This window comes from Hemiscyllium ocellatum, chromosome 2 (genome assembly GCF_020745735.1).
Source record: "Hemiscyllium ocellatum isolate sHemOce1 chromosome 2, sHemOce1.pat.X.cur, whole genome shotgun sequence".
NCBI classification, from domain to species: Eukaryota; Metazoa; Chordata; class Chondrichthyes; order Orectolobiformes; family Hemiscylliidae; genus Hemiscyllium; species Hemiscyllium ocellatum.
This window is the reverse complement of record NC_083402.1, coordinates 14,838,077-14,910,165: the sequence shown is the minus strand read 5'-3', so window position 1 is coordinate 14,910,165 and position 72,089 is coordinate 14,838,077. Positions and strand designations below refer to the sequence as shown.

Here is a 72,089-nt window from a genome sequence, read left to right as displayed (position 1 = left end):
GGGCTCTCTGAGAGGGCTTCCCAGATTGTTCCCAAGCACTCCCTCTGCTCCATTTCCACATTTCTCCTTAAAGTTTCTATTTTTCAAGTATCCACATCTGATGAAAGTTATGAACCCCGAAAAGTAATCTATTCTGTTTCCCTGGCTTATCCTAAGGCTTAGAGGGAGTGGGAATTCAAGGGTTAAAGGTCCCCTATTGGAATGATTCTCTATGTATTCGACTGTATGCCTGTCAGAGACCAGAGATCACAGCAGGGGTCTAGCTGCCCCTGAACCACCAAAGCCATCTGGAGCCATATGTGTGTATTTCACTCCCAGTCCTGAGAGAAGGTACTTGCTTTTTGAACAGGACTGTCAGCACTGATCAGACATCCCATTGACTACATCCTGTTTCCATTCATATACTTCCTTGCCAGTTAACAAGAGCATATGAAGATGAACCACACTACTGATACAAAAACCTATTATCTACCCTTTATCAATGAGCATGAGATTGAGGACAGTACAGTCACAGGTATCTGTGAATGGTTCAATATTATCACAGGAAGGCAGTGTTCTCCAGCTACTGTGAGAGTAAAAAACACATACTGTTTTCAGGATTTGTATTCCATCCTGTAAAATCAGAATCTTTTGTATCAATTACACTCGAACAAGATATAAGAAATGATATTTACTTGTAATGTTCAGAGATTCATCAGGGAATGCCTCCACAAGACGGCTGCCAGATTCCTTTGGTGGCACCTGAGATCTCTCCCGCCGTTTTCAGAAATAAAGTGTCCAGGATCTGAAGCTGGTGTCATCTAAAATTTACTTTAACATATCCACTTCCCATTTGCAAATGATTATTAATTCTGACCCGAGGGTAAAAAATGAGGTCTGCAGATGCTGGAGATCACAGTTGAAAATGTGTTGCTGGTTAAAGCACAGCAGGTCAGGCAGCATCCAAGGAATAGGAAATTCGACGTTTCAGGCATAAGCCCTTCATCAGGAATGAGGAGAGGGTGCCAGGCAGGCTAAGATAAAAGGTAGGGAGGAGGGACTTGGGGGAGGGGCGATGGAGATGTGATAGGTGGAAGGAGGTCAAGGTGAGGGTGATAGGCCAGAGTGGGGTGGGGGCGGAGAGGTTAGGAAGAGGATTGCAGGTTAGGAGGGCGGTGCTGAGTTGAGGGAACCGACTGAGACAAGGTGGGGGGAGGGGAAATGAGGAAACTGGAGAAATCTAAGTTCACAGCCTTAAAGGGAACAGAGATAAGGAGAAACTTCTTCAGCCAGAGAGTGGTGAGTCTATGGAATTCATTGCCACAGAAGGCTGTGGAGGCCAGGTCATTGAGGATATTTAAGACTGAGATAGATAGGTGCTTGATTATCAAGGGGATCAAAGGTTACTGGGAGAATGGGTTGAGAAAATTATCAGCCATGTTTGAATAGCGGAGCAGATTTGATGGGCTGAATGGCCTAATTTGTGCTCCTATGTCTTATGGTGTTATGGTGGGCCCTGTGGAGTTGTGGTCTGCTTTAGCAGCTTCAGCAATGAGATGGTCCCTGCCTGGGATTCCAACACCCCAGAATCCTGCAGCTTCAATGGATGGAGAATGTGGCTCTTGTTTTTCCTTTGACCTGAACCATGAATTGAACAAAGATGGACTTTGACTTAATTGTTTTTTGTACTGATCCCTGTTACTAATATAGATGGCTGAGTTACTAATATAGACGACTTAAACACCTTTCACTGTGTTTTTGTAAAAGCATAAGTGACAATAAATTACTATTTTATTCTAATCTGTTATCAGGGGACAATCTCCCAGTCCTTAGATGTACATGTACCTGGGTGTGTGCAAATGTGTGGGTGGAGTCTTTTCTCTGCCCACCATCTAATCTTCCTGGTGGGGCAGAAACAGCTTGTTCCTGACTGTTACCTGATGGTAGGGAAGATTCCCACCTCTCTGGGCAGTTCCAACAAGCCATAGGAAGGGGGCTTAATGTCAGAACAGGAGAGTTATCATCAGCTTTCAACCAACTGAACCGCGAAAAACTTCTGTGGAAGGTATCAATATGCCATCCACTCACCTGCATGGGAGCTGGATACATGCCGAGAAAGGGAACAGATACCTTTGATAGCAGATGTCTCTGAGGCATTCTAGGTACACACTGAGATTATATGTGTCATGTGAGTATTCCTCATCACAGGCCTCTTTGTTGTGTGTGGATGTATACATGAGTGCTCATCCCTGGAATAGGTTTGCTATGCCATTCCTCTTTTAGTGTTGGGATTCATAGAGCACACTTGGAGTGGAATGGGGGCAAGTCACCAACTAATTCAACAAGAAAAAGCTCTGGTCTGAAACTGCTCTTAGATTCATAGAATTCCTGCAGTGTCAAAGCAGGCAATTGAGCTCACACAGACCCTCCAAAGAGCATCCCATGCAGACCCCTATGCTGTCTATGTAACCCTGCATTTCCCACAGCTAATCCACTAGCCTGCACATTGTGGACAATTTATAGATTTGATTCCCTACAGTGTGGAAACAGGCCCTTTGGCCCAACAAGTCCACACCGACCCTCTGAAGAGTAACCCAGACTCATTTCCCTCTGACTAACGCACCTAACACTATGGGCAATTTAGCATGGCCAATTCACATGACCTGCACATCTTTGGACTGCGGGAGGAAACCGGAGCACCCGGAGGAAACCCACGCAGACACGGGAGAATGTGCAAGCTCCACACAGACAGTCACCCGAGGCTGGAATCGAACTTGGGACCCTGGTGCTGTGAGGCAGCAGGGCTAGCCACCAAGCCACCCTTGTCCTTGCTAAAAATGTACAAGTCACATGGATGTGACATAAATTGAAAATAAGCAGTAAGGTTTAGAGAAGATTGTGAGGAAAAATGTTTTCACCTAAGGTTAATGGAAATTTGGAGCTCACTGTCTGTCAGGGTACTAGAGGCAGAAACCCTCATAACATTGGCATGATTTCCTTACTTGGTCAGAGTATTAGTACAAGAGTTGGGAGGTCATGTTGTGGCTGTACAAGACATTGGTTAGGCCACTGTTAGAATATTGCGTGCAATTATTGGTCTCCTTCCTATCGGAGAGATGTTGTGAAACTTGAAAGTGTTCAGAAAATATTTACAAGGATGTAGCCAGGGTTGGAGGATTTGAGCTATTGGGAGAGGCTGAACAGGCTAGGGCTGTTTTCCCTGGAGTGTTGGAGGCTGAGAGGTAACCTTATAGAGGTTTATAAAATCATAAGGGGCATGGATAGAATAAATAGGCAAAGTCTTTTCCTGGGGGTGGGGGAATCCAGAACTAGAGGGCATAGGTTTAGGGTGAGAGGGGAAAGATATAAAAGAGACCTAAGGGACAAACTTTTTCACGCAGAGGGTGGTGCGTGTATGGAATGAGCTGCCAGAGGAAGTGGCAGAGGCTGGTACAATTGCAACATTTAAAAAGGATCTGGATGGGTATATGAATAGAAAGGGTTTGGAGGGATATGGGCCGGGTGCTAACAGGTGGGACTAGATTCGGTTGGGATATCTGGTCAGCATGGATGAGTTGGACCGAAGGGTCTGTTTCCATGCTGTACCTCTATGACTCTATGATTCTAAGTATTTAGAAGTATATTTGCAACGGTAAGACACATAAGGCTATGTACCTAGTGCTAGAAATTTGTTTTTATTCATTGACAGGATGAGGACATTGCTAGCCAGCATTTATTGCCCAATCTAATTGCCCAGAGGGCAATAAAGAGTTAACCTCATTGCTGTGGTTCTGAAGTCACATTTAGACCAAACCAGGTAAGGATGGCATTAGTGGGCTAGATGGCTTTTTCACACAATTGATAATGGTTGCATGGTCATCATTAGATTGCTAATTCTAGATTTTTATTGAATTCACATTCCACTATCTGCCATGATGGGATTCAAATCCCAGTCCCCAGAACATTACCTGTGTCCCTGGATTAACAGTCATAGAATCGCTACAGTGTTGAGGCAGGCTATTTGGCCCATTGAGTCCACCCCAACCCTCCGAAAAGCATCCCACTCAGACACAACCCCCTACCTCTCTCTGTAACCCCGTATTTCCTTGTGGAATGAAAGCTGCATACCCGAAAGAAACTAAGGGAGATTGTGTAATTCCACAAGAACAGTTGCCCTAGGGTAGAATCGAACCCGGGTCCCTGGCGCTGTGAGGCAGCAGCGCTAACCACTGAGACACCATGCTGCCCCGCGAGTCTTTTGAGGCCACCATCTAAGTGTGATTGGAGTAGTTTAGGGGTTGTTTTGACTGGTACAGATCTGATGGGCTGAAGGGCCTTTTACTGTGCTGTAGATCCCTACGATTATGGCTCTATGGACAATGACCATAGGCAGTTATTCAAGATGCCAGGATGACCATTGTCCCCTTGCCCACCTCCATTTCGAGACTAGTTTTCATTCCTTCCATGAAGATAACTTCTTAATTTCCATTACAATAGGGTAGTGTGGCACGCGATGAATTCTTTGCTGTTTTGCGTGTAGAAGGCTCACTATCAGAGTAACACAGTTAGATGAGATTTTGTGCCACACAGGAAATACAAATGTGGAGTCCTAAAAGGACATAGTTTTAAAAAGGACTCCAAATTGCAACATATTCCTCGAGAAACTTAACTGTCTTCTTCATAGCAGTCCATTAAAATCGAAGATGAATTGCCTCCACTTCGATCCAATAGCTTCTGAGATGGTTGATAAGTCCAGTAGACAATATGTGTGGGCAGATGACATCTCTAGGGTTAGGTCATCGGGTTGTTTAGAAGTTAGCTCTTGCGTCAGTCAGGACAGTGTGTGAAATGTTGCAGAAAGGAGATGTGGTCAAAACAGAAACTTTTCTCTGTTCAATAGGCTTTCAGATCAATATATATAAGCAGGATTCAGAGACCTTGTGATTTGAAGGGTCAAATTCTTCTATGGCTGTTTAAGAGGTGAGAAATCAATGGCCTAGCCTCTGGTCAAGGTTTGGTAGTGACTGTACCCATTAAAACTAGTTGCAGCTTACTCTGTATCAGACTTGGTCTGGGTTCCAATCCCACTTAGTGTCAAGGGTCCAATGTGTCAATCATTCAGTTGGGAAGTTATAAAAATACTGTAGCTTCCCTCCAAACTAAGTTTACTGCATCAGGTGCTCCCGATGTGGTTTTCTCTGCATCAAGGAAACCAAACGGAAACTTCAGGAATGTTTCACTGAGCATCTCAGCCGAGCCCACAAGGGCCGACCTGATCTCCTAGACACCGCCCATTTTAATTCCCCTTCACACTCCCTTTCCAACATGACCAAACCTGACCCCATCATTGCCACAGCGAATCAGATCACAAATTGGTGAAACAACACTTCATCTTCCATCTGGGCAGCCTACAGCCTGGAGGACTCAACATTCGGTTCTCCAATTTCAAATAGCCTCCCTTCCCTTCCCTTGATTCCCTTCCCGGGCTTTCCCCCCTCCGTTCCATTCCTCATTCCTCCCATTGACCGACCGGGTTGTACCCTCCACCTGTGTTCACCCATTGCTACCTCACACCCCAGCCGCCCTCCCCACCCAAAATCCTCCCTCCACCCTCTTTATCTGCAGCTCCCCTTACACCCACCCCCAGTCCTGAAGAAGGGTTTCGCCTGAAACATTGACGTCTCCACCTCCCGTTGCTGCCTGGCTTGCTGTATTCTTCCTACATTGCAGCATACATCCATACAGCACAGAAACAGACCCTTCGGTCCAACCAGTCCATGCCAGCCACAGTCCCAAACTAAACTAGATCCATCTGCCTGCACTTGTACCATATCCCTCCAAACTTTACCTATTCATGTCCTTATCCAAATGTTTTTTAAATGTTATAAATGTGCCCATATCCACCACTCCCTCTGCAAGTTCATTGCACACTTGAAATACATTCTGTGTATAAAAAAATGCCCCTCAGGTTTTTTTGAAATCTTTCTCTTCTCACCTTAAAAGTATGCCCCCTCATCTTGAAATCTCCCATCCTAGGGAAAAGACAGTCGCCATTCACCTTATCTATGACATGGAGGTGCCGGTATTGGGGCATGGGGTGGGCAAAGTCAGAAGTCACAAGACACCAGGTTATGGTCCAACAGGTTTATTTAAAATCACGAGCGTTCAGAGCTTCTTCAGAGTGAAGTGATTTTAAGTAAACCTGTTGGACTATAACCTAGTGTCATGTGACTTCTGTCTGTGCCAAGACAGTTATGACATACGTGATATGCAATCGGAGCTTTTTTTAAATTGTCACATAGGGATCCAGGATTGAGGAACTGTTTCAATTGTAGTCTTCAGGAAGGAATGGATAAATACTGAAGGCAGAAGGAAGATTGCAGTGATATAGGGAATGAATAGAACTGGTGGGTAGCACTGTTGCCTTACAGCACTGGGGACCTGGGTTCAATTCCAGCCTTGGGTGACTATCTGTGTGGAGTTTGCATTCTCCCTGTGTCTGTGTGAGTGTTAGTGAGTTTTGAGTCTGCCTGGGTTTCCTTCCACAATCTAATAATGTGCAGGTTAGGTGAATTGGCCAAGCTAAATTGTCCATAGTGTTCAGGGATGTGTAGGATGGGTGTATTGGTTATGGGTAAATGTAGGGTAATAGGGGTGGGATACTCTTCGGAGGGTTGGAATGGGCTTGTTGGGTTTAAGGGCCTGTTTCCACACTGTAGTAATTCCACTTCTAACTAGGCTGCTGATCAGAACACACCAGTATAGAACTGATGGGTTTAAAGTCTGCACCCTGTGTTTCACTAATCTATGATGCTGCGATTTTTGGCAATGCTTTGTTCATTCTGTCCATTTCTCTGTGTAAACAGAACAGCAGAGGATTTATCTCCAAGACTTTAAAAACAGCTGCTCTTTCTTATGAGCAAAGCCAATAATTCACGGTGTCGGAATACATCACATCATCAAATGGCTTTCTATTCAATTCCATGTATTTATTAGTCTTTTGGGAATCACATCCCACAATACTCTCTGTCTTTCAGTGCAAGCTAAATAGACCTGTAGTGTTGAATGATGCCCATTAGTTGCTGCGGAGTTGTGACTCATAACACAAATAAACCTGTTCAATTATTTATGAGCAAGACCAGCAAAGTAATTGGAAGAGGAAAGATCTCAAGTTTTAACTTATTTTTACATGCATTGCTGTGCCCATCCCTAACCACCTTTGAACTAATCGGCTCTCTGCAACATTCCAGAGGGCAGTTAAGAGTCAACCCCAATGCTGTGGGTTTGCAAGCCAGGCTGGAGAAGGACAGCAGACTTTGTGCCCTGAAGTACTTCAGGGAAGAGATAAAACCAAAAGAACTGCAGATGCTGCAAATCAGAAACAAAAACAGAAATTGCTGGAAAAGCTCGGCAGGTCTGGCAGCATCGTGAAGAGAAATCAGAGTTAACGTTTGGGGGTCAGACCTGCTGAACTTTTCCACCAATAAATATGTGGTCATTATGACATTGAGTGACAATCCAACATTCCATTTAGGATTAATAAATAGATCTAATTAAAAGCCATCTTAACAAAACAAAAAATCTCTTCACCAGCTAAAACAGAAATTGCTGGAAAAGCTCAGCAGATCTGGCAGCACCTGTGAAGAGAAATCAGAGTTAACATTTCAGGTCAGACCTGCTGAGCTTTTTCCAGAAATTTCCATTTTTGCTGGTGAAGCTTTTTTTGTTAAGATGGCTGTAATTGGATCTACTTCTTAATTCTAAATGGAATGTTGCAATATAAGCCACACGATAGCACATTTCCACACAGCAAGATCTCATGAACTGCGATGTCATAATGATCACATATGATTTGTGTGGCTTGGGGGATAAATATGGGCAGGGAACTGGGGATGGTTAGAACCATTCTTCAAAATACCAGTCGCGTCTATGTTAGAGAGCAGTTGTGACATGTTATAATGTCTCACCCAGGAAACAGTTTCTCTGACATAAGAGCATTGACTCTCAGATCTGCAATGGGACTGTGTCAGCCTTTATCATTGAGCCCTGGAGTGGGGCTCGAACCCATAACCTTAACATACCGTTCGAACACAGAACCTTTCATATTGAGCTACTACCTGCTGAATGTCTACATGAAGAGAATAATTTTGTTTTTAACTCACTTCATGAAATGTTCTTCTGGCCAAAACCCTCCTTGAAGAATGTGCCAACCAGATCAGCCAAGGGGAGGCACCAACCTGAAAGAACGTTAATGCTGTTCTAGAGTTAAACCTCACACTGATCCACACATAAGGCAATGTTCACTGGTTGAAGGGGTAAATTTAAGGAATGGCATTAAAGAGGAGTGAGGCAGAGACACTTAGTAAGGGAAATGCAGAGCTTTGAGCTGATGAAGGCCCAATTGCTATTGCACACCTACAGTGTGGAAACAGGCCATTCAGCCCATCGAGTCCACACTGACTCCCACCATTCCATCCCCATAACCTTACATTTCCCTTTGCCAATCCACCTGACCTGCGGACTGTGGGAAGAAACATAGAGCAAATCCACGCAGACACGGGGGGAATGTGCAAAATCCACACAGACAGAGGGTGGGATCCAATCCAGGTCCCTAGCGCTGTGAGGCAGCAGTGTTAACCACTGAAACACATTGCCACCCTATTGGTAGATGGAAGAAAGGAAATGTATAAAGGCAAGAGCGACCAGAATTCTCAGAGGGCTGCTGAGATTGCAGAGATGGGAATGGATTTGAGGAGCAGAATGAGAATTAAGTTGAACTTAAAACAGAGACAAGGAGAAATTGCTCACTGCAAATTCTAGCCACTCAACACCTGGAGGAAGAACGCCTCACCTTCCGCCTTGGGACCCTCCAACTACATGGGATTGATGTTGAATTCACCAGTTTCCTCATTTCCCCTCCTCCCACCTCATCCCAGATCCAACCCTCCAACTCAACACCGCCCTCTTGAACTGTCCTACCTGTTCATCTTCCTTCCCACCTAACTGTTCCACCCTCCGCTCCAACCTATCACCATCACCCCTCCCCCCCACTGCATCAACCAATTGCCTTCCCAGCTACCTTCCCCCAGCCCCACCCCCACCCTCCGATTCATCTCTCAGCCCCCTTTTGCCTCTCTACATTTCTGATGAAGGGCTTATGCCCGAAACATCGACTCTCCTGCTCCTTGGCTGCTGCCTGACCTGCTGTGCTTTTCCAGTGCCACACTTTTCGACTTAGATCAAAGACATTATTTCCAGTGAAAGGAGAGTTAATGTAACAGTAAGATGAACTTTGACAGATTGAGTGGCCACAATCAACCCAATTTCAGTCACTAAATGGTCCCCATTAGTAGCTATTGATTCTCCAAGGCTGGCCATTTCTATCCCTTTCTTTTCCATCATCAACAATTTCCGCCAAATTGGAAATAAAAACCAAAAGCACTGGAGAAACTCAGCTAAAGTTAAGTTGAAGAGGTTCTGAAAAAAAAAATCATCTTGGGTTTGGGATGTTAACTCTGTTTCTCTCTGCACAGTCCTGCTGTCTCTTCAGCAACTTCAGTTGTTATTTCGGATTTCCAGCATCTGCAGTATTTTGCTTTAATGCAGCTAATTGGAATATGAAACGACTGTTGTGTGCGGTTAATAAATAATTCAAGTTAGGAATAAAAACAAGTCAAAGAGGCCACCTTCTGTCCCGGCAGCTCTTTGGGAACTCATTCATCGTGCATTCTTTCAATTTCATAATTGCCTGCATTTAGTGAGCAGCACCATGCTGTTTAATTAAATGATCCAGCAGTCAGATTGTGTACGGATGGAAATGGGGCCACTTATTCCAAATGTGAGGTCATGTCGTTATCAAATTATTCATTCATGGTATGCAAGTGTTGCTGTACTTATTGGATATCCCTAATTGCCTTGTTAAACTGCTGCAGTCCTCGGGGTATCAGAATGCCCACGGTGCTGTTAAGGAGTAAGAGTCCCAGTGAGAGTTTAGTGTGGGACCTGAAATTTTCAAGTAGTGGTGTTTTCACGCATCGTTTTTTACTATTCATTTGCAGGATGTGGGTATTGCTAGCTGGCTAGCATTTATTGACCTCATCCCACAATTTCAGTATTTATTGCCTGTCCCTAGTTGCCCCTTGTGAAGGTGATGGTGAGCTGCTTTCTTGAGCCACTACAATCCACCTGCTGTAGGTAAACCCACCCCTTACGAGGGAATTCCAGGACTTGGACCCAGCGACTGTGAGGGAAAGGCAATATGTTTCCGATGGTGAGTGGCTTGGAGTGGGACTTGAAGGTGGTGGTGTTCCCATGTATCTGCTGCCTTCGTCCTTCAAATGGAAGTTCTCATAGAAAGTGCTGTCTGAGGATCTTTGGTGAATTTCTGCAGTGCATCTTGTAGATGGTCCACACTCTGCTATTGAGTGCCAGTGGTGGAGGGAGTGGATGTTTGTGGACAATGTGCCAATCAAGCGGGCTGCTTTGTCCTGGACGGTGTCAAGCTCTTTGAATATGGTTGGAGGTGCACCCATCCAAGCAAGTGGGGAATATTCCATCACACTCCTGTCTTGTGCCTTGTAGATGGTGGAAAGGTTTTGCAGCATCAGGAGCTGAGTTACTTCTACGTCACCTTTTCTTTTATGTGGGAAAGGTCGCATGTTTCAAAAGTGCTGTTGCAAATTACTGCAGGGCATCTTGTGACAGTGCTCACTGCAGCTAGTGTATGTTGGTGGTGAGGGGAGTGAAGATTGAAGGCGGTGGATGTGGTACTATTCAGGAAACTGCAGCAGGAATTGAACCCACTCAGTTGGCATTACTCTGTATTGCAAGACACGCCATCCGGCTATCTGACCTCCAAAGATTCAGACTCCTTTAAGCCAGAATAAAACCAGCAACCTAACAATGTCAATTTTGTGACACACTGTAATCCTCTGTTCTCCCAACTGGAGGTTATCATCATATTTCCACCTTCTCAACCTCTCCCCTTGCCTGAGGCATGGTGTCCCTAAAGAAAAGCTCACCAACATAAGGTATGGGAGCAGAATTAGGCCATTCAGCCCATTAAGTCTGCTCCACCATTTGACCATTTACATCCTCTCTCCTCACCATCCAAGGCCCAAAACACACCTTCCAGGTTAAGCAGTGATTTACCTGCACTTCCCTCAGTCTAGATTAGAGAGGTGCTGGAAAAGCACAGCAGGTCAGGCAGCATCCGAGGAGCAGGAAAGTCAACGTCTCGGACAAAAGCCCTTCATTCCTTATGAAGGGCTTTTGCCCGAAACGTCGATTTTCCTGCTCCTCAGATGCTGCCTGACCTGCTGTGCTTTTCCAGCACCACTCTGATCTAAACTCTGGCTTCCAGCATCTGCAGTCCTCACTTGTGCCTTCTCTCAATCTATCTACTTTATTCACTGACCACAATGTGGTCCATTCTACATTGGGAGAGACGAAATGCAAACTGGGCAACCGCTTTGCAGAACACCCATGTTCTGTTTGCAAAGATGACCCTGAACATTCAGTTGCCTGCCACTTCAACCCGCCACCATGTTCTCTGGACAACATCTCTGTCTCAGATTTACTGCAGTGCTCCTGTAAAATTTACAGAATACTAGATACAGGGGATATGGAGAAGATGTTTCCACTAGTAGGAGAGACTAGGGCCCAAGACACAGCCTCAGAGTGAAGCAACAGTCCTTTAGAATGGAGATGAGGAATTTCTTCAGTAAGAGGGTGATGAATCTGTAGAACTCATAGGGCAGACGGTTGTGTAGGCCAAATCATTGAATGTTTTAACACAGAGATAGATAGGTTCTTGATTAGTAAGGGGATCAAGGGTTACAGGGAGAAGGCAGGAGAATGGGGTTGAGAAACATATTGACATGATCAAATGGCAAAGCAGACTCAAGGAGCTAAATGGCCAAATGGCTTATATTCCATGACGTTATGGTGTTATGGAAATATTCAATATAGTTTGACAGGGTAGACATGCAGAGGATGTTTCCCCTTCTCAGTCTAGGACCAAAGGGCACCATCTCAGAGTAAGGGGTCACCCATTTAAGACAGAGATGAGGAGGAATTTCTTCTCTCAGATGAGTGCGAATCTGTGGAATTTTTTACCACAGAAGGCAGTAGAATCTGGGTCATAATGTATATTCCAGGCTTGCAGAGACAGATTTTTAATGAATAAGGGGATCGAGGGTTATGGAAAAGGCAGAAAAGTGGAATTGAGGATTAACAGCTATGATTATGTTGAATGACGGAGCAGACTCGAAGGGCTGAATGGCCTAAATCTGTTCCTATGTCTTGTTATTTATTGTTGACTAATACCTTCGCCCTCTGTCCTAATGCCTCCCTATGTGGCAGTGCATCAGGATACGTCTAATAGCATTCTTGTGGAGTGCCTCAGGGTAGGGGTGTGGGGTTACCATTATTGGGTGCTATATAAATGGAGATTGTTACTGCTATAAGATTATTCTGTACAGATGATATGCACAATTCAATCTTGCCATCTGCCATATGAATTAATAACCTGTTGTGCTCAGTCCTCCTATATTCATTACTGTACAACCTGTATGAACCAAGTACGTAGAAGTATCTTAAGACAGTTGTGATTTTGCATTCATGTCAAGGTTTCCTACATTACTACGAAAATTCCTCTTTCATATTTGAATGGATACATTTGATACAGTTAGCACACACTCTGGCCATTTCACTGAAATTACTAATAAATTACTGATAAATAATATCACTTGTGTTCATAAAGCTTTTTCACTTGGAAATTTCTCCAAATGGTGAACTCTAGAGGATGGGTGTTGTCTACATGACTCTGTGGGTGACATTTACATTGCTCAGATGGTGAGTTTAAAATTACTCCAGAGATTCGAATGTAAAATTTGAGGTGACACTTAGATTGAGGGTACATTTCCCTGTCTTTCAGCTGAGGTGTTAAACCACGACTACCCTCTTTGTTAAAAATTACAGATCACATACTTGAACAACAATATGGGAGTTCTTTCTGGTGTCCTGGACATTACTTATCCATCAATGGGAATTTGTGGGAGCTTGCTGTGTACAATTTAGCTGCTGACCTTCCTGTTGTTACAACACCACTTGGGTTAACTCCAGGAAGAGTAAGAGAGATAGGCACCTAGGGCAGGAGTCTTTTGTGGATATACCCATTTCAAACAGATATGCTGTTCTGGAAAATGTAGGGGGTGATGGATTTTCAGGGGAATGTAGCACGAACAGCCAAGTTTCTGGTATTGAGACTGGCTCTAATTCAATGAGGGGTACGTCGGCTTCCAAGAGATAAACTGTGTTAGGGGTTTCTGTATTCCGAGGTACAGACAGACGTTTCTGTGGCCAGCAGAGAAAAAGCAGAATGGTGTGTTGTTTTCCTGGTGCTAGGATCAAGGATGTCTCAGAGAGGGTGCAGAATGTTCTCACAGGGGAGAGGGACCAGCAGGAGGTCATTGTCCACATTGGAACCAACGACATTGGAAGGGAAAAGGTTGAGATTCTGAAGGGAGATTACAGAGAAGAGAGTTAGGCAGAAATTTAAAAAGGAGCTCCTCACGGGGAGCAATATCTGAAATACTCCCAGTGCTATGAGCTAGTGAGGGCAGGAATAGGAGGATAGAGCAGATGAATGCATGGCTGAGGAGCTGGTGATGGGAGAAGGATTCACATTTTTGGATCATTGGAAGCTCTTTTGGGCAAGAAGTGACCTCTACATGAAGGATGGATTGCACCTAAATTCGAAGGGGACTAATACACTGGCAGGGAAATTTGCGAGAACTGCTTGGGAGGATTTAAACTAGTAAGGTAGGGGAATGGGACCCAGGGAGAGAGTGAGGAAAGAGATCGATCTGAGATGGGTACAATTGAGAACAGAAGTGAGTCAAACAGTCATTTGCAGCTGTGATCTCCAGCATCTGCAGACCTCATTTTTTACTCAAACAGTCAGGGCAGGCAGGGACAAGGTAGGACTAATGAATTAAACTGCATTTATTTCAATGCAAGGGGCCTAACAGAGAAGGCAGATGAACTCATGGCATGGTTACGAACATGGGATTGGGATATCATAGCAATTACAGAAACGTGGCTCAGGGATGGGCAGGACTGGCAGTTTAATGTTCCAGGACACAAATGCTACAGGAAGGATAGAAAGGGAGGCAAGAGAGGAGGGGGAGTGGCATTTTTGATAAGGGATAGCATTACAGCCGTGCTGAGGGAGGATATTCCTGGAAACACATCCAGGGCAGTTATTTGGGTGGAACTGAGAAATAAGAAATCACCTTATTGGGATTGTATTATAGACCCCACCAATAGTCAGAGGGAAATTGAGAAACAAACTTGTAAGGAGATCTCAGCTATCTGTAAGAATAATAGGGTAGCAATGATAGGGGATTTTAACTTTCCAAACATCGACTGGGACTGCCATAGTGTTAAAGGTTTAGATGGAAAGGAATTTCTTAAGTGCATATGAGACAATTTTCTGATTCAGTATGTGGATGTACCTACTAGAGAAGGTGCAAAACTTGACCTACTCTTGGGAAATAAGGCAGGGCAAGTGACTGAGGTGTCAGTTGGAGACCACTTTGGGGCCAGCAACCATAATTCCATTTGTTTTAAAATAGTGATGGAAAAGGATAGACCAGATCTAAAAGTTGAAGGTCTAAATTGGAGAAAGGCCAATTTTGACAGTATTAGGCAAGAACTTTCAAAAGCTGATTGGAGGCAGATGTTCGCAGGTAAAGGGATGGCTGGAAAATGGGAAGCCTTCAGAAATGAGATAGCAAGAATCCAAAGAAAGTATATTCCTGTCAGGGTGAAAGGGAAGGCTGGTAGGTATAGGGAACGCTGGATGACTAAAGAAATTGAGAGTTTGGTTAAGAAAAAGAAGGAAGCATATGTCAGGTATAGACAAGATAGATCGAGTGAATCCTTAGAAGAGCATAAAGAAAGTAGGAGTATACTTAAAAGGGAAATCAGGAGGGCAAAACGGGGACATGAGATAGCTTTGGCAAATAGAATTAAGAAGAATCAAAGGGTTTTTACAAATATATTAAGGACAAAAGGGTAACCTGGGAGAGAATAGGACCCCTCAAAGATCAGCAATGCGACCTTTGTGTGGAGCCACAGAAAATGGGGGAGATACTAAATGAATATTTTGCATCAGTATTTACTGTGGAAAAGGATTTGAAAGATGTAGACTGTAGGGAAATAGATGGTGACACCTTGCAAAATATCCAGATTACAGAGAAGGAAGTGCTGGATGTCTTGAAACACATAAAAGTAGATAAATTCCCAGGACCTGATCAAGTATACCCAAGAACTCTGTGGGAATCTAGAGAAGTGATTGCTGGGCCTCTTGCTGAGATATTTGTATCATCGATAGTCACAGGTGAGGTGCCGGAAGACTGGAGGTTGGCCAACGTGGTGCCACTGTTTAAGAAGGGTGGTAAAGACAAGCCAGGGAACTGTAGACTGGTGAGCCTGACCACAGTGGTGGACAAGTTGTTGGAGGGAATCCTGAGGGACAGGATGTACGTGTATTTGGAAAGGCAAGGACTGATTAGAGATAGTCAACATGGCTTTGTGTGTGGGAAATCATCTCACAAACTTGATTGAGTTTTTTGAAGAAGTAACAAAGAAGATTGATGAAGGCAGATCATTGGATGTGATCTATAGGGACTTCAGTAAGGTGTTCGACCAGGTTCCCCATGGGAGACTGATTAGCAAGGTTAGATCTCATGGAATACAGGGAGAACTAGCCATTTGGATACAGAACTGGCTCAAAGGTAGAAGACAGAGGGTGGTGGTGGTGGAGGGTTGTTTTTCAGACTGGAGGCCTGTGACCAGTGGAGTGCCACAAGGATCAGTGCTGGGCCCTCTACTTTTTGACATTTACATAAATGATTTGGATGTGAGCATAAGAGGTACAGTTAGTAAGTTTGCTGATGACACCAAAATTGGAGGTATAGTGGACAGCGAAGAGGGTTACCTCAGATTACAACAGGATCTGGACCAGATGGGCCAATGGGCTGAGAAGTGGCAGACGGAGTTTAGATTAGATTAGATTAGATAACTTTTAGATTACTTACACTGTGGAAACAGGCCCTTCAGCCCAACAAGTCCACACCAACCCACCAATTCAGATAAATGCAAGGTGCTGCATTTTGGGAAAGCAAATCTTAGCAGTCCTAGGGAATGTTGCTGAACAAAGACGCCTTGGAGTGCAGGTTTATAGCTCCTTGAAAGTGGAGTCGCAGGTAGATAGGATAGTGAAGAAGGCGTTTGGTATGCTTTCCTTTATTGGTCAGAGTATTGAGTATAGGAGTTGGGAGGTCATGTTGCGGCTGTACATGACATTGGTTAGGCCACTGTTGGAATGTTGTGTGCAATTCTGGTCTCTTTCCTATCGGAAAGATGTTGTGAAAATTGAAAGAGTTCAGAAAAGATTTACAAGGATATTGCCAAGGTTGGAGGATTTGAGCTACAGGGAGAGGCTGGGGCAGTTTTCCCTGGAGCGTCGGAGGCTGAGTGGTGACCATATAGAGGTTTACAAAATTATGAGGGGCATGGATATGATAAATAGACAAAGTATTTTCCCTGGGATAGAACTAGAGGGCATAGATTTAGGGTGAGAGGGGAAAGATATAAAAGAGACCTCAGGGGCAACTTTTTCACGCAGAGGGTGGTACGTATATGGAATGAGCTGCCAGAGGATGTGGTGGAGGCTGGTACAATTGCAACATTTAAAAGGCATTTGGATGGGTATATGAATAGGAAGGGTTTAGAGGGATACGGTCCGGGTTCTGGCAGGTGGGACTAGATTGGATTGGGATATCTGGTCGGTGTGGACAGGTTGGACCGAAGGGTCTGTTTCCATGCTGTACATCTCTATGACTCTAAGAACAAGGTGCAAATTTAAGACTGAGATTAGCAGCTTTGTGGCTCAGTGGCTAGCACTGCTACCTGACAGCGCCAGGGACCTTGGTTTGATTCCAGCCTTGGGCGACTGTCTGTGTGAAATTTGCACATTCTCCCTTTGTTTGTTCCAGTTTCTTCCCACAGTCCAAAGATGTGCAGGTTTGATAGAGTGTCCAGGATGTGAAAGCTAGGTGGAGTAGCCAGGAGGAATATGGAGATAGGGTAGGGGATGTGGGTCTGGTTGGGATGATCTTCAGAGGGTCAGTTTGATCTTGATCTCCAAATGGCCTGCTTCCACACTATAGGGATTCTACGAGGAGGATTTATTTTCTCTCAGAGAGTAATTACAGACAAACCATAAACACTAGTCTTTCCAGCGACGATCACATCCCATGAATAAACAAAACCGACTGGGCTGGTGCAGCCTCGGTACAGAATCATACCTAAAGGAGAAGATGAGCAGCAATCCCTTACTACTGAGCTAGCATGTTCACCAAGGCCCAATTGTCTACAATGTTCTGCCCAATAGACATGACATCTACCAAGTAAGTCAAGCTGAGACAATAGCAATTTGACTTGATTCATGGGATGTGAACCTTGCTGACTGGGCCAGTAATTATTGTCCATCATTCATTGCCTGGCAGAAGATGGTGGTGAGCTGTCTCCTTGGAAAGCTGAAGTCCTTGATGTGTGGGAACATCTCCAATGCCATTGAGGAGTTCCAACTACACTGAAGGAACAGTTCCAAGATCAGATAACGTGTAGCTTCGAGGTGAATATGCAGTTAGTGCAGGTGCCTGCTGCCTTTGCTCTTCTATGTGACAGAATTTGCAAGGTGCTATCAAAGTAATCTTAACCAGACGCTACAGTGCATCTTTTGAATGGTACACATTGTGCATCAATGGTGAAGGGAGTTAATGTTTAAGATAGTGGATATGGTGCCAATCAACCGCATCCTGGATGGGATCAAGCTTCTTGAGCGTTGTTGGAGCTGCACCCATCCAGGTAATTAGTGGTACACTCTGTCACACTCCTGACTTGTCTCTCCCAGACAGGCTTTGGAGAGTCAGGAGGTGAAATATGTGCCTCATAATTCCTAGTTTCAGACCTGTTCTTGTACTGACAGGAATTATATAACTGGTTTAGTTTATTCAAACTTATGAATAAACATAGAAAACAGGACCAGAAGTAGGCCATTCGAACCTGCTCCACCATTATGTTCCTGCATTTCCCCCATATCCTTTGATCCCTTTAGCCCCAAGAGCTATATCCAACTCCTTCTTGGAATCATGCAAACAGACAACAGTAGGCCACTCGGCCCTTCAGGTCTGCTTCTCCATTCAATAAGATTTAATAAGGGGCATTGAGTACAAGAGTCAGAAAGTAATGTTGCAATTTTATGAAACTTTGATTAGGTCGCACTTAAAGTAGGGGGGTAGATCTGACTGGGAAGTCCTTCAGAGGGTCGCTGTGGAGTCGATGGGCTGCATTCAGTTCTGGTCCCACATTACAAGGAAGGATGTGGAGACTTCAGAGAGGATGCAGAAGAGGTTTACCAGGATGCTGCCTGAATTAGAGGGTGTGAGCTATAGGGAGAGGCTAGAAAAACTCAGGTTGTATTCTCTGGAGTAGCAGAAGCTGAGGGGAGACCTGATAAAACTATGAGATGTACAGATAAGGTTGTCAGTCAGAATCTTGTTCCCAGAGTTGAAATGTCCAATATGGGGGCACGCATTTAAGGTAAAAGGGGGAAAGTTCAAAGGAAATAGGAGGTGCAAGTCTTTCACATCGAGAGTGGTAGGTGCCAGGGGTGGGGGAGGTAGATACAACAGGGAGGATTAGGAGGCTTTTAGATAAGCACATGAATATGTAAGAATGGAGGAATATGGACCAATCATAGGTAAGGGGATTTGTTTAATTTTGGCACACCATTGTGTTCCAAGATTATGGCTGATCTGATTTTAACCTAAATCCTACAGCTGAGGTTCACTTTCTCACAATGTTGATGGTGGGGGATTTAGTGATGGTAATGCTGATGGAGATAGTTAATGATCAGCAAATATCGCTTTCTAATGATCAGCAGCTGTATGCAGGTGTGTCTGGCTTTGGGATCGAAGGAGTTACAAAGAAGTCAGAGCACAATGGTAATTCATATTTATACAGCTTCCTTAATGTCATAAGTGACTGAAAGTGGTTCACAGGAGCATTATAAATATTTGCATTCATGTAAGAAGAAATGGCTTTTAAACGTGCCTTTAGAAAGATAGAGAAAGGGGGAGGAAGGATATTGTCGAATGTAGCACCTAGACAACTGAAGGTGCAGCCACCCAATGGTGAAACGATAAAAACTGGAGATGTTCAAGAGGCCAGGAATAGCGATGGTAAATCTCTCTGAGAATTATGGGCTGGAGGATACCACAGGGATCGGGTAGGATGAAAGTATGGAGGGATTTGAAGTAAGGAGGCGAATTTTATAACCAGGATAATGCTGAGTAAGACTGAAGACAAATGAACAAAACCCGCAAGGAGCACAGGGTAAATAGTGTTTATTTCAATACAAGTTGATTCTTTTCCAGTACACCTCAGCTGTCAGCCAACTCTCGGTCACACCAGTATATAGACTGCAGTCAATTTTTGCACCCCATCTGGCATATTAGCACAGCTATTTGTATGTCAGATAACGATTAGCATGTCTGATAGAACAAATTACATTCATATCAAGTTGCATAGGTATTTGGTCAATCTTTTCTCGGGTGAGAATAACCTAGAGCAAGGCCAGCTTGCTATAGCTTCAACAAATAAAACTAGACATTTGTAGCCTAAAGCAGAAGGCCAGCAGAGGTTAGAATTACTCCAAATTGGTATGACTCTGAAATGACACCAAGGGACAGTAAGGTACAAACACTTAACACCTTCCTTGGAAATAACTCTCTCTGCCAGAGCAGCAAACAGTGTTGCCAACCTTCTTACACTATTATTCCAGCCTGTTTTTGACCCTCTCAATTCTGTTGTGGAGGCGTTCAGAAGATGGGTGATGGAGCAGCCATGCATTAGTCATTTCTCTCTATTGAAAATAAAAGTCAACAGAAATTCATGATCATAAGATGTACCACCTCCTCAGTGAGTGATCGGGAGATCATGAGGTGTATTCCTACCTTTTCCCGTGTCGTTCCTTGTTTGTGGCTGATTTGTGCATCAGCAATGTTAAATCCCTAGTCCCAGTGAGATGGTCAACAAACTGATCAGAGGGAACGTTTACAAGTGATCCAGCAACTCTTCTCCCATCCCTCCAAAGACTTTACAGTAAGGCATTTTGAAACAGATGGGCACATTAGCCTTGAACACTGTTGTCTTTCACTGCTAGGTTTTTTTAGCACATCTGCTCCAAAGTACAATGAGCTCATTAATGTGTAGAATTATACCAAGGCTTAACCGAATTCCTATCTCCATTAGATTTTAGCTTTGCAAACATCAAGCGAAGAGAGGATCCGTTATTAAACAACTTCCTGGGTAAGCTATGTGCTTGTCTCATATTAACTGAGAAAAATGTACTAAAGAAAATTATTCATGTAGGTGTGAACAATAAATATTTGTAACCCTTTAAAGATCCCTGGAAGGTGATGCACCAGGAAAGGTATGGAATACACACTGGCTAATACATGCTAGTGTATTAAGATAGCTGATTCACAAGAAATGTGGCAGGAATACACCGATAGCATGCCATGCCAGACTCAATACAGGGGAAAGTGCTGAGGGTCTTGATGGGAACACTAGCATAACATCCACAGGCATTTCTCTGCACACATAACAATGGCCATTACTTCTGAGTAAACACTGCTACAGGTTTCTCTAAGAAAGGCCTTTGTAACTCAAGTTGAGTTTGTTAGAGGTTGCTGAAGCAATCTCTGGGCACAGTGAAATCATGACAAGTGTCAAACCAAACTGAATAACATGCAAATATATTTCTTTGCATATTGAGGATTTGCATCCTACAATTCCCCCACCCCTGCCCATGCTTTTCTTAGAGAGAATCAGAGTTGCTCTCCCCTTTGAGTGCTCCCCCACAGCACCCATGAATGGTCTAAAGTGAGGAGTATGCTCCCCCAGAAAACAGCACAGTTCATAACACGTGCAGACTTGTTAAAAGTGCTGAAAGTGATAACAATGCTGTTTAGCGATCTATGTTGCATTTATTTTTGCTTCAGTATTGCACTGGGGAACAGACAGGGAACTGGAGTACAGTGAGATCACCAGGTGCCTGCTGTGAACAGGTGAGATTCCAAACACAGGTATCCCACTAGGCAAGGAAATGGCTCAAAGAAAGGGCTCTACATTAGGAAAATGGAAGTAAACTTCTACAGATGCTGGAAATCTGAAATAAGCGCAGAAAACTCCAGTGAAAATATCATCGTCAGTTGGCTACAATCCTTCAATGAAACTCAATGAAGACTGGAGGAACAGCACTTCACTTTCCAGCCCTCCAGCATCAGCACTGGTTTCAACAACCTCAAAACACGAACCCTGTCTGTTTTTTTTTGTGTCATGTGCTGGCTTGAAGAAGGGCTTATGCCCGAAAGGTCGAATCTCCTGTTCCTTGGATGTTGCCTGACCTGCTGCGCTTTTCCAGCAACACATTTTCAGCTCTGATCTCCAGCATCTGCAGACCTCACTTTCTCCATGAATTTAAATTTTCCCATTTTAGCTCTCCGAGAGAGTTTGTTATTTTTCTGTCATTCACATTCACACTTAGAGTCATAGAGTCATAAAGATGTACAGCATGGAAACAGACCCTTTGGTCCAACCTGTCCATGCTGACCAGATATCCCAACCCAAACTAGTCCCACCTGCCAGCACCTGGCCCACATCCCTCCAAACCCTTCCTATTCATATACCCATCCAGATGCCTTTTAAATGTTGCAATTGTACGACTTCTTTCTTAATTAAAATTATTACTGCTCCTTTTGTCTTTTATTCCGTGACTTTGCCATCATTTAAAATCTTTACCCCATTCCAGTCCCACCTCTTTTGTTCTTCCTACACCCGCACCCTCTTCAACATTATAAAATGCTTCCCATTCTCTCGAAGGGCTGAATGCCGTACTCCCATTGTTATTTTCTGGGCTTCTATTCTCACCCTCCTTCAGTCCCCAAGTAAAGTCTTATTCTAATCTCAACATTTTAAAAAATTATTCGTTTGCAGGATGTGGGAGTCACTTACTGGGCAGTCGGGAACTGCCTCCTTGAACTATCACAGTCCATGTGGCATGAGTACACCCACAGTGTTAAGAAGCAAATGCCTGGATTTTGACTGAGTGACAGTGAAGGAATAGCAGAATTATTCCAAGTCAGGACAGTGTGTGGTTTGGAAGTATCTACTAGTCTTGTCTTTGGAGACAGTTTCTCTCATCACAGATGCTGTCAGATCCACTGAGCTTCTCAGTACCCTCAACTTTTATTACATAATAAGAGGCAATTCTCAGCTGCATTCTTGGACACTAGTGAAACAGAATTGTCATTTGTGTGTATTTGTTCTTTGTGTTGCGCCATGATTTTTATTTCCTCTTCTGCTATTAGTTAGCAAAGCGACATTTGGGCAAATCAGCAGCACATTGCTTTGCTGTAGTAGGAAACCTGGCAAAAACCTTTCATAAAAGCACCACGGTGACTCAATAGTTAGCACTGCTGCCTCATAGCACCAGGAACCTGGATTTGATTTAACCCTCGAGTGACTATCTGTGTGCAGTTTGCACATTCTCCATACATCTGCATGGGTTTGCTCTGGTTTCCTCCCACAGTCCAAAGATGTGCAAATTAGGTGGATTGGCCGTGCCGTATTACCCAGTGTCCAGTGATGTGCAGGCCAGGTGCGTTAGCCATGGAAAATGCAGGGTTACAGGGACAGGGTGGGATGCTGTTTGGAGGGGCAGTGTGGACTCAATGGGTTAATTGGCTTGTCTCCACACAGCAGGGATGCTGTGATTCTAAAAAGAAGCTGACAAGAATTGGAGTGATGCTGGTATTATCTTGAAAGACCAATCCAAGCTACACCTGGTACCAACTGATCGTATAACTCCACTCACAGCACATCAGGAGGGTGTGACCAGGGGATGTGACAGTGACAATACTGCAGGAGGTCAATGTGACATTTCTAGGAATTGTGAGTGTCTTATGTTGGCAGTGAAGTAGAGATAGAGAGTGTGGGTTGGACAGTGTCTTTGGACCAAGGTAATAAAAGTCCCAGTTTCTAAGGAGAAAATATGTGAGATTTATCTTGACAGAAAAAAAAAGGGACACATTGCTGAACATTTCATTCCATAATAAATCAAATGAAATTAAATCATCAGGATGAATGCAAGAATGCCAAATTTCAAATGACCACAACAAGTTATACAGCAGGAGAAAAGAACCATCACTCTTTTCTTCTGCTGTATAAACTGTTATGGTCATTTGAAATTTGGCGTGCTTGAATTCATCCTGATGATTTAAATTGATTTGATTTATTATGTCAAGTGCACCAAGATATAGTGAAAAGGGTTGTTTTGTGTGCTATACAGGCAAATCATACTATACAAAATGCATCAGGGTAGCAGATCAGAGGGCAGAATACAGAGTTACAGCAACAGAGAAGGTACAGACAGAAAGGGAGGGGGGGGAGGTGGGGGAGAGAGGGGGGGAAGAAAGAGAGAGAGAGAGAGAGAGAGAGAGAGAGAGAGAGAGAGAGAGAGAGAGATATTAACATGAACATTTCTTTGGTCTGTTCAAACAGCTTTGGCAGGGTGGCTCTCTCTTTACAGTAGTACTTAAAGTTCCACACTACCTGGTGACATCTTCGCTTTGTGATTCTAGATTCAGATAAAGAAGCAGAAAACAGAGCTGTTTCAGCATCAAGGTTTCTCTGTCACCCAGACTGAGCAGCTGGGAGAAAAACAAAACTGAGACATTTCATTACTGCCACTTCAGGAGAGGAATAATTACAACATGATAAAACAGCCATTACAAACAGAGACATCAGACATTAATGGGGTAGTCAGAACAGAAATGACACATAGCCTAAAGATTTTAAATATATCATAATTAGATGACTGATGCTTAAAATAGTTAATTAAAAGGTGCTGCGTAAATTTAAATTCTTGATAGGACATCTAAATAATAACTGTTCTTCCCTTCCTTGAACCACTAATCATAGTCATTCATCTTTTCCAGTAGTTTGCCCAACAGATTGTCAGAATAAGCTGTGACCAGGCTATTGAACCTGGGGAGGCGGCATTAGCTGCCCAGTCTGCCTTTGTCCTCATCCACTGTCCATATTAGCATACTGTTCAACCATTGACTGAAACCCTGGTTTTGCTATTTCTCTCTGCACCATCTTGGGCGTGCCAACATATTGCAACCATACGGTTCTGCCAGAGCCTGAGAAATGATCGCTCCTCACCTGTTGAAATCCCTATGGACAACCTCTGAGATTTGCGTTAACCCCACAGACATTGAACACTGACAGAAGTGAAGGGGCTGGCTGGTCTTTCATACCAGGATCCCATGTACAGCACGGAAACAGACCCTTCGGTCCATGCTGACCAGACATCCCAACCCAATCTAGTCCCATTTGCCAGCGTTTGAACCATATCCCTCTAAACCCTCCCTGTTCATATACTCATCCAGATGCATGTTAAATGTTGTAATTGTACCAACCTCCACCACTACCTCTGGCAGTCCATTCCATACACACACCATCCTCTGCATTAAAAAGTTGCCCCTAAGGTCCCCTTTATATCTTTTCCCCCTCACCTTAAACCTACGCCCTTTAGTTTTGGACTCCCCCACCCAGGGAAAAAGACCTTGGCTATTGACCCTATCCATGCCCCTCATGATTTTATAAACCTCTATAAGGTCACCCCCCCAGCCTCCGACGCTCCAGGGAAAACAGCCCCAGCCTGTCCAACCTCTCCATCTCTGGCAACATCCTTTTCTGAACCCTATCAAGTTTAACAACATCTTTCCCATCGCAGGGAAACCAGAAATAAACACAGTATTCCAAAACTGGTCTAACCAATGTCCTGTACAGCCGCAACATAACATCCCAACTCCTGTATTCAATACACTGAGCAATAACAGGAAGCATTCCAACGCCTTCTTGCTAATCAAGGGGGTGAAAAGATATCAGGTATAGGTGGAAAGGTGGAATAATCAGGATATTAAGCAAACTCAAAAGGCATATTCCTGCTCGAACTTTATATGTTCTTAAGTAAGCTCTATCTCAAGTTTTAACTTATCTTTATCTTACCTGATTCCTAGCCCTCAACCAGCATCACCAGCTGTTTCACACTCTGTTCTACTGAATCCTATAATCAGAGGATAGTACAGAGTAGAGGGAAGCCAAATAAAAGCAAAAGGCTGCAGACACCGGAAATGTGAAACAAAAACAGAAAATGCTGGAAAACACTCGGTAGAATCTGTGGAGAGAGAAGCAGAGTTTAGTGAGGAGGTGACGGACTAGCGGTATTACCGCCAATCCAATCGACCCGTGTAATGTTCTGGGGATCCTGGTTCGAATCCCATCACAGCAGATGGTGATATTTGAATTCAATAACAAAATTCTGGAATTAGGAGTCTAAGGATGGCTGTGAATTGTTGGAAAAATCCATCTAGTTCACTAATGCCCTTTAGGGAAGGGAACTGCCACCCTTACCTGGGCTTGGCTACATGTGACTCCAGATTCACAGGACTGGCTCTTAATTGCCCTAGGGATAAATGCTGGCCTAGCCCAGTGATGCCCTCATCCTGTGACTGAATTTTTAAAACGTTAATGCTTTGAGTCTAAAACGAAGCAGGGGCACGGTGAGGAGAATACCTTTTTATCCAGCGAGTAGTTAGGCTCTGGAGTGAGCTGCCAGGTAATGTGGTGGAGGCAGGTTCGGTCAAGAGGGCATTGGATGGTTATTTGGATAGAAATAATGTGCAAGGGTATGGGGTTGTGGGGGGGGGGGGCGGGGAGATGAAGCAACAAGTTGGCACAAGGTAATGGTGCTTTTTTCAACAGCCAGTTAGACATGAGGAGGGGGGGGGGGATGAATGGCCTCCTTCTGCACTGTAACATTCCATGACTCTTCATCAGATCAGGAGGGTGGCCATTTGTCCCATCAACTCTGGGCTGGCTCTTTTGAAGAGGGATCCTGTTTGCCCCGCACGCCCACTCTTTTCCCGCAAAAATTAAGTGCCTCGACTGGATAAGCCTTGTAAATTCCACACAGGAGCTTAAAAACTAAATCAATGTAACCATCCCCCTTCCCCAGTCCATAATTTAAGCGGTTTTCCTCACGGATGACTTTTTTTGTGTGGGAACCTGCCCTAAGGTGCAGTGCTTACAACAGAATGCAACACATAAATGAATACTTCCAACTGGATGCCTTTTTATACAAAAGTACATACTGGGCACGATTCCAGATCCGAAACAGCATTAGCTTTCATTAATCAACACAGAAAACAGGCTGCTTGTGTCAGAGCAGAGGCAATGTGATGGTCCCCCTCTGCAAAAACAAAAAAAACGACATAGCAGCGTCTCTTAAAACCTGTGTTTTGTTTAACTGGCGTTGTCTGTAGCCTTCTGCAGTCCACCTGCATCCTTCCTCAAGCCCAGATCATCCCCAACACCATCGCTGGTCAGTGCAGCTCGGCATCTGAGGGTTTAATTTGCTATGGAGTCATAGAGATGCACAGCCCAGAGAGAGACCCTTCCGTCCAACTCATCCATGCTGATCAAATATCCTCAAAATTACCCTGGGACAAAGATGTTAACTCAGCAGGTCTGGCAGCATTTGTAGAGAGAAAGCAGAGTTTTCCCCATTATCTCTGCTCAAAAAAGAAAGTTGCAAGCTAAAGGCAGCTTTCCCCAAATTGAGAATTATAATCTGCAGCACTGGCTGAATCAGAACCTTTCAGTGTATAGGAGGCACAGGTAGAGCTGATGCCGAAGTAGACCCTTCACACTTGAAGGGCACGTAGCCAACTTCCAGCACAATCTCCTGATGTATGCACAGCACCTCTTTCCCGTCGAAACAAAGGAACCTTTTTTATTTGTCGCAACTTTCCAACCGTGCGGGAAAAGCAAAGCCTAAAGCAGCAAAGGTAATCACTGCTTGGAAACTCTTCAATGCAACCCTTCACAAAAGTATGTTTACTGCAGTGTTGTGGAGGAAAATTCACTTTATTTATACCTCGCTGCGCCGTCAGGGGCTCATTCAGAGCCGTCTTCTCGGTGGATGGCCCCGGGACAGCCCTCATCTCCTCCTCATCTCCTGGCAGGCTGGGTCGGGGTGAGCTGAATTCTTTCCCTCTCCCGGTGAATACCCCTACGGCCTCAGCAGTAATTAAAACTCTCCTTTCCCAGCCCCCAAACCTTTCCAATCGAGTCGGCAGGGGAAATTCATTTTATTTGCAAAGGGGCGATGTTAATTATATAAACAGCACCATATGCCAATAAAGGTTATGTGACACCCAGGTTCCAGAAATACAGTTTGGGCAATTGAGAATCTAAATCCTCCCTCTATCAAAAGGAAAATTGAAGGTTTCACACACGAGACAGCTGGATTCACAGATAACTCTAGGTTCTGCAGCTATCCCTGATCATCCCTTCACTGTCTGTGATCCCAAAATACATCAGACTGAAGAAAAGGCCATGACATAAATATCTCATCACCAGACAAAAAAAAAATTCCTTCTCAGGTTAGAACTCACTAACGTAGCAGACAGTGTAACAATCTTAAATCAGCATTCATTACAGGGATTACATGTACAGGATATTGATGAGACCTCTTCTGTGCCCAGTTCTGGTCTCCCTGTTATAAGAAGGATGTTATTAAGGTGGAGACAGTTCAGAAGAGATTTACCAGGATGTTGTGAGGAACGGAGAGCTGCACTTATAAGGAGAGGCTGGACAGGCCAGCACTTTGTTCACTGACCTGGTAGAAGTTTATAAAATCATGAGGGGCATGGATAAGGTTAACAGCAGGTGTCTTTTCCCGAGGGTAGGGGATTTCAAGATTGGAAAGGCATATTTTTAAGGTAAGAGGAGAAAGATTTAAAAAAAGCATGATGAGCAATTTATTTAGACCGAGAGTGGTTTGTGTGCAGAATGAACTGCCAGAGGAAGTGGTAGATGCAGGTACAGTTACAACATTTGGATAGATCCATGAATATGAAAGCTTTGGAGGGATATGGGCCAAGCCCAGGCAGTTGGGACTAGTTTAGTGTGGGACTGTGGTCAGCCTGGACTGGTTGGGCCGAAGGGTCTGTTTTCATGCTATATGGCTCTAAGATAAAACTCTTAAGGTTACATTTTAGCAAAACAACCAGAAACTTTCCATTCCAACTTCACTCAGCCCTCTCCTCTCTCTCCAGTGGTCTGAGATACTTTCCTAATCAATCAATCTGTTCAGAGATGTTAATACGCACCTCTGGAGCAGGTGGGACTTAAACCCAGCCTCCTAACTCAGAGGTAGGGACACTACCAGTGCACCGCAAGAGCCCAACCTTTGGAGTCCTGCATTGCCTCAACAAGTATTGCAGGTAAATTGATGACTTGGAAAACATGGATAATTTGCTGGTGTTGGTTAATACATGAGGAAAACAAAACTCTCAATTTGGTGACAGGGACACAACATGTGCAGTTTTTATAAAAAAAAATTAGATTCGATTCCCTACAGTGTGGAAACAGGCCCTTCAAGTCCACATCAAACCCTCCAAAGAATAACCCACCCAGACCCATTCCCCAACATTTACCTCTGACTATGGGCAATTCAGCACAGCCAGTTCACCTGACCTGCACATCTTTGGACTGTGGGAGGAAACCAGAGCACCCGAAGGAAACTCACACAGATGCAGGGAGAATGTGCAAACTCCACACAGACAGTTGCCTGAGGCAGGAATCGAACCTGGGACCCTGCTACTGCAAAGCAGCAGTGCTAACCACTGCGCTGCCCGATTGCACATTGTGCAACAGCACTCTGTATAAATTTTAAAAAATGGAAAATGAAATCAGAAACCAACTCAAACAGTCAACTGTTGACTACCCAGAGAGAAAAGGGCTGACATTTCAGTTCACTAACCTTTTATCAGGACTTACAGTCACTAAGGGCTGTGGAGGCCAAGTCTTTTAGGGTTTTTATGACAGAGGTAGACAGTGTCTTGATTATCAGGGGAATCACAGGTTAAAGGGAGAAGGCAGGAGAATGGGGTTGAGAAACATATCGCCCATGATTGAATAGTGGAGCAGACGCGATGGGCCAAATGGCCTAATTTTGTTCCTATAACATTATGATCTAAAAGATGGGTGCAGAGAATGGCAGAGCAGAAACATCCAAACAGTTCTGAAGATGGGTTAACTCTGTTTTTTATCTCCCCAGATGCTGCCAGACCTGCTGAGTTTCTCCAGCATTCTCTGTGATTGTTTCTGAATATCAAAGGGATTTGGGACAAGGCAGCAAACCGCGCAAAGTTCCTGTGACCAGGCAGATTGACAGAGAAAAAAAAAGTTGGCCACAATGGTGCAGATCTGACCCAGCAACCAGGCCACAAGAGGGATAGTCAATCCCACCATCCCCCAACCCTTACTGGCACCTGCTCGTTCATGGGGTGTTCACACTGAACCGGAGAGCAGAGAAGTTACACTACATTTTATTCAGACACGGTTCTCGAAAACATTGGAAACAACGCACTTTCCCCTTACAGAGAATGCTGGAGAAACTCAACCGGTCTAGCAGCATCTGTTAGAGAGAGAAAGAGAAAGAGAGATAACATTTCAAGCCCAATATTATTATTCTTCATTCTCAACATTTCCACACGTGATGGGTTCTGCACAGGGATACACGGGCTGTTCATCAATACTTGGTTGATCCTTTTAGAACAATGATTTCAAGCAGCTAAAGACCCATTTAAACCTTTTGAATTACTGGTTAATTCTCTCATATTATGTGGCTTTCGCTGGCAAGGCCTGCAATTACTGACCACCCCAAACTAACCCCGAGACCTTTCCAGGCCTTGGGCTACAATCTTCACAAGAAGCAAATTCCATTCCATTCCATTCCCCCAGTTCCTCTGTCCCCATCGCATGTGCTCTGATGATGCCAACTTTGACAAGGGGGCCTCCAAGATGTCCACCTTCTTCCTCAACCGAGGATTCCCCCACACCGTAGTTGACAGGACCCTCAGCCGGGTCCAACACATCTCTCGCATTCCAGTCCTCACACCCCCTCTTCCCTTCCACAACAGTGATAGGGCTCAGTGGTGAGCACTGCTGCCTCACAGCACCAGAGCTCCAGGTTTGATTCCAACCTCGGGCGACTGTCTGCGTGGAGTTTGCACGTTCTGCCTGTGTCTGTGTGCTTTTTGCTCTGGGTGCTTCGGAGGGTCGGAATGGAGTTGATGGACCGAATGGCCTGCTTCCATATTGTAGGGACTCTATGACAGCTCATAGTACTACTGGAAAATTACTAAATACTGATGGCCCCTTTTACAACAATATTTCAACAACCTCAAAATTGGAAACGTCAAAATAGAGATTATGTTTAACTGAATAGTTCTGCGAAAAGGGTACATTTGCATCATTGTCAGAGGTCATTGGTTCAGCATGACTTTACTGCCTCTTTAAACGAGCTGTTGAATTAACCCACTGCCCGATGCCCCATCTCCACCATCCCAATATCAGACAATGCTACTTAGCAATCTTTCAGGTATACTCAGAGCCAACGGGAGTCTCCCGACTTCTGCTGGATAATGAGGAATTGGTGAATGATCGGGGACAGCCATAATTCAATCAAATGGAATGCCATGTCAGTAAGTGAAGATGAACTCGATTTTGGGTTAACCTATTGATTAATGGCAAAATGTTTTGATGCAAGTAAGTGACTCAGATTCTGATAGACAACGGAGATTCCAATGATCAGGACTAGAATTTGCATCTTCAAGCTTTTAGGTTCCTGGTCCAAGATCTCATTCTGTGGCTCAGTCTCAATCTTTGCTTCCTCTTTATTGTCTTGGGATGTTTTGTTACATTAAGGGTGCTATGTAAATGCAAAGTGGTCACTGTGGATGACATGACTCCCAGGTTCCTTTACACAGGAGAGAGACTGGATGAAGTTAGTGTGTTGTACAATATTTTATTACATGTCCTGAAGGACGGGGCAACTCTCACATGGCAGGACCTTTAGAACTTCAATTGACAACAACGGAGATTAAATTATCAATTAGGGCTAGAAATTGCTGATGTTTCAGCTCATGGCTGTGATACAAAGACTGTAGTTATGATCAAAAGTCATTGACCAAAGTAGGGCTAAAGTGCCCTTTGCAAAGTTTTTTTTAAATTCATCTTCAAAAACTCCATCAGCAATAATTACTCATCCTTAGCTGCTTTTGACCAGGGCTACCCCAACTGTGCTTCGAGGTGAGATTTTAACATTCGACGGAACTTGAGCTGAAAGCTAAGTGCTTTGGAGTCTCTTTAAATTCTTACTTTTTGCTATTAGTGGGTGCGGCCCTAATGGACTGACATCTGGAACGCCATTGTTGCTGCAGAAAAAAAAGCCAATGGGTTTGGTTTGTTCTTCCGTCACCACTCCATCAATATACCCATTTTGAACTTGCAAACACATTTACTCACCCCACTGTAACAGCAAGAACTCGCTCTCTATCTCCTCGCCGCCCCCACTTCGTGAAGCCTCCCCCCCCCCCCCCCCCCCCGTAGTAACTGGAACCAAGTTGACCTCATTGACTGTTTTGATTGGGGTTGTTAACCTGACTAATAAAACCGGGAGATTACAGCCAGTGTTGCTGTGGGGTTTTTTGTTTTTGGTGTTATTTGTTTGTGGGGAACTGTCTATTGAGCTGCTGGCCACAGCCTGTATAGAAATATATCTCCTCACTTCAGGCAACTGACTCTGAGCTGGCTGGTCACAGCCACAGTACTGTACACAAGTAAATAAAGGGGGACTTGGAGATGGGATACCAACCTTCGTGCAGTTATTTCACCTCACCCCCACTTTCTCAACAACTCTTGTGCCCCACCCCTTTCCCCTGACACATTTTTCACTCTGGAGTCACCTGAACTGAGGTTGTGAGGCATTAAAGTGAGGTCAGAAAGGATTTCTTTTGATGAACAGCTTGCTAGGTCACATTAGATGGGCAGAGTGGCACAGGACTGGTGTCACACTCATGAGAATTGGTCAACATGACATGTTCCATGTGCATCCAGTTAGGTTTTTAAACTACAATCAGATTTTGCGTTTTGAAAATTTACTCCGAAAGGTTCAGAACTTCTACCAGCCCAAGTACATTTTAGCATGCACATGTTGGTGACAACTGATAATACATCACTGGAGTCACTTTTACTGATGACAAACTCTTAATAACTGGAGTTATTTTTCTTTAACTCCAATGAGTTCAAATTCTCAGACTAGCTTGATAGAGCTTAAAGTAACAAACTCTTAATAACTGAAGTTATTTTTTTGTTGTAAACTCCAATGAGTTCAAATTCTCAGGCTAACAGGATGGGGCTTGAAAGCCAAAACATATCTTCAGCTTTTTTACTCTTTTGTTTTCCCATTGCCTTGTCGGCTGCGATTCAGGGATTAGAGACAAAATAAAACTGCAGATGCAAAAGGAGACAAACAGGGGGCTGGAAGAACACAGCAAGCCAGGCAGTATCAGGAGGTGGAGAAGTCAATGTTTCAGGTGTAGCCCTTCTTCATACACCTGAAAACATTGACTTCACCACCTCCTGATGCTGCCTGGCTTGCTGTGTTCTTCCAGCCCCCCCGTTTGTCTACCATAGTTGAGGACTAGCACTATTAGTGCACAAAACTTGATCCAGCCGCCAAGCCTATTACTTGAGGAGTGCTGCCCCATTGTCAGATGAGACAGTCAACTCAGGTCCAGCCTGGCTTCTCGGGTAGTTTTTCAAATGGGAGACAGTCACCCTCTGTCACCAAAACAATACTCTGGAGGCTCAGACCCTCAGGATTTGCGATTCAGCAATCTATCATTGACACATTTAGTGAAATTTGAATTTAATAAATAAAGTCTGAAATTGAAATCTAGTCTTGGTAATGATGGCCACACCAATTATGTTCCGTTTCTTGCTGAAAATCCCACCCGATCTACTCACATTCTTTCACCTAGAAAGGATCATATAGAATTTCCCTACAGTGCAGAAACAGGTCATTCTGCCCAATGAGTGCACATCAACCCTCCAAAAGGGTATCCCACCGCCCCCCTACCCTATCCCTGGAATCCTGCATTTCCATGGCTAATCTACCTAAGCCTGCATATCCATGGATACTAGGGAGCGAAATCTGCCGTCCTTACCCAGTCTGGCCTACACGTGACTCCAGACCTACAGCAATGTGGCTGACTCTTAACTGTCCTCTGAAATGGCCCGGCAAGCCCACTTAGGTGATGAGGGAGGGGCAATAAATGCTGGCAGTGCCCAAATCCCATGAAAAAGGATCCAGAGTTTTTTAAAAACTCTGTAAAAGCAGGAGAATTCTGCTTCACTGATATTCACTCCGAATCAAACTGCCGAATTGGATTGATCATTGTGGCAGCACACTGAGTTGCTTGAGTTATTGACCAGCGGCTAGATTTCAATAGTGTGCAAAAATACTTTGTAAAATGCTTCAAAGAGGTTTTGAGGTGTTGAAAGCTTGTGTTTCAGGTTTTCTTTTCTTCTTTATCTGTAAAAATGAATTCTCAGGCTTCTAATTCAAGAAAGCGATCTCCAGCTAAAAACCTGCCTGTCTGACCGATTGGCTGTGCATCTCTAGTCATTTATACCTGATATGTTTTCCCCCTTGACCCTCTTTAAAATCAAAAATCATTCTCTTGCACATGAATATTCATTGTGTTTCTAGAAATTTACTCTGAAGATTACAGAATTTCTATCAGCTCAACTACATTTTAGCGTGAAGAATGTACCTGATCACTATGTGTGAGAACAGCCATGTGCAAGGCAGGGAGCTAAAATGTCCAGTTTAAATTGTTCAATGGACAATGACCTTTACCTAAAAGAATTTAGAAGTGGAAGTTAATCTTTTGCTTCAAAACAAAAACTCAAAGTAATTTATTTTCCCCAAATATGTCAACCACCTAAATATGATGTCAGTGATAACTTAATGCGACAGAATTTGAACAGAAATCCATGCATTATCATAATTATCTGCTCTTCTGCAATGATTGGCTTCTGGTTAAGGCTAATTTTATTCAGAGATCCCATCACATGGTAGCCCAAAAGGGGTGAACTGCAGTTTTGTCTCAGCTACACATGGCTCTCATATATGACCCGGGGAGTTTTCCCAATCACCACTGGTATCACAGAGTTGGTGTTCTCTACTAAGACAGCCGTAGTGCAGTTGGCCTTTTCAGTCACTGCCGTCACTACCTTGCCATCATTCTCTGTCACCGTCAGCCCAACATGGGGGCTACTTTCAATCGCAGCTTGCGCGGTCTCCACCTCCTTGGCCTCTTGCTCTGGTTGGCGGGCACCACCTGGTTGGCGCTGCCCCTCCAACCTATCCCCCGCCATCAAAGGATGCACCGACACCTTGATCGCAATCTGCTGGGGCTGCTCGTGCAAAGACGATTCGTCCGAGTCCCCTGCAGATGAGTTGGTGCGCTTTAAAGAATTTGGTATCGTGTACACCTCGTCTCGAGTCTCTTGACTTGCTGGTCCAGCTCCCACGTAGATATGGCTTGGTTCCTCCATGCCCACGACTTCCATGATCTCTTCCACAAACATCTTGCAGTTCATGATGAGAGGGGGCAGCGGGACACTCCTGGCAAGCTCCTCAATGTAGCGGGCAAACTCCATTGTCTTAAACTGGGTGACTTTGGCCAGTTCCAGAGTCTTGGCGGAGGTGATGATTGGGATGCGCTTGGCAATCTCAAAAGCCTTCTGCAGTTTCTCCGCTCCCTCTGTCCTGAAGAACTCATTGATGGCTTTCTCTGTCTTCTTGAGGTGGCTGCTCATCATGCACAGGCGGGTGATGTTCAGGACCATCACGATGGTGAATGCAACAAGGCAAACTATCATATAATAGACACCCATATCCCCCGAGGTGAAGATGACTCTCAGAGTCACCGTGTAATTAACACTGCCATAATGGTTCGAGGCTACACAAGTATACTTGCCTCGGTCACCAAACGAAACTGTGGTGATGTTTAACAGTCCACTGTCCGAAATCCAACAATTGTCTGGTGAAACAATAAAGAAAAATCTTTTAAATCAATCGATCATGAAAGTGATTACTAATTTTTTTTCAAACATAAACTATCCCACATTTATGGTTCCCTCACGGCCTCTACCATCTAGAAGGACAAGGGAACATCAGAAGTTCCTGTCTAAGCCACTCACCATTCTGACTTGGAAATATTCCTTCAATGTCGCTGGGTCAAAATCCTGGAATTCCCTCCCTAAGAGTATGGTGGGTCTACCTACAGCAGTTCAAGGGGGCAACTCACCCCCACCTTCTCAAGGGGCAATTAGGGACAGGCAATAAATGCTGACCCAGCCAGCGATTCCCACGTTTTGTCAATAATTTTTTTTTAAATCCTCTCCTTCAAAACTTCACATTTTAAAAGGAGGGAGTAACATTGACTTTGAGAGAATGTCATTCATTGGAGTTGCAAAAATTCAACTTTCTGGGCAGACGGGTTCAAATTCCACCCAGTGGAGGAGATTAAATCAGGAATTCATAGACCATGAAACTGATTTTTTTGTAAAGACCCACCTAATTCGCTGATGTCCTTCAGGGAAGGAAATCTGCCGTCCTGAACTGGTCTGGCCTACATGCGACTCCAGACCTACTGTAAAGGGGTTGAGTCTGACCTGCTCTCAGGGATAATTAGAGATGGGCATGAAAGACAAGTCTTAATAGTGACAGCCATACCCATGAAAAAAACAAACATTTTTGCAGCTGAACAAAACACTCCTGTATGGAGCACTTTGCATTTCTCTACATGAGCCACCCTTCTGCCCAGTCTACTGGTGGGTTCATGTAAAACTCCATTCCCATTTTATTTTACATGTTGCACTTTAGAGTTGATCATGTTGATGAGCTTTGTACCATTGGAAATCCAGCCACCCCAATTGCGACTCCTCACTCCAGGTTGTCTATTAAGGAAAGCAACCTCTGATAACACACTCAAACAATACTCTTCTCAGTGGGCAGAAACCACCAGACTCTGCCAATGTCCACTTCTAAATATATTTACCGATTCCCACTTTCTTCATTTTCAGTTAACAATATTTTTAAAAATTGTGTAGTAGCCAGGTTTCTGAATGATAATGACTTATTGGGCCTGGGATAGTTGCCAAACTGGCAACAGGCCACTGCAGAATATCGAACTTTGAAATAATTTTCAGTATGCTTTGGCCTTACCAAAAAGGTGTACTTCCCAAGTTTGTTTCCATTACCAACTGCACTCAGTACTTACAACAGTCAACAAATAACCCAGAAGAAAATTCCATATAACAGTAGGAATAAGTTACATGGTCTCTTTGGTCTGGTCTAGAGTTTCATGAGATCACCGCTGCTCTTTCTTCTATACTCTATTTAGATTACTTACAGTGTGGAAACAGGCCCTTCGGCCCAACAAGTCCACACTGACTCACTGAAGCGCAACCCACCCATACCCCTACATTTATCCCTTACCTAACACTACGGGCAATTTAGCATGGCCAATTCACCTGACCCGCACATCTTTGGACTGTGGGAGGAAACTGGAGCACCCGGAGGAAACCCACGCAGGCACGGAGAGAATGTGTTAACTCCACACAGTCAGTCGCCCGAGTCGGGAATTGAACCCGGGTCTCAGGCGCTGTGAGGCAGCAGTGCTAACCACTGTGCCACCCATAATTCTCCCTGCTGTTCCTGAGATTCCCTAATTCCAAGAGGTTGTGTCCAAATCTATCCCACACTAAGTTGTAACAATAAATGAGATCAGGTAACCAGTACCATACAAAGTGCATAAGGGGAATAGAAGAGTAAGGAATACAATGTTACAGCTGCAGGGAAGGTCCATGAATGCAAGATCCACATTAAACATAACATTTGAGAGGACCATTCAGAAGTCTAATACCAGCTGGGAATAAGTTGCTTTTCAATCTGTTCATACCTGTATATCAATTTTTATATCTTCTGCCCAACTGAAGAGGGTGAGAGAGAGTATAACTGGGGTAGAAGGGGTCTTTAATGATCTTGTTTCCCCAAGGCAGCGAGAAGTATAGATGGAGTCAATGAATGGAGTCAAGAGTTTAGGGCCCATACAGTTACAGGCAAATGGTGAGGTGGAGGAATTGGAAGACGGTGGGGGGCTGTAATATCGGAGGCGGGATGAAAGGAAGAAGGCTACAGTAAGAATTCTAAAAATCGAGGCACGTCTGGTGTTATGGTAGCTCAAAATGGCCTTTTTTTGGCACCTTTACTTCTTTGATGAGTAAATCATCAAGCAAAGTGTTAACCTCTGTCATATTTGCAAATCAATTGGTGCAATTAATAGAAGTTATGAGAATTTAATAATTGATGGATTAGAATGAATGTAGTAAAGATGTATTAATATAGCAACCTTTGGGTGTCCCAAAGCACTTTGTAACCAATTAAGTATTTCTGAAACACAGCCACAGTTTCAATGCAATTTAATGGCAGTGGATTGGCACACAGCAAGCACTCACACCAGTGCTAACACAAACGAACAAGCAATCTATTTCAGTGATTCGGGGAGAAATATAGAAACATAGAAGCAGTAGTAGGCCATTCAGCCCTTTCAACCTGCTCTACTATCCATTACAATTGGAGTCTGTTCCTGCCTTTCCCCTATTTCCTTTCAGCCCTTTAGCCTCAAGTGCTATATCCCACTCTTTCTTGAAATCATACAATATTTTGGACTCAACAGCTTTCTGTGGTAGTAAATTCCATAGGCTCACCACTCCTGGGAGAAAAAAAAATGGCTTCTCATCTCAATCCCAAATGGTTTACCCCATAACTTTAGACTGGGTCCTACTTGTGGAATGCCCTGTCATTGGGAACATCCTCCCTGCACTTGTGCTGTCTCGTCCTGTTGGAATATTATAATTTTCTGAGACACCCCTCCACATGCTTCATCCTTTTGAACTCCAGTGAATATAACCTAATTAGTGTAACTGATTTAACCTCTCCTCTTATATTTGATTTCTGTGATGGCAGGACTCGATCTGGTAAACCTCTGTTGAATTCCCTTTCTAGCGAGAGCAGCCTTCCTCAGGTAAGGAGACCAAAACTGCATACAATATTCCAGGTGTACTCTCACCCTGTAAAATTGCAACAAGACATCCTGCTCCAATATTCAAATCCTTTCGCTATGAACTCAAACACATCTACCTGCTGCACCTGCATGCTTACCTTCAGTGACTGGTGCACGAGGACACCCAGGTGTCAATGCACATGTCCCTCTCTCAATTTATAGCTACACTGTTTTCCGACAACCTCAAATTTATCCATGTTATACTGCATCTGCCACGCATTTGCCCACCTCACTCAACTTGTCACATGGAAGCATCTCAGCATGCTCCTCACAGCTCACCCACCACGCCCTCTCCCCCCCCCCCCCCCCCCCCAGCTTTGACTAAGGCACTGGGGAAACTCTGATTTTCCCCAAACTATTACTATGGGATCTTTTCTTTCCACTTGAAAGCATCATCTTGCAAACTTGAGGAGGGGGCAGCTGGGGTTAATGAGCTACTCACACAGCAACTGGAGTGAAACGACACATTCAGATTCCAGTTCCCAACGGCAACCCACCAAAAGCCCCGTTTTCCCCATCCACCTGGCGATCATGTTCAGTCCTGATAATCGTGAAATAAGAGTGCTTCCCTTCTCCAGCGCTAGCTGCACTGGATCTATTGGAGGTCAGCCTTTCTTCCATTTCTGATTTTCAAAGATAATTAAGATAAACTCTAGCCAACAAAAGATGACAGAGTGATTCACATTTACAACAAGCCTCTCAGACCCATCGCAAAGCTTACAACCAATGAAGTACTTTATTGCCAGAAATGCAGCACTGAATTTGTGCACTGCAAGATCACACAAACAACGATGGGTTAATGACCAGATAAGAACATAAGAACTAGGAGCAGGAGGAGGCCATCTGGCCCCTGGAGCTTGCTCCACCATTGAATAAGATCATGGCTGATCTTTTCCTGGCCTCAGCTCCACTTACCCACTCACTCACCTTAACCCTTAATTCCTTTACTGTTCAAAAATCTAACTTTGCCTTAAAAGCATTCAACAAGGTAGCCTCAACTGCTGCACCAGGCAAGGAATTCCACACATTCATAATTCTTTGGGTGAAGAAGTTTCTCCTCAACTCAGTTCTAAATCTGCTGTGGTTTTCTTTTAATTGGATGAGGGATAAAGATAGAGAAAGAATGAATGTGAACAGATGAATTAGGAATAGGAGTAGGCCACTTGACTCTTCAAGCCTGTTCAACTATTCAATAAGATCATGGCTGACCTGATGAGCCCACATTCTTGACAACCCATAATAACCTGTCTCTCCTTATCAAGAGTCTACCTCTGTTTTTAATATTCAAAGACTGTGCTTCCACTGTCTTTTCAGACTCAAGCGTTGGAAAGGAATAACAAATTCCCTGTTTTAAATGGGTAACCCCTTGTTTTTAAACTATGTCCCCTAGTTCCAGATTCTCCCACAAGAAACATCCTCTCCACATCCACCCAGCCAAAACCCCTCAGTATCTTACATGTTTCAATCAAGTCAGGTACACAAATCCTTGTTTGAACATCTCACCCACAGCAGCTGCAACAGTGCAGCACTCTCTCAGCACTGCATCATAGAACCCCTATGGTGTGGAAGCATGCCATTCAGCCCATCAAGCCAGCAGCGACGCTCAAAACAACATCCCTGCCACCACCCTATCCTAGATACTGTGATTTCCCATGACTAGTCTGGACACTACGGACAGTTTAGCATGACCCCCTGATCTGCACATCTTTGGACTGTGGGAGGAAACCGGAGCACCCGGAGGAAACCCACACAGACAGGGGGAGAATATGCAAACTCCACACAGGCAGTTGCCCGAGGATGGAATCGAACCCGGGTCCCTGGAGCTGTGAGGCAGCGGTGCTAAACGCTGAGCCACCACGTTGCCCTGTGCTGGCAACAAGCCTGAACTTTGTGCTCTAGAGTGGACCCACAACCAGAATCCCACAGATTTATGATTCCACAACATGAACATTACCCGGCTGACTTGTACCATTTCAAAATGGTACAAAATGAACTTTATACTCCATTTACAGTTGCTTATTGTGAACGTATATAGTTCTTTCCTCTTGTAAATAAAACCTGAAGCCCCAAGTTGTGCAAAGGGAAGTTGAAGTGAAATATTGCATGGTATTTTTGAACTTTATTTGTTTCCTTTAAGATGCAGTTTCATCTCTGGAGCCTACAATCTTTGTAATAAGACAAGCCAGATTATTAGTATCGGAAAATTGAAAACATTTTCAGACAGATGCTCTTCACCTTTCTGATATATTAAATTATCATTTCTTTTTGGATAGAGTCATAGAGATGTACAGCATGGAAACAGACCCTTCAGTCCAACACGTCCATGTTGACTAGATATCCCAACCCAATCTAGTCCCACCTGCCAGCACCTGGTCCATATCCCTCCTACTCATATACCCATCCAGGTGCCTATTAAATGTAACGCCATGATGAAATATTCCTGCAATAAAACAAAGAACTGCAGATGCTGGTGATCTGAAACCAAAATGGAAATTGCTGGGGAAAGCCAGCAGGTTTGGCAGCATCTGTAGAGAGAAACACAGTTTACATTTCAGGTCCAGTGACCCTTCATCACAGCAGAACATTCCTAACGCGGTCTCTGTCTTCCAGAGATTTTTTTTCTTATTTTTGTTGTTTCTTATTTAACGTCATAGAGTCAGAGTTATGCAGGACAGAAACAGACCCTTCAGTTCAACCAGTCCATGCTGAACATAATCCCAAACTAACTAGTCCCCCCCGGCTGCTCCTGGCCTATATTCCTCCAAACCTTCCCTATTCATGTACGTATCCAAATGTCTTTTAAATGTTGTACTTGTGCCCACATCCACCTCTTCCTCTGGAAGCTCATTCCACACGTGAACCACCCTCTGTGTAAACTATTTATCCTTCATGTCTTTTTTTAAAGCTTTCTCCTCTCCATCTTAAGTATGTGCCCTGTCGTCTTGAAATGTCTAAACCTAGGGAAAAGACACGCACCATTAAACTTTATATATAGCCCTTATGATTTTATAAACTTCTGTCAGGTCACCTCTCAACCTCCTACACTCCAGTGAAAAACGCCCCAGCCTATCCAGCCTTTCTTCATAATTCAAATCTTCCTTACCAAGCAACATCCTGGTAAATCCCTTCTGAACAATGGATAACACCTACAATCTCTGGGTCACTGGATTTTAAGTGCAAGTCCCACTCCAGGAACTTGTACACAAAATTAGCATCAATACATCCAGCACAGTAGGTTAGAACTATACAATCCCTACAGTGTGGAAGCAAGCCATTCAGTCCACCACACCGACGCTGACCCTTCAAAGAGCAGCCCACCCAGACCCACCCCCCTCCCTATAACCCTGCATTCCCCACAGCCAATCCACTTAGCCTGCCCATCCCTGGTCAATTTAGCATGGCCAATCTACCTAACCTGACATTCTGCGGACTGTGGGAGGAAACTGGAGCACCCAGAGGAAACCCACACAGACACACAGGACAATCGCCCGAGGCTGGAATTGAACCCAGGACCTTTACGCTGCAAGACGGTGGTGCTAACCACTGAGCCACCGTCCCACCCACTGAAAAAGCACTTCAGATGAAATTTTAAACCAAAGCCCCCACACGTGGATGCGAAGCACAGGAAAAAAAAACCCTTGACCCACTGAATCTGTGCCAATCAAAAACAATCACCTAACTTTTCTAATCCCATTTTCCTACACAATTATAGCTTTAGATTCCTTGGCATTCCAGCGCACGTCTAAACTCTTCTTAAACATAATGAGGATTTCTGCCTTTCCCACCCTTATTGAAAGTGTGTTCCAGATTCCCACTATCCCAGGACAATGTTTCCAACAAGACCAGGGAACATCTCTCCAATATCCTGACCGACATGCTACCTGGCTGAGGGATACATAAAACGGATTGTCATTATCTTCTGTCTGTGTGGGGGTATGATGCTCGGATGCTGCCTTTCCAACAGTACAACAATAACTACAGCTGAAAGCATTGCCTAACTGCCTGGAAAGTGCTCTAAAGTTGTGAAAGATTCCGCCCTAAGTGTTTCAAGTCTCTTTTACACACATACAGAGCCTGAAGTGATCTGGCAACATTTGAATATCTGCGAATCAGCCAACAAGGATTGTAAAGCCCAAGGAAAGCCACACAGGGCTAACTTTAGAAACAGAAATGTGTACTTCACTGAATCAAATCTTCCACTTACGCTCCCCGTACACGCTCCCTTCAATCCTTGTACTCTTACCAGGATACAAACAAATTAAAAGTGCCAGTGGGTGGCAAGACAAATTGCTCAGATTGACACACAGTGTAAAGAAACAGTTTGGGGAGGGGATGGGGTCTACAGACACACACACTCACACACACTCACACACACTCACACACACTCACACACACCCCTCTGCTTGATGTAGGGCCAAGTGGAAAGCAGCCAAGCAGAGTGGAGTGGAGACATTTTGTCACCTGAGAAGGGAGAAGTGAATTTGCAAATTCATACAAAAGTCCATTTCACATCCTCAGGATATCCTAAAGTACACAGGAACCAATTTTAAAAGTTCTCATGTTGCTACATGGCTAATTAGACAGAACAGGGTGGAGCAAGCTGCATTTCTTTTAATGGTGTTGATCGGAAGGACAGCTCACCACCACGGGTTCTCAATTCTTTCTCCATCAGCGTCACAGGATTAGATTAGATTACTTACAGTGTGGAAACAGGCCCTTCGGCCCAACAAGTCCACACCGACCCGCCGAAGCGCAACCCACCCATACCCCTACATTTACCCCTTACCTAACACTATGGGCAATTTAGCATGGCCAATTCACCTGACCTGCACATCTTTGGACTGTGGGAGGAAACCACAGCACATGGAGGAAACCCATGCAGACACAGGGAGAATGTGCAAACTCCACACAGTCAGTCGCCTGAGGCGGTAATTGAACCCAGGTCTCTGGCGCTGTGAGGCAGCTGTGCTAACCACTGTGCCACCGTGCTGCCCACAATCATTGACATCATCTGAAAGACAGCACCGCTGACAATGCAGCACTCACTCCGCTATGCAAAGTATCCCCGCGTGGAGTGTACGTAACTCAGGTCTCAGAGTGGGACTCAAAACTCCGACCTCCTGGCTTGAGGAGGTCAGAATGGTGCTGACTTGAACCGAGCCACATTATTCATGTCACTGTCAAACAACAAATCAGCCCCTTTAATGGTGAGGGGGCTGAGGAAGTGAGACAATTTTGACAACTCTTTCAAATTTGACAGCTGAGTGGCCCCCTTCATGGCTGTAAGGCCTTACAATTCTATGATAAAGAACAGGAGATTCAAAGTAAGAAAATATCCTTCCAAATGTCTCGATTTCAATTGAGAGTTGAAGATATCCTTGAATTGGCTCAGGTAGAAAAAAAAACACAATAACATCACCTGAAGAACTCCCGTTTACTACAGTTTCAAGGAGATAGACATTCCTTCTATGGGAAAGGACAGGGTTAGAATGGACAGCTCCAATACAAAGCAAAATGCTGACACAGACCAGGTCAGAAAGGAAAGCAACACTTCAGAAAGGGTGCAGAGGAGACATACAAGAAGGTGTCAGTGCTGAGGGACTCCAGTAACATGGAGGGACAAGAGAAACTGGGTTCAATCTCCTTAGAATACAGAAGGTTAAAGGAAAAACTGTGTTGGCACGGTTCAAAATCATGAGGCATTTGACAGGGGACACTTGAAGAAGTGGTTTCCACTGGCAGACAGTGCAGTAATCAGAGGGCACAGATCACTGACTTTTTTTTTAAAAAATGAGACAAAGCGATTTTTTTTCTTGAACTAGGGTGCATTTTAGATTATAGCTCCAAGCAGACTTAATGGTAACATTTGTACAGCAATTAGAACGTGAATGGTTCAAGAGGGCTATTAAGTTCATGCTGGTTCTCTGCCAGCTGGCCTCACACCCTTTCTCAACGCAATCACGCGATTACTCCCTTCCAAATTTATTTCAAAAGCCTCTATTGAATCTGCTTGCACCACCCCTCTCAGGCAGCGCAGTCCTGATCGTAACCTCACAGCATCTTCGCTTCATTTGCCAATCGTCTTAAACCAATGTGTTTTGCTTCTCAACCTTCCTGCCAAAAGGAAACAGTTTCTCATCTGCTCTGTCCAGACCCTTCATGATATTGAAAACCTCATTCAGATATCCTCCCCAAACTTCTTGTCTGAACGAAGACAACTTTATTTCTACCGATCTGGTCTTGCAACCGAAGACCCTCATCCATTCTTGCAAATCATTAGAAGTCAGATTTTACAGCACAGAGAGAGGCCCTTCGGCCCACTGTGTACACTCTGGGCACCTAGCATCAATTGACTCTCATCTCATTTTCCACTGCATGGATTGTATGCTGCTATATTTCAAATGGTCATCTAAAAACTTTTTACGCACCTTGAGGATTGCAACCTCTCTCACCTGTTCAGGCAGTGAGTTCCAGGCATCATCACCTCTGCATTAAAATTTGGTAGATTACATTAGGTTCCCTACAATGTGGAAACAGCACCTTCAGCCCAACAAGTCCACACCGACCCACCCAGACCCATTCCCCTACATTTACCCTGCCTTATGCCCCTAACACTACGGGCAATTTAGCATGGCCAATTCACCTAACCTGCACATCCTTAGACTGTGGAGGAAACCAGAGCACCTGGAGGAAACCCAAGCAGACACAGGGAGAATGTGCAAACTCCACACAGGCAGTTGCCCAAGGCGGGAATTGAACCCGGGTCCCTGGCGCTGTGAGGCACCGTGAAGATTGTTTTCCTCAATTAAGACTGTACCCTCCTATACTAGGGAGAAAAGTCTTTCCCTATCTGCTCTATCCATGCCCCTCATAGCATTGTATATCTCAATCATGTCCTTCCTCAGTCTGCTCCACTCCAAGGAAAAAGTGAGTCTCTCTCTCACTGCACCCCCCAGGTCATCTCCTCTGCACAGACCTCCATCGCCCCTCCCCCAAGTCCCTCCTCCCTACCTTTTATCTTAGCCTGCTTGGCTACTCTCGCTCATTCCTGATGAAGGGCTTATGCTCGAAACGTCGAATTCCCTATTCCTGAGATGCTGCCTGGCCTGCTGTGCTTTGACCAGCAGCACATTTTCAGCTGTGATCTCCAGCATCTGCAGACCTCATTTTTTACCCCACTCCAAGGAAAACAACACTAACCAATTTAGTCTCTCTTCGCAGTTGAATTGCTCCAGCCCAGGTGACATCCTGGTGAATTTCCCCTACACCCCTTCTAGTGCAATCACATCCTTCCTATAGGGCAGGGGCTAGAACCACAGACAGTACTCCAGCCGGCCATCATCATATAAAGTTCCATCATAGCCACCTTGCTCGCGTTTTCAATACACCCTCACCAAAGCACTTGCAATTGAATCATTGCTTAAAAAGGGAAAATTTCACTTCTTTGAAAAAGGAGCAGGGTAATGAGACCAACTACTCTTTCACAATATTGGCACTGATATTGGCACAGGCCAAATATATTTCGACTGTTTAAAAGAGAGGCAATGGTTGGTCTGTAATCCAGAGAACAAAGTAAAGTTCTGGGGACCTGGGTTTGGATCCTGCCACGACAGAATTCAACAAAAATCTGGGATTAAGCGTCTAATGATGACCAATTGCTGATTGTCAGGAAAAAAAACCCATCTGGTTCACTAATATCCTTTAGGGAAGGAAACTGCCATCCTTACCTGGTCTAGACAGGCAGGAGGCTGGAAAAACACGACAAGCCACGCAACATCAGGAGGTGGAGAAGTTAACATTTCAGGTATAACCCTTTTTCAGGGCCACCCTCTTTATCTTCAGCTCCACCCCCTACACCCAGTCCTGAAGGGTTACACCCGAAACATCGACTTCTCCACCTCCTGATGCTGCCTGGCTTGCCGTGTTCTTCCGGTCTCCGGCCTGCCTCTTTTGGCTTCCAGCAGCTGCTGTTTTATTTTTGTCTCCATCCTTGCCTGGTCTGGCCTACATGTGACTCCAGACCCACAGCAATGCGGTTCACTCTTCACTGCCCTCTGGGCAATTAGGGATGGGCAATAAGTGCTGGCCTAGCCAGCGACTCCCTCAGTCTGTGAATTAATTTTCTAAAAAGTAAAAACCAATTAAACTGCCAATTCGCTGCTTCAAGCTGCAATGCTATACAGAGGCAGTGCCAACATGGCTAACTGTACAAGGGTTTCATTTAAAGCCAAAAGTCAACATGACATTTCTGAATCAACCACCACGGTTAAATGAACACCAGTCTGGCTTCAGCCTACTCCTGAAGAGTCGCATGTGGAAAGTTGTGAAATGCTAACAGAAACCTATTCACATTTCCTTAAGAAAAGGTCAGAAAATGTTGGAAGTACTCAGCGGGTTCTATGGTATCTGTGGAGAAAGAAACAGTTTTTCAGATCAGGAATCTTTCAGGAGAACTGGAAATGGTACATCGTTTTAACAGAGATGGTATAAATTGAGGCATGACCTTTGCACCTACTTGCTTCTGAATCACAGGATTGTTATGGCGCCATGCTTACACCAGCCCTTCAAATAAACATCATTACCATTTCAGTACCAGCCTCACATTCCAGTGATCATATTCTTGAATTGTCTTCCCTTAGGACAAGACGGAGTTCCTACCCTCTGCATCAGACGTTCTGGCTTCAGCTCCCATGATAGGGCTTGTTGGACATGGAAGAGTCATAGATTCACACAGCACGGAAACTGACCCTTCAGCCCAAGTCGCCCATGCTGACCACATTTCCTAAACTGAACTGGTCCCATTTCTCTCTAAACACTTCCTATCCATGTACCTGTCCAAATATCTTAAATGTTGTAATTGTACACACCTCGCCTACTTCCTCTGGCAGCTTGTTCTATACATGCACCACCCTCTGAAAATGATACCTATTGAGTCCCTTTTAAAAAAAAATACAATATACAATACTATACAGCACAGAAACAGACCCTTCAGCCCAGCATGCCTGTGCCGATTCCTGGTTCTCGTTTAGACCTGCTCCTTATTGCCCATGCATAGTTTCTATTCCTCTGTTCACCTTACATTCATGTGTCTATCGAGATAAATCATAAATGTTGCTAACATGCCTGCTCCCACCACCTGCACTGGCAGTGCGCTCCAGGCACCCATCATGCTCTGAAAAATGCTCCCCACATTTCTCTCCTGAACTCACCCACTCCCATCTGACCTGTGACCTCTTGTAGTTGACCTTTCCACCTGGGAAAAAGCCTCCAACTATCCACCCTCTCATAATCCTGTAGACCTGATCAGGTCGCCCCTCAGCTTCTATCTTTCCAGTGAAAACTATCCGGATTTATTCAACCTCTCCTCATAACTAAAACCCTCCAGATCAGACAACATTCTGCTAAACCTTCTCTGTACCCTCTCCAGAGCACCCATATCCTTCGGAGACTGTGGCAACCAGAACTGCACACAATATTCCAAAAGTGGCCTAACTAAAGTTTTGTGCAAATGTAGACTACATAGCGTAAATCTTTCCCATCTCTCCTTAAACCTGCACCCTCTAGTTTTGGTATCCCCAACACTAGGGAGAAAAGACCTTGGCTATTCACCTAATCTACAGCCCTCATGATTTTATAAACCACGATAAGGTCAAAGAGCATCCTGGGCGCAGTTTAATGGGCTGAGAAAAAGATGGTCAATCCTCCCAATACTTCCTCACTATCTCACAAAAGAGATTAGGAAAGTGTGTGAGAAGATATACTAAAAAGAACTCCCCTCGATGTCATCAATGTTCACCTGGAACTGGAAGGTGGGACATGTCTTGCCCACAGTCACATGAGCAGTGCCATTGGTGCCTGCACACCTGAGGAATGCTCGCACCACATTTTGCAGCCTGGTGTCTACCCTGCTCTAGTTCTTGCTGCCCTGTAAAAGCACAAACAACAGGAGCCGGAGTAGGCCATCCGGCCCTGCTCCACCATTCAATTTGTTCAAGGCCAATTGTTCAACTCGGTACACTGTTCCTGCTTTCTCCCCATATACTTTCAACCCTTTAGGCCCCTAAGAACTGTATCCAACTCCTTCTCGAAAACATTTAACGTTTTGGCCCACCTGCATTTCTGTGGCAGAGAGAGTTCCACAGGCTCACCACTCTCTGGGTGAAGTAATTTCATCTTCATCTTCATCTCAGCTCTAAACGGCCTACCTCAAATCCTGAGACTGTAACCCCCGGTCCTGGAGTATGATACTCCACCTCCTGTGCGGATCCCCACTTCATTCAGGGAATGATACACAGTGATGGAACAGGACCGTGAGTCAGAGGGAAGGGGACAGTTATTCAGGACCAGGCAGTCAAGTATTGGAAGCAGAGCTGTGTGAATGGTGCGATCCCAATTGCAATTGTAGGCTACCATTTAAGTCAGAATGGTAATTTCCTTCCCTAAAGGATATAGTGAACCAGATGGGATTTTCTCCAACAATTGGCAATGTTTTTGTGGTCATCCTTAATTCCAGCCTTCTTTTCATACTTCTACCATGGTAGATTCAAATTCTACCATTTGCTACTACAGGATGTGAACTCGGATGCCCAGGACAGTAGCTGCAGCTATAGATTAATAGCCTAGCAATAATAACACTAGGCCATCACTTTTCTTGTGGAATCTGAAGACTTCTTTACCAGACAGAGCAGTCAAAGCTGAGTCATTAAGTAAATTCAAGGCTGCAATAAACAGATCTTTAATCAGCAAGGAAATCAAGGGTTGTGGGAAAGACCAGAAGTATGGAGTTGAGGATTATCAGATCAGCCATGATTTCAATGAATGGCAGAGCAACTCAGTGGGCTACATGGCCCACTTTTGCTACTGCACCTTGTGCTTTGCCTCATGTCTCCACTCATCACTCTGTCCATAAATCTATGTCCAACACCTACCCAATTCCATACTACCACCCCCCTCCCCCCACCCCACCCCCACCCCCAAGGGTGTTGTGAGAAGGCAGCTCAACACCACCTTCTCTAGACAACTGTGGATGGGGAATAAGTGCTGACCCAGCCAATGACAGCTACATGTCATGAATGAATAAAAAAAAGTATATATAGAGCATGCTTGATTCCCACTGGTCTTTCCTGACCATCAACAGCATATGCTCACAATTTGAGTTCCTTAAAGGCTTTTACATTTTCAGCTCCATGGCCTGATCTTTCCTTATGCCTATCAATTCTTCCGGCTCCACAATTCCTGGGATAGCTAACCTCCTGCAACTTCAGCCTTTTGACCACCCTGCTCCACCCTGTCAGTGTTTGCACCTGGGTCCTCCATTCTGAGATTCCCTTTCTAAATATCTCTCTCTCTCTCTCTCTCTAAAACCCGTGTCGCCAATGAAAGCTTTTTACAAACTTCCTATTGACCTGGTGTCTAAATTTTCTTAATAATGCCGCTGCCTAATAGAACATTAACCATATAAATACATAGTCCTGTAGTACTGAAACGTATTTGTATGCACGAGTTACAATATTGAACAGCGTCTTTCACCACGAATACTAACATATCAACCGAACCACCATTAGTCCACTTCCTTCCCTATTCCTTCAACCTCTTCCCCTTCAAATAATATAATCATGATTGTTGAGTTAGTTTAACTTTGTTTCCAGTCATGGGAGGTGGTGGCAGACATGAAATGGAGCTCTTTTAAGTTCTTAATTTTTTAATAGAAAGTGATAACCTTCATTTTCAACCTCTCAACTGCAGAGACCAGTTTCAATCCAACCCATTGTATTCCTTCCTAATTCTAAAAACCCTCATCAAATTACCCTGCAATCTGCAATGTTTGGAATATAAAAATGCCACTTCACAACTTTTTCTTCATGCTCGAGTTCCTCACACTAGTGGTGTCCAAATCCTTTACATTTTTTCTTTGCTCAAGCTTCAAGGTTTTGTGCTTTTACAATTTTGAGTAGAAAACTGCCCTGTTCAGGTGTCAGACAGGTTTAATAGAGGCATCTGAAAATCATTAATGCTTAAAATAGAGTAAATAAGGAGAAAACTATTTCTACTGGTAGATGGGCCAATAACTAGAGAATACAGGCCTAAGTTAATTTAAAAGGTTAAAAAGTCAGTGTTGGGGAAAGAGTAGAACTTTTCTTAAATGCAGTTACGTTGTTCTGAACAAGAATATGTTGCTTGGAAAATGATAGAATCAAATCCAATAAAAATTCCAATTGTGTAGCTCCTTTAAACGATAAATAGTTACAGGGCCATATAGAAAGGGTAAAGACATCAAACTAATTGAACTCGCTAAATGTATTCAGAGTTCTGAAGAAAGGTCACTGGACTCGAAGCGTTAACCGTTCTTCTCTCCATAGATGCTGCCACACCTGCTGAGTTTCTCCAGCAAGTGTTGTTTCATTTCAGACTTTCAGTGTCCGCAGTTCTTTGCTGTAATCAGACACAATGGACTGAATGATTGTGCTCGTCTCATTGCTGCTTTGACGTTTTTAAATTCATTCACAGGATGAGGGTGTTGTCGGCAAGGCCAGCATTTGTTGTCCGTCCCCAGTTGCCTGAAGGGCAGTTAAGAGTCAACCACATTGCTGGGGGCCTGGAGTCACATGAAGGCCAGACCAGGTAAGCATCGGTGTTTCCTCCCCTAAACCAGATAGGTTTTTCCGAAAATCAACAATGGATTCATGATCTTAATCCCAGATTTTTACTGGATTCAAATTCTACCATCTGCTGTGGGGGGATCCAAACCTGGATACCCAAAGCATTACATGGGTCACTGGGATAACAACCAAGTGACAGTACCACTAGGCCACTGCCTCCCCATTGGACTTTAAGAGTCCAAATTTCCAATCATAAAATCTAGAATGATATTAACTTTTTCTTAGAGTCTTATCAACTTAAAATGCTGCCTTTTGAAGTCATGTGAATCCGCATGTGCAGATTCTTCAGCTTTCTGACAGTACAAAGGCTATTTCTATTCAAAGTGTAATCACCTGGGTGTCTTTTGTTAAAAGCAAAATGCATAATCTCTTGTTTAGTCACACCAAATTTCAGCTACCAATTGTAAACCTACTATCCTGATATCTCAAGGGCTTTTTCCCGAAACATCGACTCTCCTGCTCCTCAGATGCTGCCTGACCGGCTGTGCTTTTCCAGCACCACACTCTCGACTCTAAATTCCAGTATCCGCAGTCCTCACTTTCGTCTAGGTGACCTCAATGCTGTAGCCTGTCCTAATTTTATAAAACTGCACCTAACTTACGATTAGATTACTTACAGTGTGGAAACAGGCCCTTCGGCCCAACAAATCCACACCGACCCGCCAAAGCACAACCCCTACATTTACCCCTTACGGGCATGGGCATTTCACCTGACCCGCACATCTTTGGACTGTGGGAGGAAACCGGAGCACCCGGAGGAAACCCACGCAGACACGGGGAGAACGTGCAAACTCCACACATTCAGTCGCCTGAGATGGGAATTGAACCCGGGTCTCTGGCGCTGTGAGGCAGCAGTGCTAACCACTGTGCCACCGTGCCGCCCATATGAGCTCGGACTTTTTTCACTGGAGAAAAGGAGGAGGAGAGGGGATCTAATTGAGGTATACAAGATAATGAGAGGCATAGATAGAGTCGATTGCCAGAAACTATTTCCCAGGGCAGAAATGACTAACACAAGAGGTCATAGTTTTAAGCTGGTTGGAGGAAAGTATAGAAGGGATGTCAGAGGCGGGTTCTTTACACAGAGTTGTGAGAGCATGGAATGCATTGCCAGCAGCAGTTGTGGAGGCAGCGTCATTGGGGACATTTAAGAGACTGCTGGACATGCATATGGTCACAGAAATTTGAGGGTGCATACATGAGAATCAGTGGTCGGCACAACATCGTGGGCTGAAGAGCCTGTTCTGTGCTGTACTGTTCTATGTTCTAACTTTCCATTTTTTTGTACCAAGTTCCAACACCAGTCACCCCAAAACTTTGTACAAATCACTAAGTGCTGCATGGAATAGAAACTGCCTCAGACCAGAAAACCTGGAATGTTAGCCACTCCCAGCAGTATGCTAAAAACTTCCCATAACTCCAACTCGGTGTTCTTCCTGCTAGCTAATTTGTAACGCAGTTAGCTACTCTCTCTCTAATTCCTGAACTCTTAATCTCACTCCTATCTCGATGATACCTTTTTGAAAGATTTCATGAAGTCCAAACGGATACATGTACTGCACCTACCATCTCCACCCCCTTAAGAATTCAGAGATTTGTTCAACATAGTCTTCACTTTGCAAACCATGTTGGCCAGTCCTAATTAGCTTATCTGAATGAGTGGTCATTAAAACTTTAATTAGAGACTCTGCAACTTGCCAACCACAAATTTCAAATGAAGTGGTCTTTAATTTCCCAAATTATTACTGGCTCTTTCTATAAAATAGACCTTACAGTGAAGACATTTGTTCTGTGGCACACTTAATACTGTCCCAAAACTCAATTACTTGGCCTCAGCAGTATCCTGCCTCTCTTTCCTGACTCAAGACCCAAGGATGTATTTTGTCTTTCTTAGGGCTTACTAACTTATACACCATTTTCCTTTTCTCTGTCATAAACTCACTTCCAATCCCTACCACATTAGATTACTTTGAGAGATTAGATTAGATTAGATTACTTACAGTGTGGAAACAGGCCCTTCGGCCCAACAAGTCCACACCGACCCGGCGAAGCGCAACCCACCCATACCCTTACATATACCCCTTACCTAACACTACGGGCAATTTAGCATGGCCAATTCACCTGACCCGCACATCTTTGGACTGTGGGAGGAAACCGGAGCACCCGGAGGAAACCCACGCAGACACGGGGAGAACGTGCAAACTCCACACAGTCAGTCGCCTGAGGTGGGAATCGAACCCAGGTCCCTGGCGCTGTGAGGCAGCAGTGCTAACCACTGTGCCACCGTGCCGCCCTCTTTGGACATGATTAGACACATCATAAATGGAAGCATTCTATCTTTTAGATGATTGGTAAAATTCTAAAATACATTGCTGTTCCCAAAGTTTCTTTTGATTAGAATTCTTACACCTTTAACTGTAACATAAGTTTTCATTCTGAGGAGTTTCCATAGATACCTTTATGATTTCTTGTGCTCATCTAAAGCTCTGATGTTCACCAAATCCTGTTCACCTCTCGTCTCTTTGCTAGTTGACCTACATTGTCTCCTCATCCGGCAATGCCTCAATTTAAAAAAAATCTAATCCTTTTATTTCAATCCCTCCATGCCCTCACCTGTCCTTAACTCTCTGATGCTCTCAAACTTGACAATGCATTCCTCTTTCCCCACCCTCAAAATCTCTGTATCCCTTCAATTTGGTCGAATACATCTAAATTTTTAAATCGGTCCTTGAATGTCATTCATTGACCTTCCAAGCCCTAGCATCCTTTATTACCTTCTAACCCTCTCAATCTCTTTCCTCCTTTTAGACAGACTTTAAAACTAACCTCTTTCACCAAGCTTTAGGTCACTCGCTTTAATAGCTTCTATAGTGAAACGATATTGAACAATTCCTCCACTCAACACAGTAAAACTCCCATGTGTTAAGGGCACTACATAAATGCATATTGCTGTTGTTATGCAGCCAGATACAATAGAATCCCTACAGTGCAGGTCGAGGCCATTTGGCCCATCGGGTCCGCACTGACCCGACAAAGAACATTCCACCCAGATCCCACCCCCCCACTACCCATAACCCCACATTTCCCATGACTAATTCTCCTAGTCTACACATCCCAGGACACTTTGTGCAATTTAGCATGGCTAACCCACCTAACCTCCATATTTTTGGACTGTGGGAGGAAACCGGAGCACCCAGAGAAATCCACACAGACACTGGGAGAATGTGCAAACTCCACACAGGCAGTTGCCCGAGGGTGGAATCACACCCAGGGCCCTGGTGCTGTGAGGCAGCAGTGTTAGCCAGGAGACCACCATGCTGCCCTGATCAATGTGATCTACAATCCGATTTAGAAGATCTACCTGTGGCCAAAATGTGAAGCGACTCTGTAAAAATCTTAGTCCTCGTGGAATATCCAGATCAGAGGTAGTTTGGGGCCCAATTACTATGTAAATACAGCAATGTCCTAAACTAAGTTGTTAGAGACTCTAAGTGCACAGAGAAAGGACTTAGGGCTGATATCCACCAGACTCTTCTCAACACTTGAAAAAATTCCACCATATGACCAAGGACATGAGCAGTAGTAGACCATTCAGCCCATCGAGTCTGATTGATCACACAAGGAAAACAACTTCTCAGCACCTTCCTGTCAAGCCCCTCATGAATCCTTTTGTGCTACAGCTTTCTGCAGATCTTCTCCACTTAAACAATATTCATCTCTTCTATTCTTCCTGTCAAAACACATCACCAATACTGCTCTCTCCAACATAAAAGTATTAGGTTCTCCAATTCGAAATCCTATACCAACAAGTCATTGTGCAATTTGGGTGGGAAAGCTGGTCAACTTTCTTAGTTATTCCTAATGCCTGTGTTTTTTTTAAACAACATCTTAGGGATTTAGACTCTTCATTGGACATCAGCTTAGCTCGGTCACCCCTAATTAGGAGGGCTGATGTTTCAAGCCCAGGACTGGAGCACATAATGTAAACTGGCAATTACAGTGCAGCTGGAAGATTGGTGCTGCACTAGACTGTCAGCCTAGAATCCATACTTTAACAACCTGATGACTCAAAGACACAAATGTTATATCTGAATCACTACAGTAATAGGAGCAGGAGTAGCCTATTCAGCCCTTTGAGCCTTCTCCACCAGTCAATATGATCATGGATGGCCATCCAACTCAGTCCCTGATCCCACTTTCTCCTGATACACTTTGATCCCTTTAATCCTGAAAACCATAGCTAGCTCTACCTTGGGTGCCATAGTGGCTCAGTGGTTAGCACCACTACCTCACAGCACTAGGGACTTAGGATTGATTTCACCCTCGGGTGACCTCAGTACATTGGGATCTTGATCAGATGGGCCAATGGGCCGAGGAGTGGCAGATGGAGTTTGATTTAGATAAATAGGAAGTGCTGCATTTTGGAAAGACAAATTAGGGCAGAACTTGTCGACTTAATGGTAAGGTCCTGGAGATTGTTGCTGAACAAAGATCTTGGAGTGCAGGTTCATAATTTCTTGAAAGTGGAGCCACAGGTAGACAGGATAGTGAAGGCGGCGTTTGGTATGCTTTCTTTTATTGGTCAGAGCATGGAGTATAGGAGTCGGGTGGTCATGGTGAGGCTGCGTAGGACATTGGTTAGGCCATTTTTGGAATACTGTATGCAATTCTAGTCTCCCTCCTATAGGAAGGAAGGATGTTGCGAAACTTGAAAGGGTTCAAAAAAATAGTTACAACAAAGTTGCCAGGGTTGGAGGATTTGAGCTTCAGGGGGAGGCTGAACAGGCTGGGGCTATTTTTCCTGGGGTGTCAGAAGTTGAGGGGTGACCTATAGAGGTTTTTAAAATAATGAGGGGCATGGATAGGCTGAATAGACAAGGTCTTTTCTCTAGTGTGGGGGAGTCCAGAACTAAAGGACATAGATTTAGGGTGAGGGAAAAAGATTTGAAAGAAACCTAAGGGGCAACTTTTTCATGTAGAGGGTGGTGGGTGTAAGGAATGAGCAAGTCATGGAAGCTGGGACAATTGCAACATTTAAAAGAGCATTTGGATGGGTTTATGAATAGAAAGGGTTTATGGGGATGCGGGCCAAGTGCTGGTAAATGGAACTAGATTAATTGAGGGTATCTGGTTGGCATGGATGAGTTGGACTGAAGGGTCTGTTTCTGTACTACACATCTCTATGACTATCTATCTGTGTGGAGTTTGCACATTCTCACTGTGTCTATGTGGGTTTCCTGCAGGTGCTCTGTTGACCTCCCACAGTTCAAAGATGTGCAGGCTAGGTGGATTAGTCTTGAGGGAATTTGCAGGATTTGGGGGATGGGGGAGTGGGGGAGGGGCGGGTCTGGGTGGGCTGCTCTTTGGAGGATTAGTGTAGACTCGATGGCCTGATTCCTCACTTTAGGAATTCTATGATTCAGGTCAGCACTATGGGAATGCTGCATTCTCAAATCATTCTGAATGAGAAATTGAACAGGGTCTGTCCTCTCAGATGGGCATAAAGAATCTCAGAAATATTTCTTCAGGAGAGTAGGACAGTTTTCCCTTAAAGTCTTGGCCAATATTTATCCCTCAACCAGCACGTCTAAAAAGATTATAACATGGCTCCCTCTGTATGAATTAGCTGTAACAGTTCCATTCCATTAGTGACTGAATTTCAAAAAGTATTTAATTTAGGGCATCTCAAAGTCATGAAATGAAAGTTTGGTTTCATTGCGTCAGGCTCTATAGATTGAATTGCTGATTATTAACAATTTTAATTGTCTAATCTGACCTTTTGTACTATGGAATTCTACCTTGGCATTAATAGACTGCAAAAGTCCATTCACTGCAAAAAAAAATAGATTTTCAATTGGGAACCAAAGGGTGACAATTGAAGACAATTGGCCAGCTGAGCAAGAGAAGAGAATATGTTTCAGGCAATGAGTCGTTATGATCTGCAATGCATTGCCTGAAAGAATGCTTAGAATTTGGCTCAGTAACAAATTTGCAAAGGGGAGAATGATAAATACGCAAAAATGTAAAAATTGCAGGTTAATAGGGAAAGTGCAGGGGAACTGGGTTAATTCCTAAGTCCCGACTGAGTACAGTGGGGGGGTCAAATGTCCTTCCTCTTTGCTCCACACTAAATATTTGCATATCTTCTTAGAGAAACAATAGGGGCAGTAACACATTGCAACCATCTCCACAAATGAGGCAGTTCTGCTAATTAAACAGCTGTGAGCAACTTTGCATTGTCTCATCGCGACACCAGCACACAAAACCAGTTCTTCCAGATAAACACGCCCCACACAAAACTTCAACTAATACTAGGTTCAATTGGTGTTCACACTGGCACAGCAGAGTGAATGGCCTGTGCTCATAAACACACTGATACTAATCAGCTCATCCTTAGTAGCGTTGCTCACAGGTTGCCAGGAGTCCATCTTTTGGACTGCGTAGTTTTGATGGAACTACACTCAAGCAGCTTAAAAAATGATCAGACCGATCTAGCTTGGCACACAGTGGGGTCAACCAGAGATGAAGGGCAGGTTCTGAAGATTTTCAGTTGCTCACACCGCCCTGGTCCTGCTTTCTGCGTGGGAAAGCAACTTACCAAAATAACAATCAGTGATTGGTTTTCTTTACATATTTCTGCCATTTTAAAGTAGATAATCCAAACAATTAAGTGTAGTAATGTAATAACTTAGAGTGAGTACCAGTGAGATAAAGCTTTTTTTGTGGATTTTATAACTTTAAAGGATTGTTCGCCTCTGAGCAGAGGAGGTCATGCGAAGATTTAGGAAAGGTATTTCGAGTATTGCACTTTGGTAATAGAAACAGGGACAGGACTTATCCAATTAATGGGAGGGCCCTGTGTAGTATTGTAGAACAGAGAGACCTAAGGGTTCAGGTGCATAATTCTTTGAAATTTGCGTCATAGGTAGACAGGGTGGTTCAGAAAGTGTTTAGCAAACTTGCTTTCATTGTCCAGACCATTGAGTGGAGGAGTTGGGACATTATGTTGAGGTTATACAGGGTGTCGGTGATGTAACTTTTGCAGTAATACGTGCAGTTCTGGTCGCCCTTTTATAAGAAGGAGATTATTCAATTGAAGAGGGTTCAAAAAAAAATTTACCAAGTATTGTCAGGATGGAGGTTTTGAGATATTAAAATTGACTGGAAATGCTGGGTCTTTTTTCACTGGAACATAGGAGGTTAAGGGGTGACTTTATTGAGGTTTACAAAACCATAACGAGCATAGATAATGTGAATGACAAGGTTCTTTTCCCTAGGTGGGGGAGAAAACTAGATGGTATATTTTCAATGTGAGAGGTGAAACCTTTAAAAAAAGGATGAGATGGGCAACTTTTTGTTTCTACACAGAGAGTAGTTTGTGTGCAAAATGAACTTCCAGAGAAAGTGAATGGTGTAGGCACAGCTGCAACATTTAAACGACATTTGGATAGGTTCACAAATAGGAAAGATTTAGAGGAATGTGGGCCAAATACAGATAGGTGGAACTAGTTGAGTTTGGGAACATGGGCCAGCATGGACCAATTGGACCAAAGGGTCTGTTTCCGTGTGAATGACTTTATGACTCATAAATACAAGGGATGTTGACAGTCTCTTCCTGACAAATGTGAATTATCAATTGTCCATTAGCAGGAGGGTGAGTAACCAGAGGACACAGATTTTAAAAGGACTGGCAAAAGAACCAGAGAAATGAAATAAGGAGAATGCATTTTTTGAAGCAAAGTGACACTAATGATTTAGAACTCACTGACTGAATTTAAACAGATTCAACAGGAACTTTTGAAAAGAAAATACTCAAAAAAGGAAACAATTGCAGGAGTAAGGGCATAGAAACATAGAAAATAGGAGTAAGCCTTTGAGCCTTCTCCACCATTCAATATGGTTGTGGCTGATCTTCCAACTCAGCCCCCTGTTCCCATTTTCTCCCCATCCTTTGACCCATTTTGCCCAAAAAACTATATCTATCTAACTCCTTTAAAGCATTCAACATTTTGACTTCAATCGCTTCCTGTGGCAGAGAATTCCACAGACTCACCGCTCTCTGGGTGAAGAAATTTCTCCTCATCTCAGACCTAAATGACCTACACAATATCCTGAGACTACAACCTCCAAGTCTGAAGTCGCTGGTCATTGGGAATTTATCGTCCAGTCCTGTTAGAGTTTTATAAGTTTCTAAGAGGTTCCCCTCACCATCCTCATCCTTTTCCTAAACTCCAGTGAACATAGTCCTAATTGATTCAATTTCTCTTCTTACATCAGTTCCTCCAGCATAGGAATCACTGCAGTACCATCAGGATAAACAGGGAGAGTGGGTCTAATCAGATAACTCCATTAAAGGCCAATGATTGACTGGATGCATAAAGTCCTCCATTGTTTGATAATAAACCAGTTGAGATTGTCTTGTAAACACAGCCCCTTGTAAACCTGCGAGTATTATTACCATCCTCCAAGTTAACCATCATCCTGACTTGGAACTGTACCCTTCTCTATACCTGAGTCAAAACTGTGGAACTCCCTCCCTTAAAGCACTAAGGCAGTCCCTATGCCCCATGGACTGCAGCAACTGAAGGCCACCACCTTCTCTGGGGCAGTTAGGGATGGGAAGAGCCAGCCCAGCCAGGAACACCTACAAACCAAGAATGTACAAAGGGGGAATTGGAAGGATTATTCCACTTTGTGACTTTATAAGCTGTGCTTTCTGACTTTTTGTTTCACCTCAGAGGGGAGTCCTGTTCCAACTTACCAGCGTCCTGGTTCAGCAAGCGGCCGTTGGAGTTGTACCACTGAATCTGCGGCTCAGGGTTGCCACTTACATTGCAGTTCATCGTCACGCTGACTCCCTCTTTCACAATGATGTGATCCAGTCGCGAGGTGATGAAAGGCACCCATCCAGCCTCCTGCCCCGTCACATTTCCGTCACTACCATTTCTGTGCTGGGCAAGGGCACACAACCAGCAGCTGATGGTCAGCAGGAAGAAACTGCCATGCAGGCTAATCAGCACAGACATCTTCCCACCAGGTTCTTACTTGGCCCTTCCTGCCATTAAACATGTGTGTGTAAGGGATACCTTTTCCCCCATGTTAAGACACACGCTGCGTTTCCACTTGGTTACAGGCTATGGCTTGTAAATTTTAATAAGCCATGTCCAAAATCGATGCAACCTAGAAATTTAAAAAGAAATATTAAAGTGGGTGCAGGAACAGAGAAGCGTGCTTTGCACAAATATTGGAAGGTGGCATGACAGGTGAACATAACAGTGACAAAGCCTATGGGATCCTGGGCTTTATAAATAGATGCATAGAATACAAAAGTCAGGATGCTGCATGGAAGAAAGGTTCATAACATCATACAGAAGAGGCCCATTAAGTCTACACCAATTATAACAAGTACTCTAACCTAGTCCCACTTTCTAGCACTTGACCCATAGTGTTAAACCTAAATTGAACACCCGCTTGGCCCCAGCTAGAGAACTGGGTCTTAATTCAGGTGCCATGCTTGAACAAGGACATGAAGAATTTGGAGAACTTACAGATGCGATTTGCCAGAATGGTTCCAGGGATAAGGGACTGCAGTTATGTGGACAAACAGGGAAGTCTGGATTGTTCATCTGAAGCAGATACAAGGAGGAGCAGCTGAAGGAGAGTGGACAGAGGCTTTTATAAAATAATGAAGGGTTTAGGCAGAGTAAAAACAAGAGAGAAACTCTTTCCAGTAAGTGATATGTAGACATTAAGAGGGCACAGATTGAAGTGATTAGCAAAACAGCCAAATACAACACAAGGGAAATAAATCTACTTGCAAAACATATGATTAGGTGTTGTAACACAATGTCTAATTCAATGTTGCAGGGCAGTATAATGATAGGTTACAAAAAGGGAATACTTAAAGGGGAAAAACATTAAAGTAACATGTGGGGGAAACACTGCACTTGTTCTTCAAAATAGCCAGTGTACACTCAATGGGCTGAATGGCTTTGCTCTATTCCGAACAATTTTAAGATATATACAAACGCCTCAGAACTGGGATAGCATTAAACCGAATCTGATTTCTTTCTACAGTACGTGTGCCAAACTCTGAACAATCACTGTAAGTCTCTCACCAAAGACAGTGAGTGAAAGGACTTCAGATTTATTACAGAAGTTTGTTTTGATCTAATGCAACTACAAAAAGAACCTCTGCACAGACAACCAAATATGTAAAGACCAAAAAAAAGCTGTATTACAGATGTACTGGTACAAAAAAAAGCTGTCAGTATACTACATAGCTAACGTATGCAATGACCTATACTAGATATCGACTACCTCAAAGGACATATACAATTAGAAACATTGAAAGAAACGACATATAAACAGAGGACATTCGGTTCCTTGCATCTGTACTAGACAAAAAGAACTGCCCAGTCTAATCCCACTTCCCAGCTCTTGAAGTATAACCTTGTAGGTTACACAGAACGTGTCCAAATATTAGGTGGCACATAGAATAAATTAGGTATGCAACCAAATATGATAAATATGTCCCTTTGAGAAGCATATGGTGACACTGCATTATCAAAGGGGCTATGAAAAATGCGGATACATATAAAGCATACATGACGATATTTATAAAGATTGTTTACATGTGTCGTATGAACCTGTGGTCATAAATACAGGCTTATGGAGTGCGTGGAGGTGTTAAACAGTCTATTCCTTACTCTCTCTGTACAATGGGAAGCAGGTAGCGTTAGCTGACAGTAAAGCATGTTACTCACCAGCTGATCCCTGTCCTCTACCACGGCAGTACCTTGTCCTCGTTCTCCTCTGCATGCACCGAGCTTCGGAAAAGCAACTCCCACCCCCACTTCAGCCTCTCACTGCACTCATTCTATAATCATTGCCCGTGCATTTAGCAAGCATTTTGTAAAAATAGAATTAAAAGAGGTTAATTCTCTGATTTAATCCGAGGCTGTGTCTCTACCTGTGATTAACTTGTTGCAATTTTGCTTTCTGCACTGACCAGTCATCCCCTCCCCTTTTCCCTTTAACTGGAGGAGCCGATACCCCTAGACTGGGGCTTTTTTTTTGTAAAGTGACTAAGATGCAGCTCAGCTCTGCTCTGCTTCTGCCTCCGCTACACTCACTCACTGACTGACGGCACAGTCAGCCCTGCCGCCCGGGACGCTGCATACAAACATCAGCGCCCAACCACTAGCGACAGTGCAAGGGCCCGCCCCGTAACCTGAATGACCCGCATCCTCACTGCGCGCAGAGCACCGCCCCGACCCGGGAATCTGAATGATCAAATGCGCACACTCCTTCCCACCCTGGCCCTGGCAGCTGTGTATTGAAGAATGCCTGCCCAACTTTTTTGTTGGTGCTGCACAGCTGATCGATTGCTTCCAGGGTCTCCGAATCCTTCATCCCATAATAAAGGAATTGCATTATTATAGCGCCTCAGGACCTCGCAAAGCACCCAAGAAAGTACTTTTACGTGCAGTCACTCTTATGGTATGGGACGTGTAGTAGCCAATTCGCACACAGAAAGCTCCCCTGATGGCCACTAGAAACGACTCAGTTAATTCGCATTTCTTCAGGGTTATTGCTGAAGGACTTTTTCATGTGACTTGTGATGTGAGCTTTTATGCTGGGCCAACATTTATTGTGGTTAAACAGAAAGTAAAAAAGCCTTACACTATACAATGATATTAGACAGACCAGTCAAATGGGCTGAACAGTGACAAATGGAACTTAATCCTGAAAAGAGTGAGTTGAGGCACTTTGAAAGAACTCCAATGGAGTACATGTCAAATGCGAGGACCCTATGAAGTAGAGAGGATCAGCAGGACCCTGTGTACATCTCCACAGATCCTTGGAGGCAGCGGGACAGGTAGATAGGTGGTTAAGAAGACATATGACATAATTGCCTTTATTAATCAATGCATTAAATACAGCAGCAGGGAGCTTATGATGACCTGCATCACACATCAGTTAGGAGACAGCCGGAGAACAGTATGCAGTTCTGGTCACCACACTACAGGAAAGTTGTGATTGTACTGAAGAAGATGCAGAGGACATTCACCAGCATGTTGCTTGGGCTGGATCAATTCAGCAACGAAGAGAGACTAGATAGGCTGTGATTGTTTTCCTTAGGCTAGGGAAGGCTCAAGGGATGACCCGATTGAAATGTGCTAAGATATGAGGGTGTAGATAGGGAAAACATTTCCCCCTTGTAGAGGGCAATACTGGGGGGATTTTAAGGAGCAGGAGGTTTAGAGGGAATTTGAGGGCTTTTGGAATCTGGAACTCACTGCTTGAAAGGAAGTAGAGACAGAAACCCTCAAGACATTTAAGAATTATTTAGATGAGCACTTGAAATGCATAGCATACAAGGCTACAGACCAAGTGCTAGAAAATGGGATTAGAATAAATAGATGTTTGATGACTGGTCTTGGCATAATAACCTGAATGGCCATTTAACCATACTATTAAATCTCTATGACTCTATCCCTAATTACACTTTGGCTTCCTAAGGCTACTTCAGAAGGTTAACTACATTTCTGTGAGTCTGGGAATCACATGTATCATACTCAGAGATCAAAATTGTACAAACTGAGCCATGCTAACTGACCCCTTAGGACTAATAATGATTCAAATGGGAGGTAGCCCCTTCCAGGCTATCCTAACATTTGGGAAGATCATTGTTATTCTGTCTCAAGAGTCGATTTGCCTACCTTAACACACTGGTGCACTACTGATGGAGCACTGCACTTCCAGAGGTGCTGCTTTTCAAATGGGCATTAAACTGAAGTCTCTTGTGCCCTGTCAGGGGGATATAAAAGATCCCACGTTATTACGTTAAAGAAATGCTTTCTTTGGTCAAATTTATTCTAAAATCCAGCTTAGCAAAAACAGACAGCAATTGTTACATTACTGTTTGGAGAGATAGCTGTGTGCAAATTGGTTGCAACATTTTATACATTGCAATGGGGTGACAGTATAAAGAATACTTCCTTGTCTGTTGGATGTGGTTGTGAAATTGAAATATGAATGCAAGTCTTTCTTCACTCCATATGCCTTGATGCCTTCACCAAACAAAAATCCAGTCATGAAAAAAATTAGATCCAAAACATAAGAACTTGTGAGTCAAGCACTAGTGGGGGGACACAGACTTAAAATTACAGCCAAATTTCTCCAGTGCATAATTCAGAAACACACGAAGGGTGTTAGATGTTTGGAATTGTCTTCTGCCAATGGCAGTTGTTGTTAAACCTGAGATTGGTACTTTTATGTTAACCTAAAATATTCAGGCATTTGGGGTAAAGATGGATTTGGGTTAGAGATTAGTCATAACCACATTAAATTGCAGAATTTGCTCAAGGGCTGAATGGTTTCCTCCTGTTCAGGATGTAGTTTCCTGGTCAGAAGGTTTACAATTTTCAAGACAAGAAATAGAAAGTGGTGGAGAACTCAGCAGGTCTGGCAGCATCTGTAGAGAGAAAAAAATACAGTTTTATTTTGTTACCAGACCTGATGAGTTTCTCCACCACCTTCTGTGTTTATTTCAGACTTCCAGCATCCGCAATTCTTTGTTTTATTGTGATTTTCAAGATCTTGTTTGAAGGAGACAAGACAACTGCTCTCAAGATTGCAGTGAGATGGAACAGTGAGAGATGGATCTACCATTGTGAACCTACCCAGCTGAGTAATATGTAGCTTCTTTCCTAGCCCACTCAAAACATCAGAAAGTACTTCACAGACAATAAAGTACTTTAAAATTATTAAACTATTTTAATACAGGGAAACACAGCAGCCAATTTAAACTCTGCAAACTTGTAGAAGGAAAACATAAAGACATAAATGATGAACTACTATGTTAATTGTGGGTTAAGTGTTTATCAGGATAATAAGGAGGAGAACTCCCTGCCCTCTCTAGATGGGCATTATGCAAATGTTTTACACCCAGCTGATTGGGTGAATAGAGCTTCGTATTAATGTCTTTTCTGAAATACGGAGCCCCAAACAATGAAAGGACCCAAAGAAAGGTGTACATTTAAATAGCACCTTTTACCAACTCAACTCATTCCAGCTGCTCACTGTTGTAATGTGGGATAATGCAGAACACTTCAGCCAACTTACTTGAAACCACAACATTTTTGAGTCAGAAGTAAGACTATCACTGACTGAACATGGCTGATACTAACTGGAAATGCAAGACAATTTCAAATGTAGATTAATGTGATTGTTGTGATAGACTACAAGACACGGCTTGTGAAAGGGAGTATTCTTCAGCTTGTCAACCGAGGAATTTAGCTTCAGGCATTTTAGCTTCTCCCAGAATGCTTTTTTATTTGCAGTAGCAAAATAGTAGGGAGTTGCCTATCTACCTACCTCGGAGAAAGGAAATTGAATGGCAGAAAATGGTATTGATGTAGTGTCATTTAAGAGTTCAGAATACACCAAAGTAAATCTATAGTCAAAAAGATATATTTGAAGGATTGTAATACAGGAAACAAAGCAGCCAATTTATGCACAGTAAGCTCTTCCAAAGAACAGCTCTGCTTGTTTGAGGGCTATGTAATAACCAGAGAATTGTTGTTGGAAAAGAAATTGTCTTGTAATTGGGGCATGAGTGGGTTAAGAGAGATGGGGTGAGGAGGAATGATAGAGCAAAAGCCAAGCACTTCACGGGGAAATGTGTCACAAAATGAAAGAGCGGTTCAGCTTTAAGATCACATACTTTGCACAGCTCTCCCATGGCCTCACAGTTGATAGTCATGTTCGCGTGTCCCAGCCACTGTGAGTTTGTTGTATTAACTATGCCTGTTCTAGGGCTGCTGCAGGTCAGATAGTTTGTGGTGCTCATAGTTAGCTGCATATAAAATTAGGTTATGTTGCCACTCTACATGCATTGGCCCCAGCCATTTGGAACTTTGTGCCAAATTGAGGGGCTTTGGCAATGCTTAGCATAAAAAGGAGAAGAAAAAGGCAACGTCAATCAGGCCTTAACTTTCTCCAGTTGGATTTAACACTTGAAGAGCTACGTTAACACATCAGCACTGTTACATACAGGAGAGTACGATACTAAAAAACAAAGCATTCACAATTAATACGCAATGAAGTTTTATTCATTTCTAGTCAAGTATTTGGGACTGTGGTCCTCAGTGCATTGATATCATTCCTGTAGAATCTTCTTCATAAGCCAACACTGCAATGCTGTCACTGCAATGCTGTCACTGCAGTGCTGTCACTGCAGTGCTGTGCAGGTGCATTTTGCTGCAGTATTTGCTTAACATGAGGATCACAGTAAGTAAAGTAAAAAAAAAGCTTATGTTTACATGAAGCCTCTGGTTTCACAATGCAGCTCATAAAAAAAGGTTTATTGATGATTACAATAAGTACAACTACATTTGGTCAGGGATAGTGATTAGTCTCTTAATTTTAATTTCAGTCATGGGATTTGCTAGGCTTGCCTTTATTGATGGTAGTGTAATTAAGAGTTAACCACATTGATATGGAACTGCAGTCACATGTAGACCTGACCAGTTAAGGATAACAGATTTCTTTACTCAAAACACTGGTGAAAGTAAATGTTTCTTTCACAACAATCAACAAGCCTATCTTGTGTCACTGGACCCAAAACGTTAACTCTAATTTCTTTTCACTGATGCTGCCAGACCTGCTGAGCTTTTCCAGCAATTTCTGTTTTTGTTTCGGATTTACAGCATCCGCAGTTTTTTTTTTGGTTTTTAGCATCAGTTCTGCATCGCAAACTCAGTGACATGACCACTATGCCACCATCTCCTCCCTCCAAAAGTTGGAGTGGAGCTCCCTGACTCCACCCACATGCTATGTGTGATATCAGTACAATGGGTGGAGCTGACATAATATGAACATTAATCATTACTTTATCCAACAAATAAGGCCAGCCAGTGATATACGGCAAGATCCAGAAGGCAGAAGCAGTAAGTTTGTTCATGTTGGTTAGAGGAACAACGTTAACCCACACAACATAACAGCACCTGCAAAATGAGCATCCTTCCATCTGCCTGGAGCTGTCGAGGGCTGGAGTTTAAGACGTTGACAGTGCCACCGATGCTGTGTTTGGCCAGTGCATGCATTGCGAAGGATGGGACTGGCCTTGTTGCTACAGAACTCTCCAAGCAGTTGGACCGTTCCGTATCACCCGTCCTTCATGGAGAAATTTACAAAAGAGAAACACCTTTGGCTGCAGGTACATCAGAAAGTGTTCAGCGCATAGCGTCCTTGAGACCCTGTGGGAAAAGGAGAGGGTGGATCATAACAGTTAGTTCCCTGAGGCAGACTCTAGATTAGAGTGGTGCTGGAAAACTGACTGACTCAGTCAGTCCTGATGAAGGGCTTTTGCCCGAAATGTCGATTTTCCTGCTCCTCAAATGCTGCCTGACCTGCTGTGCTTTTCCAGCACCACTCTAATCTGGACTCTGATTTCCAGCATTTGCAGTCCTCACTTTTGCCTCCCTGAGCAGACTGTCAAAGTCATGTGGCAGTATGCCTCATTGCCAGAACTTTTCGAGAAGCACCAAGACATTGCTCGACTGCTGGTGAGAAGGACACTGTCTGTGAGATCCTCATGTACATCAACATGCTGCCCTCAATGACTGACTCCCATCTCCTGCTTTGTAAATGAAGGCTGGAGAAAGAAGCAGTGGTTTTGGTGGAGGTTCATCCCAAGCTCCGCGACATGGGACTCTGCTCTACAGTCTGATCCCTGGGACACATACCGAGACAAACATCGACTGCACCAAGATGGTGAGGGCCATCAACTCGGTGCAAGATGCTCTTTGGTCTGTCCGAAAATGTCCTTCCACAATAAGGACTTGACCTCAACCAAGTGTTGCAGACCAGCACATTCCAAGGTCCTGGATTATATGCTAAAGGACGCACTAAAGCTTGGAGCAGCTTGGACCACTCTCTAAGTTCTCTCTGCCAAAGTTAAACGGGGATCCGTTCAGTTATCGGACCCTCCTGGTGCCTCAATGATATGTAAATATAACCTTGCATAAGAAAGAGATGTCTTTGGTTTGTTTGTTGGATAGTGTCTAACTCTAATATTTGTTTCCTTGTATGCTATTGTACAGAACCGAACAGCATTTGTCTCTACTGTTGAAATCTTTAATAAGTGTTTGGCCAGAGATGCACTTGTGTGTGAGCCCCGATATACGTGCTCAGATCCTGAAGCAGAACTTGGAAGCCACAAGCATTTGACCATAAGACAGAGCAGAAGCAGGCCATTCTGCCCATTGAGTCTGCTCCATCATCCAATGAGATCATGATTGACTTGATAAGCCTAAGTCTGCACTTTTCTGCTTAATCCTTGAATGCCCTAGTGATAAAAAAAATCTATCTCAGCCTTGAGTATACTTAATGTCAGAGAGAGAGAGAGAGAGACAGAGGATCAGCATGGACTTGCTTCTTTGACCAGCAGCCTCAAAAAACAGACTGCTTGCTAAAACCAAACCAAACCAAACCAGAGAAAAGCTGAGCTGGGAGAATAGACCACTCCCCTTTTATTGTACAAGTGTTTTTTAGATCTTGAAAGCCTTTTGCCTGAGGCAGTATCTATTAACTATAATCAAACTGGCCCTAAAATCCATCCAAACCCGACACATCGGAACTTGTGTGTTTATGACCTCTCTGAAAACAAAACCAAGGACAACTTAGCCTTGCTAAAGGAACAGCATCATCACATTTGAACCAGGCAGCTGAAGGCATAGATGTTGATGTTGGTTAGACAATAAGATCAGAAGACATTTGAGCAGAATGTAGGCCATTCAGCCCATTCTCATGGACCTCCTCTGAACCCACTCCAGGACCAGAACATCCTTCCTGAGATATGGGGCCTAAAACTGCACACAATACTCTCTGACCAGAGCCTTAAAAGGCTTCAGAAGTACATTTCCGCTTTTATATTCAAGTCCTCCCAAAATAAATGCCAACATTGCATTTGCCTTCCTAACTACTGACTCAACCTGCAAGTTTACCTGGTTAGGGATGCTCAAAAGGCAACGATTAAACAAGCACAGTTTTCTCCAAGGACTGTGGGGAAGAAAAGATTCCTGACATAGAGAGGAGTGAGGCAGTAAAGAGATTTGGAAACAAAGATGAGAGTTTTTAAAATCAAGATGCTGCTTGACCAGAAGTTCATGTATCTCAAGAGCACGGGTGATAGGTGAACTGGAATTGCTGTGAATCATGACACTCCCTATCTAAATGCACTGGAAATGACCCTACACAGCATAGACCTCAGCAATCTGTGAAGGTGGCTCACCACCATCTCTCAAGGGCAGTTAGGGATGGGCAATAAATGCTGGTCAGCACAGTGTCCATTCCTCAGAACACTTCTACCATATCCTCTCCCGTACATTTCTTATAACTTACTCCTTCATCTCTTTCTTTCATGATTTCTTTCAGCATTAACTGGGGAAGGTAGGGGATTAGCTTTAGGTGCTGTGTACATTTGGTGAGCCATTACAGAACAAACAGGCCAAATCGCTTCCTTTTGTGCTGTCACAGTTCGGTGATTCATGCCAAAATGCAATTCCCTGAGGATCAGCTGAATTACCTTTAAAAAGTGTTACAGAGGCGGAATTGGTTGGTCTTAGTTATGCCACAAATCAATTGTTAGAAGTGCATGTCAGGGTCAAATATGACACCAAGGTTGCCAAACATCTGGCTATCAAGGAATGGGATTAAAATGCTTGCTAGCAAATGGAAGTTTGAGCAGTGACACGAAAGCAATGCTTCAGTCTTCCCAATTTTGGGTTTGAGCAAATTGCATCCAGTGCAGCGTGATGAATAATTGAGCAATAGCATTGGAAACTAGAGAGGCGATGGTGAGGTCGAGCTGGGTTTCGTCAGCATATTTGTGAATACTAATGCTTGCTTTTCAAATTTTGTAGCAGCCTTTGGACGACAAAGGAAAGAGAAAACAATGTGGGCTGATATCAGAAAGGATATTAAAAGTTCTAGTTTACCTCTCTCATAATCCTAGAACCTAGCATCGATGAAAAAGAGACTTGGGATAAACACAGGCCACTGAGAAATCAAAATTATGTGTAAGCTTTGAAATATCATGAACATGAATAGGAATAAGTATATGAATAGAAAAGGTTTAAAGGAATAGGGGCCAAATGCTGGCAAATAGGACTGGATTAATTTAGGATATCTGGTCGGCATGGATGAGTTGTTTCCGTGTTGTATGACTCGGTATCTCTGCACTAGGGAAGCAGGAGACCTGCTAAACATTTGTGACTCACCTTTCACTCTCACTATTCAAGAATTCAAAAAAACATTAAACTGCAAATGTCTTTACCTTCCTGTTTGCATAGACATCCTTTTAAGTTTTATTTATCTCTGTTTGCGTGTCTATGTTTGATGTCTTCTTAAATTTCTCAGGTTTAATAGATCATAAAGTTCCACTCTCTTTCACTGAAAAAAAAACCTTGGAATTGACTATCATTCATTTTCGGGGCAGAAGTGGGTACTGCAGATGCTGGAGATTAGAGTGGTGCTTGAAAAGCACAGCAGGTCAGGCAGCATCAGGAATGGCTTTTGATGAAGGGCTTTTGCCCGAAATGTCAATTTTCCTGCTCCTCATATGCTGCCTGATCTGCTGTGCTTTTCCAGCACTACACTCTATCATTCTTTTTCAGTCTGGTAAAATAAGTTTGATTGGAAGTTGACAGCTACATGTTAAAAAGTAAATAACAATATTTGTTGTGATGATTTAAAAGGGGAGGGAAGCTGATCATTCCATCTCACTCAGTTGTAACAAGTGTTATAAAGTGTCATCTGCTTGAGGGGCTTTTTCACAATGAAGATCTAAGACTCCTCTTCCTCTTCATGCCCCCATACCAGGCTATGCCCAAGCCCCATGGCCCTGTATGACCCCAATGCTAGGCTATGGCACTTGCTCCCTCACCACTAGACGCCTGGAGGAAGAACACCTCATCTTCCGTCTCGGAACACTTCAACCCCAGGGCATCAATGTGGACTTCAACAGTTTCCTAATTTCCCCTTCCCCCACCTCATCCTAGTTTCAAACTTCCAGCTCAGCACTGTCACCATGACTTGTCCAGACTTGTCCGACCTGCCTAACTCCTTTTCCACCTATCCACTCTACCCTTTCCTCCCTGACCTATCACCTTCATCCCCTCCCCCACTCACCTATTGTACTCTATGCTACTCTCTCCCCACCCCCAACCTCTCCAAGCTTATCTCTCCACGTTTCAGGCTCACTGCCTTTATTCCTGATGAAGGGCTTTTGCCCGAAACGTCGATTTCGCTGCTCGTTGGATGCTGCCTGAACTGCTGTGCTCTTCCAGCACCACTAATCCAGAATATGGCACTTCTTTGCCCATTCATCATTATAAACCATGTAAAAGCAATTAACTATATATTAATCATTTAAAAAGCTTTCAAAAATTTGTTGCTTTTCACTTGTTACAAATTAGTTTTAATGTCACCCATTTAGACCTTTTAAAGTAACAATAGCAGAAACTGGAAACACTTGAAACTGTTTAACCTTGCAGAAGTAAACACTCTGCAAAAGGGCCCTCTTGTGGCACAGTGGCGGTGTCCCTCCCCCTGGACTGGGAGGCCCACGTTTGAGTCTCACCTGCTCCAGAGGTATGGAATAACATCTCTGAACAAATGAATGAGGAAAAATAGATTAATGAAAAAAATTAAATATTCTTCAATTGACAAAAGAGATCAGGAAAACCAGAGCTGTCAATTGAGAAAGCTTTTCCTGTGGCCCATCTGTTCAAACAAATTAATGGATGTCTCAGTTCTCAACCCAGGATCTATAATAGATCATCCTGGAATACTGGACAGTTTTAGCTTATGACAGTAGGATCCCATAATGTTTATGTGATCTAACAAGGTCTATCCATGTTTCAAAAGTTTGAACATAAGGGAGTAGAGAGAGGACCAGAGACTATAATATGAGCAAAGGAGGTTCTAGGGAAAGCTAGACATTCCAAAGTGTGGGTGACAATGTGATGGAGCAATTTGAAGCATTAAGAACATAGAACATGAACAGGGACAGACCATTCAATCCATCATATCTGTGTCGAACATGATGCCATTCTAAACTAATCCCATCTGCCTACACATGGTCCATAACCTATTCTCAGCCTGTTCGTGTGTTTGTCCAAAT

The 72,089-nt window shown here is 43.8% G+C and overlaps 1 protein-coding gene across 1 annotated transcript; it reads right to left on the bottom strand.

Annotated features, from left to right (window-relative positions):
• Positions 1-32,704: 32,704 nt before the first annotated feature.
• Positions 32,705-62,082, bottom strand: LOC132826720 (microfibrillar-associated protein 3-like). Its single transcript, XM_060842837.1, has 3 exons — positions 61,663-62,082; positions 59,658-60,076; positions 32,705-35,150 (listed from the first exon to the last, which is right to left on the bottom strand). The coding sequence occupies exons 2-3, from the start codon at positions 59,920-59,922 to the stop codon at positions 34,216-34,218; spliced, it is 1,200 nt and encodes a 399-aa protein (XP_060698820.1). The 5' UTR covers positions 59,923-60,076; positions 61,663-62,082; the 3' UTR covers positions 32,705-34,215.
• Positions 62,083-72,089: the final 10,007 nt, after the last annotated feature.

Excerpts from the sequence above, each read along its gene's own strand:
- LOC132826720 (XM_060842837.1), bottom strand. The coding sequence starts at position 59,922 with ATGTCTGTGCTGATTAGCCTGCATGGCAGTTTCTTCCTGCTGACCATC. Across the intron at positions 35,151-59,657 it reads CTTGCTGAACCAGGACGCTG|ACAATTGTTGGATTTCGGAC; the intron begins GTAAGTTGGAAC and ends TTGTTTCACCAG.